Source organism: Chrysemys picta, chromosome 5, assembly GCF_011386835.1.
Source record: "Chrysemys picta bellii isolate R12L10 chromosome 5, ASM1138683v2, whole genome shotgun sequence".
Lineage (NCBI taxonomy): Eukaryota > Metazoa > Chordata > Testudines > Emydidae > Chrysemys > Chrysemys picta.
Window position 1 is genome coordinate 105,877,077 of NC_088795.1, and position 72,089 is coordinate 105,949,165.

Consider the following 72,089-nt stretch of genomic DNA (forward strand, 5'->3'; position numbering starts at 1 on the left):
TGCGTCTGCAAAAGGCTGCATTAGTCTTTTGTTAAACTGAGTAGTAAATTTATACTCCATTTGGCAAATGGCTGTTGCAAAGTAAGACTATTGCTCCTTTTCACAATCCCTGCATTAATGTAGCCTGACTCAGTTTGCATATAACACAAGTGTCAGTACAGTAAAAATCTTCTATTATCACTTTTCTTATTACGCCACCTTTACATAGTGGAAATAATAAGGCACTTTCCTTACTAACATCATCTGTGCAGTTAATGAGAAATCATTACATCAGAATAATATAGTTTGAAAATTGAGGAAGGGCATTTTGATGAGCATGGCCCATAGGGCCACTTGAAAATCTCAGTCTGAATATCTTTGTTCTTTCACTGACAAGCCGAACCTCTTTTGAACTGATCCCATGAGTCTACTTTCACTCAGAAAAGCCTATACTGTGGTAGGAGGCATCTGCTGTCGGTTCAGCTAACCATACTGAAAGTGCAAGAGACAGGCAGAAGTATCTTTTAAACTAGCCTCTTCTTTCTTCCTCCCTCCTGGAGGTTCATCACTTTCCTTCTTGTGATGCTGTTCTGTGTCTCTAAGCTGTTCTTTTTAGAATCCAGACCTACTGTAAATGGGTAGGCTTTTATTCTTTATGAAATGCCTATTTTCTGGGCTGCACATCTCTGAGGGACACCATGGTTGTTGTAAAATTTACACATAATAGCTGTAAGGTTTGGAGGGAATTAGAGAGCTTCAGGTCATAGCTCAGAGTAAATTCATTAATTCCTTTTTTAACAGAAAGCACATAAAAATTAATAAATAAGGCCCAGTGAGCTTTGTTTTGTTATATATTGCCATAAACAATATTTTTGGTTAAGGATTGCTTGCAGCTTTACATTTTTAATCTGCACACAAAGAGAGAGAAGGGTGTCTCAAGGGAGAAACTGACCCTCAAATATATAATACTCCACATAGTGTGTTATGAGCTCTAATTAATGTGGTTCTAGAAAGAAGTGATCTTAACATCCCAGTCCTACAGTATTCAATCATTGTAGTCAACAATGCCCTTATTGTAACCAATGGGAAACACCAGTAAAAACTGCATATTCTTTCAAGAGTTAATGTATAATAATTAGGCACCAACTAATTTAAATACTGAAACTGAGCTTTTCAAAGCCATCTTGAGTGTTAGATGTACAATTCCCATTCATTTAAGTTGGGGCTCTATATATGGATTACTTAAGGAGCTTTGAATATTTCTGCCCAAGGTTGTAACTAGTAGATAGCACAATATCATCTATTTATTTATCATTATTGTATAACATCAAACCTGCTAAAAAGAAATGGTGAGTTTAGGTCAGTTGATTTATACTATAAAAATCAACAAAAGTCCACCAAAAAAAGCCTTAAATGGCTTACTTTTTCTTGAGAATTATGACTTTATTTTTTTCTAAAAGTCATCTGAAAAAACAGAAAATAATTATCAAACATTATATATAAGCTCAAGAGAAGGAGCTATAAAATACGATGTGAATTATATATAATAAATACAACAAATGGAAATGTTATGCAATCACAGGCAATACATTGCAATCTTGTGCTTTGTATTTGTGAAGTTCATTGGAATATTTCTCAAGAACATTACTTTATGGCACTAAAGATCTATTTGAGAATATGGCCATTATGTTATAAGAGCTTTAGCCATAGACTTTGCTCTACAATAATATAATCAAACTGAAAAAAAAATGAGATACTCCATATTTTCTATTTATGTGGTATGACATCACTCTTGATAACTAGAAACAATAGCCAATGTACCACCAACTCACACAGGGGCATCAGCAGTGGGATCAAACTTGGGACCTCTAGAGCTAATAGCTGCATATCTCTTAGCCAAGGCTGTAGCAGGCTCAATGAGGTCTAGGGGCCTAGGTGCGTGCACTGCACCACTCAGAGAAAGCAGGGATTACACCAATATAATAGATTCTCTCACATCTGAAGATGAACAAGTGATTCCTATTTATATTAATAAGTACTATAGGCACATAGTGGTGTAAGCTGGCAGAATTTTCTGTTGATCTTCCATAGACAGAGTTTTCCACGCCTATGGAATGAGCACAGGATTCAGCTCACAGGAGACCCATGGAGTCTTTCAAGGTAGCATGGCTCTTTGCTGTGTTGCCAGGAGGATAAAGGGCTCAAAAGGCAGATATGCAAAGGGTGCTGTCCTCCAGGGAGCACAGCTTTATCCCCCTGGCAACATGGCTTCTGAAAGAGCCATGCTACCTTGAAAGACTCAAAATATGGAGCACTGACAGCCACAACAGGAATCACTGGTGCTAATATGGTTTTAAGTAACACTAACAACCAATTGGCTTTGAAACTGGAAATATGTGGGGCTTAAAAGGGGGTGTATAATGATGACCAGGTGCTCCCCAGCTTCCTGACATCAAAGCATTCCAATAGAAGGGCTTACATTGCATTATAGGGAGCATGCCATGGAGCCAGTAGTCTCTCTAGTCTTGGTTTCAGAGTAGCAGCCGTGTTAGTCTGTATCCGCAAAAAGAACAGGAGTACTTGTGGCACCTTAGAGACTAACAAATTTATTAGAGCATAAGCTTTCGTGGACTACAGCCCACTTCTTCGGATGCATATGCATGGTATGCATCCGAAGAAGTGGGCTGTAGTCCACGAAAGCTTATGCTCTAATAAATTTGTTAGTCTCTAAGGTGCCACAAGTACTCCTGTTCTTTTTTCTCTAGTCTTGGTGATGATTGCCTGAATTTGGCTCCACTCTTCCTACAGGAGGAGAGGGAAGAATATCCCTAACCACAAGGCTTTTAGCTTCCTGGGGTGGTTTTGCAGCAGCAGTTAATAAGCAGAACCCCAGCATTGTGCTGACAGAAATCGATGATGCCAGTGCATAAACAAAGATGTTCTTGGCATGATACACTGCTAAATAAGTTGAAGCAGTTGTAAAAAAATAACCAAAGCCAGTCATGTTAATTTCAACTTTCATTCCAGTCAGAAAAAATACCATTGCTTGCCAAAAAGAAACATAAATGTTTGGAAAGAGAACCAATGATTTTCAGGCTTTTAAGAAGATACAGCAAACAATGAGGGAAAGTGACCACCATACCAAATTATTTTGACAGTGCCTTTTAACAAATTGTAATGTAATGGGGACTAACACTATAACTGTAAGGGACACTAACACTAATGGCAGTGGTAATCTTGCTGGATGTGTCTGAACAAATGGGTACATAATATTCACTCCTTCCTTGGAAGGGAGAGGGGAAGAAGAGTAGAAGTTGGAACTGAGTTTAACTAATGGTGACCAAAACGTTGATGAGGGAAATGTTCTTCTTGGGAGACATAATAAGCTGCTGTTCCAGGAGACAATTTATAGCCATCCCTGAGCATTCAGAGGTGGCGGATCAGGGCACAAGGAACCATACACATGCAAACAAAATACTTTTCCTGGGCAAGACACAATTTATATCCTTGCTCACAGCGAGTGCACAAACTTCTCAAATACTGGCCTGTCAGAGAGAATGGTACATAGCAAAGCTGGCCACATGCAAAGGAATATACACTGTGCCCTGTAAATTTTGTAGCCAAGACTGCTCTGGTCTATGTTCCTGCTGAATCCTGACAGGTAATGTGCCTCAGGCACAATGGCCAAAATTTTCAAAGGAGAGTGCCTATAAATCTTGATTTAGGCTCTGAATAGAGTCATGATTTTTTAAGGCTATGAGCATTCACGTGTCCCATTGGTATGAGTGGGAGGTGCAGGTGCTCAGAACCTTTGACAATTAGCCCTGTTATTTAGATGCCTAAATGTGGGATTGTTGTCTTAGTTTAGGTATCCGTGTTTGAAAAATTGGTCAGTGCTTCCAGGCACTCCCACTGAAGCAGTGTGGTTTGCTCCATCCATTCTGTGGAACTGTTCTTCAAAACACATAACCTAGATTTCATTGCTCCAGAAAAAAGCCTCATGAGCCAATGTACACTGGCTGCATAGTGCTCTAAAACACCACCTAAACAGGCACTGTGATAAATGAAGTGTGGGGAGGGTAGCTCCCTTTGATGGACATCCAGCCAGCCAGTTAGCTGTAAAATCCCTCTTGGTATCTTTTCTTTACTTGCCTTACCTGTAAAGGGTTAAAAAGTCCCCCAGGTTTAAAAAAAAAAAAAAGAATTGGGCACCTGACCAAAAGAGCCAATGGGAAGGTTAGAACTTTTTAAAATAGGGAAAGAAACTTTCCCTTTGTCTGTTGTTCTCTGGCCTGCAAGGACACGAAACAGCAATGCTATAAGCAGAAATGCTGTATAAGGTTTGAACCAGGTCTGAAAAAGTATCTTCCATACCTAAAAGAAATATTTTGGATAGGGAATGTTTAGTTTGATGCTATCAGGTTTATTTCTTATTTTGTCTCCTGGATCTCCTCTGTGCTAACCCTGGATGCTTTTGTTTGCTTGTAAACTTTAAGCTGAACTCCCAAAAAAGCTATTTTGTGTGCTTAATTTTTGTAATTGTTTCTTTCAAGATCTAGCAAAAAGTCTAAGTTCTAGAAGTATTTTTTTCCTTTTGTTTTTAGTAAAATTTACTTTTTTTTAAGAACAGGATTGGATTTTTGGTGTCCTAAGAGGTTTGTGCATATGTTTGATAGCTGGTAGCCACAGCTAGTTTCCTTTGTTTTCTTTCTCAGCTCTTTCCCAAGGGCAGGGGTGTGTGAAAGGGCTTGAGGGTACCCCACAGGGAGTAATTCCCAAGTGCTCCTTCCTGGGTTCAAAGGGGTATTTTTTGCATTTGGTTGGTGGCAGCATTTACCAAGCCAAGGTCAGAGAGAAGCTGTAACCTTGGGAGTTTAATACAAGCCTGGAGTGGCCAGTATTAATTTTTAGAATCCTTGCGGGCCCTCACCTTCTGCACTCAAAGTGACAGAGTGGGGATTCAGCCTTCACAGGCATGGACTGAAATAATAGAACAGTTAAGGAGAGACACATGGAAATTGAAAGAGGATTTTCTGAATAAAGATGTATTTGTTGGTTTATTTGCATGTTACAGCAGTTGCAGTCTTTGCCATTCAGTAATCATGATCAGCTGTGTTATTTTAAAGCTAGTTCATTTTCCAGATGTTATAAACTGCCTTCCAGAGTCCCACCGGACTACTTAGCTCCACTTTTGTGGCCCAGCTTTCCAGATAGGACCTAATTTAACTGCTCCACTCCACAGCTAATCCCAAAATACTGGGATTCCTCCCTTTTTTAACCCTGCCTGCAGCAGCACTGTAGTAGGGCAGGACTAATTAAATAGGCTTGGCTAGCCTCCAGGCTCCCACTCTTTAAAGAGGAAAGCTACCCTGTTACACAAGACAAAAGAGCAAAACATGTATTTTCACTCTGAGTGCCTTTTGAGAATAAAGAAAAGGACAAACAAAGAACAAATACAAGTCTCACTGAAAAAGCAGAGTGTTGTTCTCTCTGTTTTAACAGCCGCATTGAATTGACTCACAACATTATGCGCCAGCAGACAGAGGGGAAAATTAGATTGTTGAATATTCTATGTCGGCCTATGGCACATCTTGCACCATCACATACATTACTTTAATAAATTCCTCTAATCATCGTTATTATTTATTATTTGTATTCCAGTAGCATTCAGAGGTTCCCAGGTATAATTAGTGCCTAATTGTGCTGAGAGTTCTACAGACATAAAGTAAGAGAGATTCTCTTTCCCAAACAGTTTATTTATTAACCATTTAAATTAGAAAAAAATCCAAGAATACTAAGCTCTCAATTGTGATATCCAGTTGTTACTTTAATTAGTTTGTTACACTCAAAAATGTGTTTTCAATTGTTCTTACATCTCAGTCAGAATTAGTCAGGATGGAACAAGTTTGTTCTCAAGCTCAGGAAATGAACTACACAAAAAATCAATGCCTTGCAATTCTTACTAGAGTTACAATGGACTCTTGAACATTTCTTGCTTCTTTTTCAAAATTCAGCCTTTGCATTTCCAGATTGTTCCTTGCTGTCTTTGTAGTTTACTAATGGCACAATCCTGCTCCCCTTGGAGGCAATGGAAAAACTTCCTTTGATTTCTAAGGAAGTAGAATTGGATCCATATGCCACAGAAGGTACAATAGATGATACAGAATTTTCTTCTTTTGAATTATTTTCCCCCTGGTATTGGTTTAGCAAACATTTTGCTGTATGCAACACCGATACTAAAACAAAAAGCAGGAAGAAAACTCCCATACATTCAATGACACAATTATGGCAAACATATCAACTGATGCAGAAAATAAAATGTAACAATAATCTATTCACCACTTCAAAAAATCTTCCTAGCACTCCGTATTATTGGCGATATTACACCCAATATGTGCCTTTCAGTTTCTTAGAGGAACCTGGGGAAAAAAGAACATAATGTATATTAATTTAAATCTAATAGGCTGTCAAAAGAAAAGCAAAACTTTAGAAAAAATGCATTTTAAAATTCTTCAGGAAGTTGTTTGGGCTTTGAATTTTAGCTCTGAATGTTGTGACAATAGTTATCCTTGGTTCATATGATAGCTAGTTCCATAAACTTGAACTGGCTGGCTCCTGCAAAGTTTCTTTGTCCTGTGGTTAAATATTTCCCTGTATGGACAGTCATTTTCATTTTTCTAATGGATTTTAGTTGTCATGTCAGTTTGTGGTTTCTTATCTAGCTAGGAACAATTCCATACAAAGCTTGTGAAAATCAGGGAGACACTTAGAACCATAGGTGTACAAAGTGCTATAGAAGTGAATAAAAAGTCAAGATCCTTGTTCCTCCTTGTGAGATGCTTATAGTGATAAAGGATTGCCTCAAGGGACAGGCCAAAATTATTTCTTTTTTTAATGAAATCCGTGACAAAATGGAAGATTGCAACTTTTCTGTAGACAGTTAATTTGTTATAATACACAGACATTTGAGAGGAATCTGAACTGCAGACTTGTATTCAAAAGGAAAACAGAACAGCAGTCCAGGTTTATATATATTAACTGTCTGACAGAGCTTTATTTAGATTTGTATTTTTGCCTGTTTATGTTGTGATTGTGATCTTGAACCTGTGGAAAGGGGGATGTCAAACCAGTACAGAACATTCCTCACACTTACCTGGGAACTCATTGAAACTATTCCAGGTCACAAGTAGCCAGATCTCAGTGGATCTGCAGACTATTTGCTGGAATGGGGTGGGCAGATGTGCCACTCTGTGGCATAGTCTCCTCTGAAACAGTAGGTACAGTATTACATTCCTTAACATTTAGGAGAAGGAATTCTGCTTTGTGCCATCCACTCCTCACAGAAGAGGAACTTTCAAACCATTGCATAGCGCCTACAGAAAATATGCTGCTGAGGAGAAAGGGTGGCAACCTATATACAAGTTTGGGACTTCCTTTCTCCATGGATCTATGGATCTCAAACCTTCTGCTTTCTTCTCTAATACCAAAGGTCACCCCCCGAATGAAGGATTTGGAGGAAACGTTGCTGGTAACCCTTGTACAGTTTCTTAAATCTTCTATCCTTTAACAAAAGTGATATTTCATAAATCCTGAAGTCTAAAATATGGTGGCATTATAGTGGAGTTCCATGCAGTTGGAGGATAAGAAACAGTTTAAGATGGGCAATGGACTGATCTCGACTTTTGTCCTTCTTCCAAAGATGGTTTCCCAGAGTGCAGGACTGTTTTTGCCTGTTGCCACCCCACCTGTCTGGACCTCTTCTTCCATCTAAACTCCAAGAATTGTCTTCTATAAATTGTTAATTTCATACCATTATTCCTATCTATGTCTCCTTAAATGGTGATAAATAATCCCTCTCTTTTTATTCTCTATGTGTTACAAATATTTAAAATGTTTTGAGCCAGAAGTACAAGATAATGCAATAACTGTTGTTAACGTTAATAGAGCTGAAAGATCGTAGGGTGCTGAGGTGGGATTTTCAAAAGCACTCAAGCATTGGCCTCTGTTCCTATGGAAGTCAAGTAAGCCTTACTATTGTTTTCAGTGGAAGCAGAGCTACAACAACACTAAGACTTTTGAAACGTGTATGGTATCTATTTAATGATTATAAGGACAAGATGAGGACATCCATCTAGTCTTATTAGTTTAGTTTAACTTCTGTTTTAGCCTCCAATTTACCCTCCTTTTAAGAGCCATTGCAAGGCCCCCTAATGCAGGAATTAAAAAACAAACAAACAAAAAACTTTTCTTCTGACTACACCTGTGAAAAATAAAATAATCGACAAAAACCTTGTGAGTTCATTCTGTGAGTTGCTGACTGCCCTCTGCTCCCATAAACATCAATGAGAGTTGTGGACACTCAGTATCATGGAAGACTGAGCCACAACTACCAACCACTGGAAGTATGAAAAACTGTCTACGAAAGGTTAGGAAGTTCACTCTGATATGCAGTATTTACTAAACCAACCAAACAAAAGCCCACCAGCCCTCCATGTTGTATAGTCTTGCAGGCATACTCCTGCTCCACTTCATTACACAATGGTGACAAGTGACAATTCTTTGGTGGTTCAGACACCTTATAATATACCTTTTATTATTTTTGATATCTCACTTAAACAATGCTGAGTAATTTGTTGTATTGTTATTCACTTAATTTCCCAGAAGTGAATCACTTAGTATTCATATATGTACAGCCACAACATTTTTTGATAGTAGTTCAATTCAATTATTTGGAAGCCAACTAAAAAAAAAAATCAAATGTTCCAAAATGAGCAGAAGTTTAGTGACTGTTCTTGAAACAGGCAGGGAGCAGTAGGTGGCTGTTACTGGCAGATTTCTAATAACACTGGTCTACAATTTTTGAGAAGTCGTCTGCTTCAGAGATAAAACGTGCTATTTATTATGTATTTTGAGGTGCTGAATTCAAATATGACAATTAAAACAACTGATTGGCTACTGTTTCTAAGATATTTAAGTTTTTACATTTTATGTCTGTGTATATTGTGTAGATAGTAGAGTTTTAATCATAAATTGTAAACCTAGGTCTTTTCATGTGTTTATGGTTGCTTTACATTATAATATTTCACCTGTCCTGTTTATGTAACACTTTAAAAATCAGCAAAAGGGTTATATAAATAAAATTTATTATGAAACAAAAGGCAAAAAACTATTCTGTACATAGTTTAGTCCTATTCAGTGTCTACTCGGCGCTTCTTGGCTTGTCTCTTGTATTCATTAAATGGAGCATCTCTTGTCACTGTCCAGCAATAGTCTGCAAGCATTGATGGGCTCCATTTGCCCTGATACCGTTTCTCCATTGTTGCAATGTCGCCGTGCTCGTCGCTCACTCCTCCGCAGTTTGGTGGAAAAAAATCTAGATGAGAGTGCAAAAAATGTATCTTTAGTGACATGTTGCAACCAAGGCTTTTGTATGCCTTGAGGAGGTTTTCCACCAACAACCTGTAGTTGTCTGCCTTGTTGTTTCCATGAAAATGTATTGCCACTAACTGGAAGGCTTTCCATGCAATCTTTTCCTTGCCACGCAGTGCATGGTCAAATGCATCATCTTGAAGAAGTTCACGAATCTGAGGACCAACAAAGACACCTTCCTTTATCTTAGCTTCACTTAACCTTGGAAATTTTCCACGGAGGTACTTGAAAGCTGCTCGTGTTTTGTCAATGGCCTTGACAAAGTTCTTCATCAGCTTGAGGTGTAAGGGTGGTAACAAAATCTTCCTGGATTCAACAAGTGGTGGATGCTGAACACTTTTCCTCCCAGGCTCCAATGACTGTTGGAGTGGCCAATCTTTCTTGATGTAGTGGGAATCCCTTGCATGACTATCCCATTGGCAGGGAAAACAGCAGTACTTTGTGTATCCACTGATGTTGGTCATAGTTTATGCACCTCAAAAGTTGTTTCATGTTGTCATAGATTTCCTTCATATGGACTGAATGACCAACTGGAATTGATGGCAAAACATTGCCATTATGCAGTAAAACAGATTTAAGTCTCGTCTTCGATGAATCAATTAACAGTCTCCACTCATCTGGATTGTGAACGATGTTGAGGGCTGCCATCACACCATCGATGTCATTGCAGGCTACAAGATCACCTTCCATGAAGAAGAATGGGACAAGATCCTTTTGACGGTCACGGAACATGGAAACCCTAACATCACCTGCCAGGAGATTCCACTGCTGTAGTCTGGAGCCCAACAGCTCTGCCTTACTCTTGGGTAGTTCCAAATCCCTGACAAGGTCATTCAGTTCACCTTGTGTTATGAGGTGTGGTTCAGAGGAGGAGGATGGGAGAAAATGTGGGTCCTGTGACATTGATGGTTCAGGACCAGAGGTTTCGTCCTCTTCCTCGTCTGATTCAAGTGAGAATGATTCTGGTGCATCAGGAACCAGCAGTCCTCCTCCGTGGGGTACTGGGTGTATAGCTGATGGAATGTTTGGATAATGCACAGTCCACTTTTTCTTCTTTGACACACCTTTCCCAACTGGAGGCACCATGCAGAAGTAACAATTGCTGGTATGATCTGTTGGCTCTCTCCAAATCATTGGCACTGCAAAAGGCCTAGATTTCCTTTTCCTGTTCAACCACTGCTGAAGATTTGTTGCACAAGTGTTGCAGCATATGTGTGGGGCCCACCTCTTGTCCTGATCTCCAATTTTGGAGCCAAAATAAAGGTGATAGGCTTTCTTAACCATAGTGGTTATACTGTGCTTTTGTAATGCAAAAGTCACTTCACCACAAACATAGCAGAAGTTATCTGCACTGTTCACACAAGTACGAGGATTCTCTGCTCACTTTGGCTAAACAGAAATGTGTCCCTTTGCAAAATCAAATACTGACAAATAAGAGAGAATGACACTGTATGATTTCTAGAGCTGATATAGGGCAATTTGTTCAGCAGAGTGATGTAAGCTTCGTTATGATTGCATCATCCATGACTTCTAGGAATAACATGACGCAATTCATATCATGTATGACGCAATACCAGCTTCAGATTGCATCATTCATTGTTTTGCCTAAAAAGCAAGTGATTGTTCCTTCCTAAATGGAATACTTTACTTCAGACCATTTCTCCAGTTTGTCCAGATCATTTTGAATTTTATTCCTATTCTCCAAAGCATTTGCAACCCCTCCCAGCTTGGTTTTGTCCCCAAACTCTGTATGCCATTATCTAAATCATTGATGAAGATATTGAACAGAACCAGACCCAGAACTGATCCCTGTGGGACCCCACTCGTTATGCCCTTCCAGCATGTGAACCACAGATAACTTTTTGGGAACAGTTTTCCAACCAGATTTGCACCCACCTTATAGTAGTTCCATCTAGGTTTCATTTCCCTTGTTTGTTTATGAAAAGGTCATGCAAGACAGTATCAAAAGCTTTCCTAAAGTCAAGATATACCACATCTACCTCTTCCCCCCTATCCACAAGGCTTGTTACCCTGTCAAAGAAAGCTATCAGGTTGGTTTGACACAATCTGCTTTGATAAATCCATGCTGACTGTTAAGAATCATCTTCTAGATGTTTTCAAATTGATTGCTTAATTATTTGCTCCATTATCTTTCCGGATACAGAAATTAAGCTGACTGGTCTGTAATATCCTGGATTTTCCTTATTTCCCCTTTTATAGATTGGCACTATATTTGCTCTTTTCCAGTTTTCCGGAATCTCTTCCATGACTTCTCAAAGATAATTGCTAATGGCTCAGATATCTCCTCAGTCAGCTCCTTGAGTATTCTAGGATGTAATTCATCAGCCCCTGGTGACTTGAAGACATCTAATTTGTCCAAGTAATTTTTAACTTGTTCTTTCCCTATTTTAGTGTCTTCTGTTCCTGCCTCATTTTCATTGGCATTTACTACATTAGACATCCATCACCAACTTCCTTGGTGAAAACTGAAACAAAGAAGTCATTAAGCATCTCTGACATCTCCACATTTTCTGTTATTATTTTTCTCCCCTCATTGAATAGCAGGCCTACCCTGTCCTTGGTCTTCCTTTTGATTCTAACATATTTGCAGAATGTTTTCTTGTTACCCTTTATGTCTCTGGCTAGTTTAATCTCGTTTTGTGCCGTGGACTTTCTAATTTTGTCACTACATACTTGTGTTATTTGTTTATATTCATCCTTTGTAATTTGACCTAGTTTCCACTTTTTGTGGGACTTGTTTTTGATTTTAGATCATTGAAGATCTCCTAGTTAAGCCAGAGTGGTCTCTTGCCATACTTCCGATCTTTCCTATGCAGTGGTATAGTTTCCTCTTGTGCCCTTAATAATGTCTCTTTGAAAAACTGCCAACTGTCTTCAATTGTTTGTTCCCCTTAGACTTGCTTCCCATGGGATCTTACCTACCAAATCCCTGAGTTTGCTAAAGTCTGCCTTCTTGAAATCCAATGTCTTTATTTTGCTGTTCTCCCTCCTACTATTCCTTAGAATCGTGAACTCTATCATTTCATGATCACTTTCACCAAAGCTGCTTTCCACTTTCAAATTCTCAGAGTCATAGATTTTAAGGTCAGAAGGGACCAATATAATCATCTAGTCTGACCTCCTGCACAACACAAGCCACAGAATCTCACCCACCCACTCCCGCAATAAACCCCTAAACTATGTCTGAGCCATTGAAGTCCTCAAATCATGGTTTAAAAACTTCAAGGTGCAGAGAATCCTCCAGCAAGTGACCCATGCCCCATGCTGCAGAGGAAGGTGAAAAACCCCCAGGGCCTCTGCCAATCTGCCTTGGAGGAAAATTCCTTCCTGGCCCCAAATATGGTGATCAGCTAAACCCTGAGCATGTGGGCAAGACTCACCAGCGAGACACCCAGGAAATAATTCTCTGTAGTAACTCAGATCCCACCCCATCTAACATCCCATCACAGGCATATTTACCGCTAGTAGTCAAAGACCAATTAATTGCAAAAATTAGGCTATCCCATCATACCATCCCCTCCATAAACTTAACAAGTCTTGAAGCCAGATATGTCTTTTGCCCCCACCACTCCCCTTGGAAGGCTGTTCCAGAACTTCACTCCTCTGATGGTTAGAAACCTTTGTCTAATTTCAAGTCTAAACTTCCTGATGGCCAGTTTATATCCATTTGTTCTTGTGTCCACATTGGTACCGAGCTTAAATAATTCCTCTCCCTTCCTGGTATTTATCCCTCTGATATATTTATAGAGAGCAATCATATCTCCCCTCAGCCTTCTTTTGATTAGGCTAAACAAGTCGAGCTCTTTGAGTCTCCTTTCATAAGACAGGTTTTCCATTCCTCAGATCATCCTAGTAGCCCTTCTCTGTACCTGTTCCAGTTGAATTCATCCTTCTTAAACATGGAAGACCAGAACTGCACACAGTATTCCAGATGAGGTCTCACCAGCGCCTTGTATAACAGTACTAAAACCTCCTTATCTTTACTGGAAATACCTCGCCTAATGCATCCCAGGACCTCATTAGCTTTTTTCATGGCCATATCACATTGGCGTCTCATAGTCATCCTATGATCAACCAATACTCTGAGGTCTTTCTCCTCCTCTGTTACTTCTAACCGATGAGTCCCCAGCTTATAAAAAAATTCTTGTTATTAATCCCTAAGTGCATGACCTTGCACTTTTCACTATTAAATTTCATCCTATTACTATTACTCCAGTTAACAAGGTCATCCAGATCTTCCTGTATATCTCGGTCCTTCTCTGTATTGGCAATACCTCCCAGCTTTGTGTCATCCACAAACGTTATTAGCACACTCCCACTTTTTGTGCCAAGGTCAGTAATAAGAAGATTAAATAAGATTGGTCCCAAAACTGATCCCTGAGGAACTTGACTAGTAACCTCCCTCCAGCCTGACCGTTCACCTTTCAGTATGACCCGTTGTAGTCTCCCCTTTTACCAGTTCCTTATCCACCTTTCAATTTTCATATTGATCCCCATTTTTTCCAATTTAACTAATAATTCCCCATGTGGAACCATATCAATGCCTTACTGAAATTGAGGTGAATTAGATCCACTGTGTTTCCTTTATTTAAAAAATCTGTTACCTTTTCAAAGAAGGTAACCAGTTCCTCCCTATTTGTCAAAATCAAAACTAGAACAGCTTCTCATGCCCATATTTGGGAGCCACTTTGCATCAGAAGATATCGGGGGAAGTGTTGAATGTCAATTCTGATATTATAAAAGATGCCATTACCATTAGGCACTAATGTCTGCATTCTTCATAAAAACAAAAGACTATACAACTGGTAATCAAGTCAGATTTGTTAATGCTGCATGCTCTGATAATGTGGACATATTATACACTTGAGTAGGGTAGGAAGAGGTCAATGGCCTGGTCTGGAGATAGGCACTAAAGGGACTCACTTGTCAAAACCTACTGCTAGTATCAAGCCAGGTGGGAAGGCCATCCAGATGGATTTAATAAAAGGGAGGGAGCAGACTTTAGAGGGGACTGTCCTGACAAAGGAACTGGGGCCTGAGGCAAAGAAAACCTAGTGGCTGAGCTGAACAACCAAGCTTGGGAAGAAGGCTTGGACTAGATTTTATGTTATCTTATTGTTTATTAGTAAAGCCAGACAACCGAAGCAAGATCAATTTTGACCCTACCATAGGACATGTGGATTGAGTCTTAAATCAGATGGGAAAGTCACATGCTCATAGTACTGTAATGGCAGCCAAAGTCAGCTCACTCCAAACTGAAATTGTCTTCAATCACTAACAAATATGTGGTTCAATTCTAGGATTTAATCCCAATGGGGGGGGGGAAAAGTCTAACCGAAAGTTATGTAGAGGTTGTATAGTGAGTGTTTAAATCACTTCTTATTTTCTATTTCTGTTCTGTTGTGGGGTTTTTTATATGGCTGCTACATTTTTATTATGTATGCTGAGGAATGAAGAAGTGGATTCTCCAGCTACTGAAGTCTTCATCTCAAGACTGGATGCATTTCTGGATGATGTTTTAGTCAAATGCAAGTTACTAGGCTCAATGCAGGAGTAACTAGGTAATATTATATGACCTGTGTTATACAGAAAGCCAAACTAGATGATCTGAAGTCCCTTCTGGTCTTAAAAGTCTATTAATCTATGTGAATGATTGTCCATCTTCAGTTGAGAAAGAGGCACCACTCCCTAATTTGCTTCTCCGGTTTTAAATCAGATTAGAGGAATAATTATTTATACTTACTAAGTGTTTTGTGATGGTCTTCATTTGATCATTCATTGCTCTTTGTCAGTGTGCAGAGAAAATTTCTCCTCATTAGGAGGCTATAACAAGGTTTCACAGATCATCAATCCAGTGTTGAGCAGAAAATTCTATGAAGCTAATGTGGAGCTTTTCCATTAGTTTCACCAGAAGTTAAGATCTCATTTAATAAAATGTAAGTTTCTAGCTCTTATGGTTGCAAAGAACACCTTCCAAATGTGACTAAATATTAATACAAGGCAGATTCCTTGGGACAGATCCTCAACCTATATCAACTGACTTTCCTGAGCCAAAGGATTGAAATGATAAATTAAAGTACGACTGATTCTTGACATTGCAGACTGATTCTTGGAACAGTACAGAGGTGGACAGTCTAACGCCCAAATGCTAGCTCCAGAGTGCAACCTGAGCAACAGGACTGAATGCAGGGCAGTTCTTCTGGGGTTGGAAAAGCAATTTTCTCCCTCCTTCATATACAATCAATTCACAACAGCAGAGCTGCCCCATGGCTGCTACTCTAGTGTCAGGGAAGGAATACCTTCATCTCTGCTTGTGCCATCCATTACACTGGGAAGAAAAGCTGGTGGATGGCTATGCTTTCATATTCCTGCTGTACAGCATCATGAAGGGACTCACTATGGAGATAGGATCTGTGCTTAGTGCATAGACGTCCTAAATCCTGTGCAGTGGAACTACACTCATTCTACTCTGAGTGGGTTGAAGAAATAGCAGGATTTGCTATCAGTTGTGAGGGCTGGAAATAAAAGCTTAGATTCTGGTCAAGGAGTAGATACTGAAGGTAATTGCACACCTTTTAACTGTGTTTGTGCAGCACCTAGTACAATAGGTCCCTCAGCAGGATTAGGAGCCTTTGAGTATTACTGTGTTATGAAGGTTTGCTACTAATACTACTCCAGTAGAACCTCAGAGTTATGAACACCTTGGGGTTGGAGGTTGTTCATAATTCTGATAGTTTTGTAACCGAACAAAACACTATGGTTGTTCTTTCAAAAGCTTACAACTGAGCATTGAATTCACACAGCTTTGAAACTTTACTATGCAGAAGAAAAATGCTGCTTTTAACCATCTTAATTTAAATGAAACAAGCACAGGATGTTTCCTTACATTGTCAGTTCTTTTTTTAAACTTTCCCTTATTTTTGTTTTAGCTGTTTACGTTTAACACTGTACTGTATTTGCTTTTTATTTTTTTTTCTCCTCTCTTCTGCTGGACCCCTTGGTAGTGGTGTATATGAAATTGTGTATCTATGCTTAGGGTTAGAGCTGGGGAAAATATTTTTCAGCAAACAAGAATTTTGTCTCCAAAACTGCATTTTTTTTTTAGGGAACTGAAACTATTCATGAATTTGGGTTGAATTTGGGGAATAGTTTCTGCCAAAAAATTAAAATTCAGATTTTTTTTTTTATATTTTTGAAATAAACCATTTTGTTTTGTTTGACTTGAATGTTTTTTTTTGTTTTTTGTTTTTTAATTTTGAAGAGAAAAGCTGAAAGAAAATCAGTTTCAACTAGAATTTTTTTTTAAGTTTCTCTATTCAGTCACTTAATCAAAAATTCTTCACTCAGCTCTGTGGGGGACATATGTAGCATTCCTCCAATGTTCATTTACCTTCCCATGTTGTTCATGTGTATATGAAGATTCCTAGGGAAAAAAAAAAACATTTGTAAATAGAGGTAGAATTGAGTAAAATTTTCACAACAAAATGTTATTTAATCCAAATCGGCTTGGTTTTGAGCTCATGAAATATTCATGAAGTGTGAATTCTCTTTGAGGTAGCTGGTGGGAGGACTTTGTACACAAGTGTGGTGTGTCCTGTCCCAGAGCTCCAGGACAGTACTGAGGCAAGAACAGCACAGCTAACATCAGATATTGTTTCCTGACACCTCTGGTGTGTCTGTCAGCAGAAGACACTTCTGTATTAACAGCTCAAGAGGGATTGATGGTCAGCATTAACCATCACAAATAGCTGTGCTTTATCCAAGCTGCCCTCTGTCTACTGCTTAATTGGAGTGGGAGTTTAATGCCGCAGGTGCAGTCATGACTGACAGGCAGCTTTGCCTGTTCAAAGGGAACACAAAGAGCCTCACCTGATCCCTCTAGGGTGCTTCATGAATGACAGTAATAATGGGAAATAATCAAGGAGAAGAAGTAAGACAAAGGCCATTTTAGAGAGTTGATCTTCCTCTCCTCACCTCTTTGAGGGTTCTGAGAAATTCTAAACTAAAGAACATAATATCCTTCAGGAATGTCAATGGTGAGATAACTACGACCACAATCTGTACAACTGTCTTAAACCCTGCTAACAAGCCCCTGCAGAACTAAACTCCCCAGTGTGTCTGAAACATACAAAAACACACTCTATAGTCCAATCTGTGTTAAGGACCAGACAAAAGGGCATTTCTTCTCTCAAAAGTCTGTCAATATATCTCGGGTTTGGAAAAAAAAATGTTAAAACTAAAGATATATTGTTTATTACAACTCTTTAGGAGTTGTAATAAACAACAAGATAATGTCATTTATTTTAAACCACATAGGGTATGTCTGCACAGAGGCTGGGAAGTAGACATACATACAAACACTAGCTCTGCTCGAGCTGGCACACTAAAAATAGCAATCTGCTAGAGTGGCACAGGTGGCAGCTTGGGCTAACCACCTGAGTACAATACCACCCAACCCCCTAGGTATGTACTTGGACAGCTAGGTAGACATACCCACAGTGATGGAAGAATATCCACAAAGTCTTGTGCTTCCGTTCATTTCTCCTTCCTCTGGGTGACTTCAATATCTTGCCACTGGCCTGGATATTTTTTTTTTCTTTTTCCTCTTAGCTAGGTTGCGGGGGAAAGATTCTGTTTTCATGTCCTTGCCTGTGGAGGAAAGGTTTAGCCAGCTGTTAGACCTGTAACTATGGAAGCTACCTTCATCCCCCTCATTCATTATCACTTTTCCCTGGCCTCACTCCTCTCCTAACATGTTCATAATAGCAACATAGCCAGCTCTGGCATGCAGGTAAGCCACAGCTAGGGATAAGGTCCTCATCTCTCCCACCTCTGACAGCAGCCCTTTTGTATACCAATGTGTATATATTGTTATTCATGGGTGTATAAGAATAGATACCAAGTTACTTGATAGGAAGGTTAGTCTTATGGCCAGGTATTGGCCACAGCCTGGAGAGACATAGGTTCAGTTCTTAACTATATCAGACTTCTTATGTGACCTTGGACAAATCATTTACTTTCTGTGGCTCGGTTTCCTATTTATTAAATAGGAATAATAGAACTTGCCTTCTTCACAGAGGTGTTATGAGAAAAAATATAGTAAAGATTGTGAGGTGCTCGGATAATGCATAAATAGACTAGGATAGGAATGCACCTCATATAAATAGCCTAGGATAGGAATGGCTTGCAAATGAGATTATAACATGCTATGGCTATGGCAATGACTATGCTAATGACTGTGTTAAGCCTCTGAATGGACCGCGTGTAAACTCAATGTTTCTAGAAATCTTAGCAGACTCAGAGTGAGCAAAGTGTTTGTGCAGTAACTAAAAGAGCTGAACCTTCTCTCCTGACGCCTGCTCTGAGTGCTTAAACATTATAGCTGAGTTTATGTATTTCTTCACAATATCCCTGCCTTGTAAGTTAGTTTTTATACTTATGTTAATCATGAAAATCATCTAAACAGTTTTCTGCTAATAAAAGCTATTTATCCATCCACTGGAATCTATCTAATGCCATATGTCTACATCTATATGGCAAATAAGCTATTAGGTTTAACTATATTCATAGGATATTCTTAGTAAAAATGGTGCTCTCCTTTCACTTTTATAGCTCCTCCCCTACTGTTAGCGGTTCCACAAGAGGCCTATGAAATAATATCACTAAGGAATAATTGGCACTATATATCTATATATATTTAAAAAATAGAATAAGGATATTATAAAAGGAACAATCCTAAAATAAAGTTATTCCTGAGTGCACAAAGGCAGCTGCTGTATTGGCACTTGCAATCAATTACTGTACTATAAGGCATTCATTCCTCTAGAAGACTCTATTATTTTGAAACATAATGCAAAGTCACAGCAGGCGTCATACTGGTGGGCTGTGCATATTGTATCTAAGCCAGACTACAGAGCGTATTAGACAAATCAAACTCTGTGTGTATTCTTCAACAAAGTCAACAATCTCTATATATCACTTCAAACCATTTTACCGGATCTCATTGTCAGGAACATGACATTCATTACCAGGAACTAAACCCTTCATTAAACAGTTTGACAAAGTCTTTAAAGCAATACTCTAGTATAAACAGAAGAAGTGGAATTAACTTCCAATGGTGAGCTTTTAAAAGGAATTTATATATATACACATTGTGTAATATATATATAATACGCTATGGCTTTATTGTCATATATGTGTGCCACTTGGTGTAGTATTTTATTCATATACATAGCCATGTACATAGAAACATTAATTTAAATCAGTGACTGTACACACTTGCTTTTACTATACTACAGAAATTCACTAATCTGAATTTAATTAATCTGTTCTCGTTATAATTCACAAAAAATGTCAATCTCTCCCCATCTCTCAGCAGAGATGTTCAGATGTTGTGAGTTCTCATATTAGGAACATTTCCTTATTTTTACAAAATATACTATGGCACATCTACAAGTGTGCTATGAAGTATTAGCACAGGTAATTGAAACTAAATTATCATTGATAAAATAAATGATGAACAAAGTGCATTTTGTAACATCTGCCTGATTTTGTGTGTACATATACTCCCTAATTTACAAATTTAGACTCTGATCCTGCAATGGCTGTCTAAAGTGAAACATGTGCATAACTTTCAATATTGGGGATTTAAATAATTCACAATGGGTTTCACAGTCATTGGTTCAAATTAATAAGCATACAAATAAAAACTACACAAAGTGGCACACATGTATGACAATAAAGTCATTAACTACACGATCATTTCTCAAATAATACAATATCATATCATACAAGATGGATATATAAATTGCTGAGACATGTGATACATTGTATTTTTCAGGGTACAGTATTGCCTCACCTATGTTCTGCTCACAAATTTGTCTCTGATAAAACCAACCTTCAAAAAACAGCGTCACCATCAAATATTAAATTTTCTCCCAAAATTATGCTGACGTGGTGCTGAGGCACCATTAACCCCTCATCAGGATTAGTGGAATGATATCATATAAGAACCGCTACGGCTAGAACTTTCCAATGAGACTAAAAGAAGTTGCTTGAAGGTTCCAATATATCAGTCTTAAAATTGCCACATTATTATAAACAGAAAAACCATTCTACATAGTTGTAAAGGTTTCTAAAATGTCATAGTTATGATTTTCCTTTCCCTCTTGTTTTTATTTAGCTGGAAAGTGGTAGTCAGATCTGAGAGGCAGAGGGATTTGAAAAATAATATCAATAAAATTGTTAAAGCTCTTTACATCGTTACTAATATTTGTCTCGGAAAAATATGTGGTGCATACAGACTACATAATGACGTGACATGGTTTAAAGGATTTAGTGGCATTCATTTGGGATGACCTACATAATTTTGTCATGATTTCACTACTTGTAAGTAATTCAGTCTTCCTAAACTCATGGCAATAAAACTTTGATAGCATACTACTCCATTACATCTCAATTAGTAAGATATATGGGCTTCATTCTGGGCTGCTTGTGTAAAGTGAGCACTGCAGCTGCAGTTCCACAGGTAATTCTGGTGCAACCGGCTATATTGTTCCATTCTGAATGTCTAGAAGGTTTTATACCAGAAATGCACAAATGCAGACAGGAGCATCTTTGGCTAACAATAGGCTACACCCTTATTCCCAGGTTTATTCTCTGGGCTCAACAGATGAATGATACAGTGTAAAATTTCTTTCAAATGAAATAGCTGAAAACAGAATAAGCCAATTTAAAAATGAGAATGTGTGTGTGTGTGTGTGTGCATAGCTATATAATATCAAACAGTCATTCATTTAACATTTTTCCATTCTCTTCCTTATAGCATCTAACCATTTGGCATGTCTGCAAAAAATCCCTTTCTCTCTTCTGCCCAGCGATGTCATGCATGCTTAAATAAATTAACTCTAAGTATTAAAAGAGATCATTTTATTGTAGATTAATGAAAAATGTTAGAATTAATTTATAATTTGTCTTCCCAGACCAGTAATGTCTATCCAGAGCCAAATGCCTGCAGCTTGCTTTAGTTTTCATTCTACGGTAAGCCATTCACATTCTTCCAAATTCATTTTCAGAATCTAAGTAGGTCAACCATATCCAAGACACGCCGAAGACTGTCACCTAGATGCTTTGGAAATTAAATGGGACAACCCTGTGAGTCTGACACAAAAGACACATTTTTGGAAAGTGGGAGTTGCTTCCTTATGAGAATTTCTTTGCCGTGTTTAAGGTTAGTGAATGTATTTATGATTTCTACGGCTTTCAGCATCCTTTTGCTCAGACAATGTTCCCAGGTGTTCTTAAAGGTCTTTCTTATGCCCTGTCTCTTCTTACACTATTGAATTTGGTGAATTTATCTAGTTTAAAGTTCATGTATTATGTATCTATCTTTCTGAGTGGTAATAATGTTGAGAAGTTTTAAGAAAAGAGGAAATAGAATAATGTATTGTTTTCAGTATGACACCTCTGGGATGCAAACAGTTAAGTTTAAGTCAGGGGTTCTCAAACTGGGGGTCAGGACCCTTTAGGGGCTCATGAGGTTTTGCATGGGGGTGTCAGCCTCCACCCCAAACCCCACTTTCGTTCCAGCATTTATAATGGTGTTTAATATATTAAAAAGTGTTTTTAATTTATAAGGGGGATTGCACTCAGAGGCATGCTGTGTGAAAGGGGTCACCAGAACAAAAGTTTGAGAACCACTGGTTTAAGTTGTGTCATACTCTTCAATGTCCTCTCCCGTACCTATTTATGGCATTTGTTAAAATATTTTTCATAATAAAAAGATAATGTGGGGGGGAAACCTGTTTTCAGAAGTTTATAGCTCTTACCTAAAATTCCCCCTTTGCCAAATCTGGCCAAGATCTCACAGTTCAGGATCAGAGCTCTGAGTTATAAAATGTAGAAGTTAGTTAGGGCATAAGCCAGCAACTGTGTTCCACCTTCTCAGCATACCTGTTCATCAGAAGCTTCAGTCTTTCAGAAAAGCCACCCCAACCATATTTATATTAAGGCATAGGGACAGATCCTCAGCAAACATCTCTTCATCTCTTCATTGACTTCAGAGGACTGATTGTAAATTTACAATGGCTGAACATGTAGCTCCAATAATCTAGCATGTATAATATATATTCATCTTTTTACTATAGCAGACATAGAAATATATATATATTTCTATGTGTGTGTGTGTGTGTATGTCTAAATCTGTAATATTAAAAAGATTAATAATCAATATTAAAAATATAAAGAAAAGCTATTGTATTTACAGAAAGTCATAGTTATACATTTTTTATAGTAAAAGTAATATTTATATAATGCTATATACAAGGAAGTGTATAGTTGCTGGAGGAAACATAACTTTAAATATCCTGCCTTTTTAACCATAGTGTTGCATTAACATCTAGTATTTCTTTTTGTTTTTACTTTTCTTTCTATTTTAAGTTGTGCAATGAATACGTAAAAAGATTATTGACGCCCATACTACACACTTCTGATGTCCAAACTTTGTTCACAGGAGTTGTCAGCAATGAATTTTGACAGGAACACTTTGTGCAGAATTTAGAAATAATGAATGTAGATTCTGAACCAAACTTTTTTCAGGTTGGAATCCATTGGGGTTTGGCACAATGCCATTTCTGTGAGGAATAACACCACCAAATCCAGGGAGATTGTCATCTCTCACCAGACCTCTCCAGGGGAGAGAAGGGAAAAGCTCCTCATCATGGACAACCTGAAAGAAAAGGAGGAGAGATTGACTTGACAAAAGAGACATGCACTTGCGCAAAACCAACAAGTTGAAGAGCTGACATGGTCATTCCACCACTTCTCTATATATTTCTTCAACACTTGCACTATTATTGTGCCTAATTCTGCAGTTTTTATATTTCAGTTCTGGCTTTCTGCATGCTCATGGCTGTGTATAATTTTATAATGTTGGTGCTGGCTTTGTGTATGTCCCATGCTCTGTGTATTTTTTTTTAATGTTGATGCTAACTATACAATACTTAATTGAACTTTAAGTAGCTTAAGATATTTGAATGAACTTTAAAATACTCTCAGATCCAGAGTGACTCTGTTTAGCAACAAAAATTGGAATATTATCCAAAACCTATAGAATCAGAGTTCCAAAAAACTCTTGTCCAGATTCTAATGCCCTGACTCACACTGAGTAGTAACTTTGTCAACAGGTGAGTCTACTGAAGTTAACATGAGTTAAAGTGGAAGAAATTGGCCATCTGGTGTTATTTACAATCCCAAAATAGCTCCCTGTCTCTGTAATAGGCTGAACTATGGGTATTTAAAAATCTGGATCCAGAGCACAACCATGTGCCTGCAATCAGAAAATGTACAGACTGTTTCACTCTAGGGCCTGCTGCAGTGCTAATCTTTCCAAAAGACACACAGAAAGGGAAAGGAGGCATTTTGGCCCAGATCTCAAAAGTATTGAGGACCCTATGTCCTAGTGGGGTCTAGGCACTTCAAAATCTTTGAGGATCTGTGTTTCAGATACTCTGGTGATGAAGGTGATATAAGAATCTATGTAGAATGGAATAAGCATGGCCCTATGATCTGCTCTCTGCACAGGTGCCCACAGCTGCCCTACAGTGGAAGAACCCATATTGCACCTTTTCAAAAGGAATAGTTGTGCCCAGACTCCCTCCATCCTCCCAGAGAAAGTGTGCTTGCCTCTAGCACAATGCTTATGGGACAGGCCACTGAAGTAGTCTGTCTGCCGAGCCCCATCCCTGAGAGCTGAGGGTAAGAATCACAATTAAGCCCACAATAAGCAGAAATTTTAATCACTAATTTCATAAAATGCCAAAAACCTGTTAACAGAACTCACTTATGGGCTTCAAATGTATTCAAACATAGCAAACTCCATTTAATAGTCTAGATTGCTTTAAAAGACCCGCAACAATGATTAAATGTTAAAACAACTTCTTTCCAGGGAGTTTGTCATGGTTTAAAATATTAGTGTTCTGTATTATGAAATAACTTGAGAAAATTATGGGAAGGGTTAAAGCCCTCAATGATTTATCTAATAAACTGCTAATAGATTAATTATTCATTCTATTGTGTTAATGGATTTTGTTATTGGATAATGGTGCCCTAATTGTGAATGGAATAATAATAATAAAAAAAAACCACAGCTTACTGGCAGGCATAAGAGAGGGAAATCACAAACAGAATAGCGGTCTGAGTGCTGCTGTTTGAGATAATTATGCACCTCAGGTCAAGCAATCAGTTTTGAACTTAAGGGCTGCTTATCTATTTTTTTTTCTTTTGTAAGGGAAGTTTTATCAGGGGTTGTTTATACATGGATTTTGATTCTGGTTATGCCTTTCAGAATGTTTGGGTATGAAAATGTGTGTATGAGAAAGAGAGACTCTATTTCATGCTACAGTATTTGTGCAGTTATTTGGTTGCTGGCAGTGGCAGAAGGAGAAAAAGAATCATTTTGGCAGAATAGTGATCAACATGGGAATCTAATACTATACTGATCTTCTAATTTTCAGGAGATAGTCTGGGGTGGAGAGAGTTTAGATTTATTTTTTATATCTGTAATTTGTCCTAATCTTTGTTCTGTACTTTTTGTCTTTGTTCTAAAATAAATGTGAACAGAGAGAGAAAATACAAGACTCAATTCCAGGACTATTAGAAAAATCATACAGATATTTTACAAGCTCTGTATTGAGTTTTCAACATAAATTCTACATTAGATGTGGATATTTCTTTTTCTAAAATAGTTAGACAAAATACAGTAATGTATAAGGAGATAGTGGGACTAGTTGGTCTCTTCCTTTTCTAATTTATTTAATTTTTTAAAAAAATTAGAAAAACACTCTAATGTTTTGCAAATCCTGCGTTCAATATATTCTTTCACTTTACTTAAATAGAACATATTTCAATTGTCCTGAAAACAAGACATATTCTATATCAGACATATGGGTATTTCAGAAATCAGTGCTATTTTACATTCCTTCTCTCTTCTTTTGCAGAATATCTTGCATGGGGAACAGTGAAATCTGTACATTGCTTCCAACAAGGAGTATAACTACCCCAAGTGATGAGGAAACAGACCATCTAATGGAATCTGAAATGTATGTGCATGGGATTTTATATATATACATATATATACACACACACACACACACACATTTGCAGATAAAAACTATATTACATTGTACATCAGCTTGACTGACTATACACTAGTAATTTAGGGGTAAAAAATACTATGGGGCTCTTGAAATTGTTCCCCAAACAAGTAAATTAATGAAACTCTATGGCCCATATTTATACAAGAAGTTAGATTAGATGATGGCTTCAAAATCTATACATTTATGAAAAGTATCACAAAGCTAGGTAACTCAGAATTAAAGATAAACTTGAAAAAGAAATTCCGATATGTTAAGGTATGGAAGTACATGGTTAATTCACTCAAACTATCCTATCTTTGTCCACTAGTGATGTTATGCAATAACAATGACATTATAGTGCATACTGAAGTTTGCAATTCCAGGTTAGTTTAAACTGATTTTTTTTTCTGCCAAACACTATCCACCTGTGATATCAAAATATTACTCACAGTAGACTGCAAATCTGTGATCTTCCTTCTCCTTTCTCACGTAATCTGGTATCAGTGAAATAGTTAATGAAGATGTTGCCGTTTATATTGTCATCACCTGGCATCTGAAAGAACACTCTGAGATTAATGGGGAAGTTGTCTGAGTTGTTGATGTAGTCTCTGCGCAGCATTCCACTGTTTACCCCTGTTTCAGGTTCTCAAGATTTAGTCTGCAGTCATAAAGGCATAGAGATTTACTGTAAAAATAAAAAAGAAAAGTTTGGATTCTGGTTAAAAAATAGCCAGCTTAAAATAAAATAAATAAAAGAATAGTCTTGAGACCCAGATCCTCAAAGGCATTGAGATGCCTAGCTCCCATGGATTTCCCTTTGAGGATATGGGCCTGAGTGACCAACCCAGGGTGACCTAGCCCAATTTGAGCCCTGCCTATCACCATCTACAGAAGGTCAGTTCAAAATGCTTTAACCATCTACACCTGACTGTAAAATTATCTCTTAGCCATCTGTACATACTTTACTACACAGAATGAGAAGAGAGATTTTTGGCAGATGTATTAAAGCTTCTCAGTTAGGGGAAAAATATTTTCTGTTTGAATATTTCATAGTATCTTGCTTTTCATTTTCAAAACATAATTGAGTTCCATGAGGGATTTGGAACACCTTCACAGTATAATAAAAATCACTAATGAGTACACTAGACAGGAATGTTATTTATTCAAATACCTGCTTCCTGCTGATCTGCTGGAATGACCAAACTCTTGTTTGGAATATGTCTGCCCATGTGGGACTTCAGTGTAAAAAATAATAATAATAAAAAATTCTTCCTATTTCAGATATGAAAGTGTAAATATAATACCACAGTACAAAAGACTTCAACATGTATGAAAGAACTGAGTAAAATCTCATTGGTTCCTGCAAGTAAGGATATTTATTTTTTAAATAATGTTAGTGATAAATGGTTGCAGTGTTTGCTCTGATTAGATTTAACTTTGAATAATTCAATATCTATTGAAAATCAATGGGAATTGGGCACTTTTAACAGGGTGGCTTGCCCATGGGCTGAAGAGCCTGAGGCTAAACCAACCCTGATTATGAGATGAGCCTCCCCTGAAGGGAATTAGATGCTTTAAGATAAAAGGTAGCAGGAAGCTGCAGAGCTGTGACTGGTGGAGGGGGAAAAAAGAGTAAGGAAATAAGGCCAGAGCGGAAACTGGTGGCTTCAGGTAGAGCTTATGATTTTAGATGTTGTTAGATTATTTTTTTGGTTAAGGACTGACTGTGTATTTAGTAGATGTCACAGTGCTATTCAAGAACAGGAACCCAGCCTTCCATGATGCCTGAGCTCGAAAGGTAGAGAAATATGCCCCTATGGCTGAAACCTTGAGAGCTAAGGGTTACCAGGTCCAGACACACACACTGATAGTCAGAGCCTTAGGGTACGTCTTCACTTACCGGAGGGTCCGGCGGCAGGCAATCAATGTTCTGGGATCGATTTATCACGTCTGGTTAAGACGTGATAAATCGATCCCGGATCGATCCCGGAAGTGCTCGCCGTCGACGCCGGTACTCCAGCTCGGCGAGAGGAGTACGCGGCATCGATGGGGGAGCCTCCGTGCCGCGTCTGGACCCGCGGTAAGTTCGGACTAAGGTACTTCGAATTCAGCTACGTTATTAATGTAGCTGAATTTGCGTACCTTAGTCCGAAGTGGGGGCTTAGTGAAGACCAGGCCTTTGGCACATGAGACCCCAATAACAAGTGAGTGCTGAGAGAATGCGGAATCGGTCAACATTACACTCGGCTGGTGTGGCAACTCATGATGTCGGACACCATCAGGTGATCGAGGGACATCTACATAGAACACATCACTGGACATCAGCAATGCCAGGAGGGATGAGCTGGAGTGCTGATGAGAAGCGCAGTCAGGAAAGTAACAAATATTTTCCTCATGGACTGTATTTTCTAAATGGACAACCAACCTAATTCTCATTTACTGAGGGACAATCTCCACTCAATATTTTGCTTTCCACAACCAAATCCCTGTATAACTTTTCATGAGTATTCAGATTCTAATATCTAAACTGTATTGTTAAATCTATTCACCTAAATTTGGGCTATTGCTGATTATGTACTCTATGTATCATATGACTTTTAAGAAACTAACTTTGTATTTGTGGATAATCTAGCACTATACCCAGATGTGCAGACACTCTTTTTCCAACCTATGTATTATATTTTTTTAACATTAGTTTTAACAAAATTTTAACATTTAAATCAACCCCAAAATGGGTGCTATAAACCTCAACAAAGACTCTCTGCAGTGCCTAAAGGACCTGTAGGAGGGGGGCTACTATAGGCAGGGCACTGCAGAGGCACCCCAGACTGCATGGGGTTGCTTAAGTGGCCACTGCTAGAGCCCCTGGATCCCTCATTCTCCTTTGAGAATTCCAGCTTTTAACCTTTAGTCAGCAAAACAGTTAAGCTTGTGCTTAGCTAAATCAAAACCTTGTTGCTTGTGAAAGTGATTTGCTAGCACTAGATCCTTACAGGCATAATGTATGCAAGTGCTGCATACTGATTTTTTTGTGTGGTTATGCCAATTTTCCTCACTAGTGACTGGGAAAATCTATTTTATTCCAGTCTGGCCTTTTCCAAGTAAAAACTACCAGAGATGATGAAATACATGGTGATTCTGTAATATCAAGTATACACTGGGTAGTAGATTAAATGAATCAAGCTGTGGGCTAATACAGGAAGCTAATGTATGAACCCACTGTACTACCTAGCAACTATTTTGCAGCATTTTTTTTGAAATTACAGTACATGGTTACTTAGTGAGTCATTAGCATAACTCAAGCCTGAGAGGGTTTCAGTTTAAAGCTGTGTTTTACTTATTCTAGTTCAGGTGTCGTATAAACTACCTGAACATAGTTGTTAGAATATAAGGACATTTAATGATAATATTACTTTGTACTAATTAGAAGATCTCTGCTAACTTGGTGCAAATACAAAGTATCAAGATTTTTTTTGATATTACACTCTCTGACCCTGTTGAAATCTAACTGCTACTATCTAATAAAATACTTCCATTATTGTGAGATTTTTCTCTTTGCTGTGAAAGCACTGCTTGCCCTTTAAGAATTGTGCTGCCTCAGAATATCAGTTGTGCTGAAATACTTCATGCTGTAATGAGTTCATTGTGAACTATAATAAATAAGAATGCATCCCACAAAGGCAACTGGAGGATGGGGGTGGGGGGGAGGAGTAAGTATGATCCAAAGATCAAGAGACCTGTAAATTGTCAGCAGATTGATGATACTCTATCCCCTGCTTAGAAACAATCTTGCCAAGAGCTGAACAATGAGAGGATAAACCTTGAGTGTTGTGGTTTAATATAGTTATAAATGTAAACCATTTTACAGACATAATGTCTACTTGATGCAATAATCTATTAATTAAACACATAGATAATAGTTATTCAACACTCAGCCATGAGCTTTGTGTGTCATCATTCATGGTCAAATACTATTCTACTTATTTTTGTAGTCTTTATACAAACAGCACTTTCATTCTGTTAAACAGAATGAAAAAAGCCAAGGTCGATTCTATAGCCCCCAAAGTTAACAGACAAGCATTTTTAGAAACAATTTAATTTATTATTTATCCAGCAAGTAACCCCTATTTTATAAGTATAGGGAGATCAGACTGAAGAATTGTACCTCTGATTCTATAATAGTCTGTTTTCAAGATTTTCATGCTACAGTGCTTCCTTCTCTCCTTAATTACTGCTCCTTGTTGCTAAAAAAACAAGTTACAAATTGAGGCAAAATTGCAAAACAAGTTTATTCTTAAATCTTAAGTGTTTAAAATATTCACTGGGTATTATAAAACACTAAATATGAAATACATAGTCCCATTATGCAGTGAACCACTGCTAGCAAGAGAGAACACAATTCCTCTGGTTTGAATTGTTTTCACTTATGTGGCCCTGTAAGCAGAAAGAAAAACACTCTATATAAACAAAGACAACGATGCAAACATTTTATTAACCAAAACAATTGAAAAGTCATTTAGAACATAAGAATGGCCATACTGTATCAGAGCAATGGTCCATCTAGCCCAGTATCCTGTCTTCTGACAGTGGCTGCTGCCAGATGCTTCAGAGGGAATGAACAGAACAGGGCAATTTTTGAGTGATCCACCCCTGTTTTCCAGTCCCAGCCTCTGGCAGGGAGAGGCTTAGGGGCACTATACAAACAGACAAATATGTCCCTAAGAGTCATGTATAGCAGTATTTTTGGCAGCTTTTATAAAATCAGGGCCACTGTTGCTATTGCCTGAAGCCTGAGAAGCTTGAAATTTGCCCAATCAGGAGCAGGGGTGGGATTAAGGGAAGGGTTGTAGCTTGGCAGCTCGTCAAAAAAGCAGCAAGAGTAATACAAAACACCAGCCTGACAGCAGCAAAATTATAACTCAGTTTTGTACAGTGCCTTCCATATTTACACTGTTTCTAAGAATATAGATTCCTCTGGCATAATAACTCTATAGGCACATAGAGCACTTATGTATCAGTCAACATCATCTACTCAGCCTTGTTCATATTAGAAATTGATTTTCACTTATCAGGATACTGAAGGTTTCCCCTTCCCTCTTTAACTACTACCAGAGAACTAGTAACCATCAAACCATCGTATCTTTAGCACTATAGCATTCCCATCATGTTCTGCAATGCAATGCCATTCTGTAATTTCAAATACTAGGCTTTATGATTCTAATTTCCCTTACACTGGTGTATTTTTTTCCAAATGTAACTCTACTGATTTCACAGAAGTTACTTTGGTTTACATTGATTTTCATGGAGAATCAGACCAGGAGTATGGGATTTTAACCCACAAAATTTTGGCTGGGAAGAAAAATGTGAATACATGAGGCATCTGTATATGCATTTCCGTTGTATTAGCTTTCTTTCTCAGAACTCTAGTTAGCTCATCAGATTGTTCAATTATTGCTGTCCATTTCATAATTCAGCAATACGATACAATAGGCAATGCATTTCTAGGTGATTATAGCATGCCTCAGGTGAAGTTATAAGGCAGAAGTCTGAGAGAAAAGTGACTATAACCATTCAAAAATGCAGTAATGATGTTAAAATATACTGCCTGGAATGTCTTAGTGCAATCATTATGAAAATAATGAAAACAGGCTTGCACATTTACTTGGGATTATTGGATTTAGTATGATATGCCTGGCAGCCAATTATAAAGATCCTATTGCATCCCCATGGAGTTTTAAAACAATTTCATATTTAGTAACCATTCTTCTTGTTTATACTTTATTTTAGATAGTGCTGGTCTGATAAGCCTCTTTCCTGAAGCACAGTCTTTCCCATTAGGGACGTTTCTTGCTCTTCCAGATGAATTCACATTTGGTTAACACTTAATTTGTGCAGCTACTGGCTATACCTTAGACATAAGAATTCAAGGTCCTAGAAAGCTTTATAGTTAGATGCCTAATAGTTCTTGATACTTCTGGCCTGCAGGTAGCTTTTGCATTCTTTCTATTTTGCACAGTTTTGGTGTATATTGCTGTGAAGAAGACTTCTCCAGGACTAGAGAAGAAAGAAGGGAAAAATCATCTGTACTCACAAACAGTTCTGTGACAGAACATCTAGACACCTTTAGTCTACAATTCATAGCTCATGAAAGAAGGAAAAATAAATAAAAATGCTGCTCGGGGGAATTTAACAAGAGGCCTGACCTAAATGGGGTGCACAACCAGCCATAGTGGTTTGTAAAAGTTTATATCAGAGCTAGGTCATTAAGCCCGTGAAAGACACCCGTTAATCATTATTAAGGGTTTTCTCTTCCTCACTAGACTATTTCCTTATTATATCTCTTTGTCTTCAGAAAACTGTTTGGGGAAACTCGGGAGGAGATATAATAAGCATGTCTAGGGAGGACCAAAGAACAGTTAGTATCTGGATGGCCTGATGTTGACAGGTTGATCAGAGAAGATTGCTTTCAAAAGTTGCAAGCTATTCCCTCTTCTTTATTCTATAACTCAAGTGAAAAAGCCTTCTTTTATTTCACTTATGAGAAATGTGAATCCAGATATGTTAAGCAAAGTCTATCTTTAGTTTTCATTCCATTTTCTCCATGTTTTTAATAAATCTTGATTTTGTTAAGGACATGTTTATACAAGTTTGTAGATTTATAACCCAGCTTGTCATGCACTGAGTTCTAGCACACCATACAGAAACTCTGTGTGGACCCTGCTGCTGCTCACTAGAAGTTTCAAATGCCAGTAAGTCAAGAACACTTAGGGACCTTCTAGTATGTAGCAGGGTTGACATGGACGGTTATTGTGCTCTAGATTTAGATCCCAGCTTGCTCCACAATGACTGCTTATACAGACAATCCTACTTCATGGTGTGTGAAGGGGCGTGCAGAATTCTAATCCCTTGAATGAGGAATGTGCAAGAACCTGACCTCCCTACAGCCCTGTGCCATGTGATGAATGATAGGGAGTAAACAGGGTCATGGCTCTGCTCCATTATGCCCTAGCCAGGAGAACTGACTAGCTGTGCAGCAAGTATAAAGTTGAAGCTCACAAAGGGTACATCTACATCTCAGCTGGGACTGTGCTTCTCAGCTCAGGTAAACAGAAATGCATGCAGTCTTCTCAAGTTAGAGTAGTGTATCTGGGGTTAGCACAGCTGGCAGCTCAGGCTAGCTGCCTCTAAATATACCCAATGGTACAAGGAGGGTTTCTACTCAAGCAGCTAACCTGAGCTGCCTCCCGTGCTACCCTGCTAGTTTTAGAGTGCTAGCTTAAGCAGAGCTAGCACGTGTTTGTCTACCTGAGTTGGAATGTAAACATACCCCAAACCAGGGATCGGCAACCTTTGGCCCGCGGACCACCAGGGTCAGTACCTTGGCGGGCCGGGCCGGTTTGTTTACCTGCAGCATCCACAGGTTCGGCCAATCGCAGCTCCCACTAGCCGCAGTTTGACATCCCAGGCCAATGGGGGCTGCGGGAAGCGGTGCGGGCCGAGGGATATGCTGGCTGCCACTTCCTGCAGCCCCCTTTGGCCTGGAGCGGCGAACCACGGCCAGTGGGAGCCGTGATCATCTGAACCTGCGGATGCGGCAGGTAAACAAACTGGCCTGGCCTGCCCGGGGGCTTACCCTGGCAGGCTGTGTACCAGAGGTTGCTGATCCCTGCCCCAAACCATTCTGGGGTGCTGCAGAACTCAGTGCCATTATCATAGAATCATAGAACTGGAAGGGACCTCAAGAGGTCATCTTGTCCAGTCCGTTGCACTCACAGCAGGACTAAGTATTATCTAGACCATTCCTGACAGGTGTTTGTCTAACCTGTTCTTAAAAATCTCCAATTATGGAGATTCCACAACCTTCCTAGGCAATTTATTCCAGTGCTTAACCACTCAGACAGTTAGGAAGTTTTTCCTAATGTCAACCTAAACCTCCCTTGCTGCAATTTAAGCCCATTGTTTCTTGTCCTATCCTCAGAGGTTAAGAAAAACAAATTTTCTCACTCCTCCTTGCAACAACCTTTTACGTATTTGAAGACTGTTATCATGTCTCCCCTCACTCTTCTCTTTTCCAGATCAAACAAACCCAATTTTTTTCAATCTTCCCTCATAGGTCAAGTTATCTAGACTTTTAATCATTTTTGTTGCTCTCCTCTGGACTGTCTCCAATTTTTCTACATCCTTCCTGAAATGTGGCACCCAGAACTGGACACAATACTCCAGTTGAGGCCTAATCAGTGCAGAGTAGAGCGGAAGAATTACTTCTCATGTCTTGCTTACAACACTCTTGTTAATGCATCCCAGAATGATGGTGTGTGTTTTTTTTTGCAACAGCATTACACTGTTGACTTATATTTAGCTTGTGGTCCACTATGACCCCCAGCTCTCTTTCCGTAGAACTCCTTCCTAGGCAATCATTTCCCATTTTGTAAGTGTGCAATTGATGGTTCCTCCTAAATGGAGTACTTTACATTTGTCCTTATTGAATTTCATCTTATTTACTTCAGACCATTTCTCCAATTTGTCAATATCATTTTGAATTTTAATCCTATCCTCCAAAGCACTTGCAACCCCTCCCAACTTGATATCATCCACAAACTATGTATAGTTTATGTATCGTTTGTGCCTATGTGGCACATTCCAGCCATGATAAGGTATTTTATAACAGGTTATTTAATGTGATCATCAAGTCTAGTCTCCTGGATAACAAGGGCCATAGACCTTCCCCAAAATAATTTGTAGCACATATATTTTAGAAAAATCAAAAAGTCTTGATTTTAAAATTGACAGTGATGGAGCATCTACCACAATCCTTGGCAAACTGGTCCAATGGTTAATTATCTTCACTGTCAAAAATGTATGCTTTATTTCCAGTCTCAATTTTGCTAGCTTCAACTTTCAGCCTTGAAATCAAGTTATATCTTTCTCTGCTAGATTGAAGAGCCCATTATTAAATACTTTTCCCCATGTAGGAAGTCAGACTGTAAGAGCTGAACCTTCTCTTTGTTAAGCTAAATAGATTGAACACTTCAAGTCTATCACCAGAAGACATGTTTTCTAATTTTTTGATCATTCTTGTGGCTCTTCATTTAATCTTGTCTAATTTATCAACATCTTTCTTGAACTGTGGGCACCAGAACTGGAAACAGTATTCCAGCAGGAATATTTAATTTTATTTTGTGCAGAAGGCAATGTAATTGAAGACTAAGGTGTATATTGTCACCTACAGATCAGTTACCCGAAGAGAGCAAAATTTTCCATTCACTGCAATTAAAAGGTCTTATTTAAAGCACAAAAGACAGCCTGGTAGGAACATGTCATGCCGAAGTATCTCTCACAGGCAACAGTAGGCCTTCCATATATCCCTAATGCTCTATGGAAGGTAATCTTTTCATATTCTGTACCTTCAAGTTATAGAACAGGTCTAAAGAGCTTTATTGTAGTATTCATAAGAATATAAGAATGGCCCAACTGAGTCAGACCAAGGGTCCACCTAGCTCAACATCCTGTCTTCTGATAGTGAACAGTGCCTGATGCCCCAGAAGTAATCATCAAGTGATCCATCCCCTGTCGCTCATTCCCAGGTTCGGGCAAACAGAGGCCAGAGACCCCCAACCTGCCTAATAGACATTGATGGACTTATCCTCCAGGAATTTATCTAGTTCTTTTTTTGAACCCTGTTATGGTCTTGGCCTTCACAACATCCTCTGGCAAGGAGTTCCACATGTTGACTGTGCGTTGTGTGAAGAAATACTTCCTTTTATTTGTTTTAAACCTGTTGCCTATTAATTTCATTTGGTGACCCCCTAGTTCTTGTGTTATGTGAAGGAGTAAACAACACTTCCTTTTCTACTTTCTTTACACCAGTCATGATTTTATAGACCTCAATCATATTTCCCTTTAACCATCTCTTTTCCAAACTGAAAAGTCCCAGTCATATTAATCTCTCCTCATATGGAAGCTGTTCCATACCCCTAGTAATTTTTGTTGCCTTTTCTGAACCTTTTCCAATTCCAATATATCTTTTTTTGAGCTGGGGCAACCACATCTGCACACAATATTCAATATGTGTGCGTACCATGGATTTATATAGATGCAACATGATATTTTCTGTCCTATTATCTATACCTTTCTTAGTTATTCCCAGCATTCTGTTCGCTTTTTTGACTGCCACTGCACATTGAGTGGATGTTTTCAGAGAACTATCCACAATAACTCCAAGATCTCTTTCTTGAGTAGTAACAGCTAATTTAGATCCCATCATTTTATATGTATAGTTGGGATTATGCTTTCCAGTTTGCATTAGTTTGCATTTATCAACATTGAACTTCATCTGCCATTTTGTTGCCCAGTCATCCACTTTGAGAGATCCTTTTGTAGCTCTTCGCAGTCTGCCTGGGTTTTAACTATCTTTAGTAATTTTGTATCATCTGCAAAATTTTGCCACCTCACTGTTTACCCCTTTTCCCAAATCATTTATCAGCATGTTGAATGGGATTGGTCCCAGAACAGACCCCTGGGGTACACCACTATTTACCTCTCTCCATTCTGAAAACTGACCATTTATACCTACCCTTTGTTTCCTATCTTTCAACCAGTTACCAATCCATGAGTGCACCTTCCCTCTTATTCCGTGGCAGCTTACTTCGCATAAGAGCCTTTGGTGTGGGACCTTGTCAAAGGCTTTCTGAAAATCTAGGTACACTACCTCCACTGGATCCCCTTGGTCCACATGTTGTTGACCCCCCTCAAAGAATTCTAGTAGATTGATAAGGCATGATTCGTGTAAGTATATATGAAGTTGCATTCTTTCTGATTTTTACTTTTCTCATCTGTACATTGACAAAAGATTCTGCTATTTAAACTGAGGTGAGTTGGGTTATTTAAGTATCCAATCTGGTTGTTGATGAGGACACTTTTGAAAGGACCATTACTGATGTCCTATTTAGTTAAGGAGAGAAAGGTAAAGATGATTAATTGTGTCTTGGCTGAGAAGTAGAGCTGGTCAATTTTTTTTTTCCAGCATGGTATTTTTTTTTTCCTATGGGATATAATTCAGAATTTTTTGCAAAATAGTTACTATTTTCACTGAAAATTTTGGAGTTTTAGCCCAACAAAATGAACATCAAAAACTTTTCAGGAACCAAAAATGGAATTTTGACTATCCCCCCTCCCTCCAAAAAATGTGGGAGCGAGCCAGGGAGGGAAGTAGGATGAAATAATTTACTGCCCAGATCTAGTCAAAAACATATGGAAGCTTGAAAATATGTATTCAGCCAATAAATAGCACATACATGCTCACAACCTCCAAAACAGTCACAGAAGTGCGCACAGGCATAAAGAGGATTGGGAAACCTAAATGATAAAAAAGCCATAACAATGCTGTTCAGTATTAAATCATATTGTCTTTTCCTTCACTATTCATGTAGAACATTCCAGAAACATTTTATTTCCAAAGAGGGCACATCACAAGTGGAACTTTGTTGGCAATCAAAAAGTAGGCAACCTAAATATTCACGATTTCACTCAAATCTGCTTTGTTACTACTAGTACCAAGGAAAATAATTTCCAAATGTTACAATGTGTGCAAATTTGTGAATTGGACTCTAAAAGGAAAAGGATAAGTATCATTGTCAGAGATTATTTTAGTTCTAGAGAGTGCTTGAGTCCTGTCCCCTGCTGAGCTGGTGGTATTTCTAAGACTTAGATAAGGGTGTTATTTTAATAAGAGATGTTTTATAATAAATTTATAGTAGTAAGAGCTGAAAGCTGCTGAAGCTTTTAGCAATTGCAGATGACCAATATTGCTGCAGGTGCATCTAGGGCCAGATCCATAAGAAAATATCTTCAGACCTTGGACAGGCAAGAGAGTAGGCAAATATATCCTAGGAGAAGGAAGCTGCCACTGCCCAACCAATGGGAAACAGGGTGGAAAAGATGTGATCCCATGTAAACACACAACTCAGGAGTGGAAAAGTATAAGTAATTTTCATGTAACGATTTCTCTGCACCTAGTCCTTTCTCTTCTGCCACAAGAGCTGAACAGCCCCTGAGAGTTGCTCATTGAAGTTTCTACAGATCTATTGTTGGACTTGAGAGGAGCTCAATAACATACATCCCCCCACTTATTGTTACTCCCAAGAACTTGTCTGTCATGACACAGGCTATGACTCAAATTTTGAGCAGACCCAAAGAAGGAAACTAAAACCCTTGAAAAGGGATTGTAAGTAATAGATTCCATTAAAATAATAACTGAGACATAACTGGTCAAGCTCAAGTTTGGTTTATTAGTCAAACAATAGACATCATAGCTTGGAATAAGTCAGTCAACAGCAAATGTAAACATTTACCCTTCTATTACCCTTCAATTTTCCAGCTACAAAGAATCAAAACAGTTTTGACCTATTTTAACATGGATCCAAAACAAATTTTCAACTAATCAATATTAAATATTGTATTCCCTTGTCTTCCTTTTAGTTGTTTTATAATATTCCCCCCCCCCACTTATTTCTTTCTGGTGGTTTCCATTACAACTTTATAATCTGTTATTCTTATCATCAAAATCAATCACAAGCACAAAAACACTTTGTCACTTGCGTTTTATAAGGAACAGAACCTTGGTGTACTCAAAGTCATGTTTACTTTTAGATCCCTTGACATAACATTTGAAGGATTCTGGGGGCTCTTAAGCCACGTGGTAACAGGATCCACCTCCACAGCAGCTGGGCCTCTAAAGCTTTGAGGTGTTTTTTGAGGTCAGCAGCTATAGAATCAAATGTTGGCATCAAAGGGCCTTTAGTTTTGCAACATCAGCTCCACACTGATAGGAATGAGATATTCAATAATAGGATATTTATTTATATAAACAGGAAGGGGAAGCCCTAAACAAAGGGCCAAATTAAAAAAAAAAAGTACACTGAGTATAAATTGATGTAACTTTCCTTTTCTTCTGTCCCACTCACTGTTTAATTATGCTTTCCTTGCGTTACCAGCCTAGAGTTCTGCCCTATTACACATAATTTGGCATCACACACACAGTGGAGGTGAGAGAAGGTGCATTTAAGTAACTGCAAGAAAAAGAATCAGTTGTGTAACATACCTTTCTCCCCCACTATCTCAGTGTATAAATTACACTTAACTCCTTAGATGCAAAATGCAGCTTATTAGACATCAACTCTGAATTTTGTCCAAGGAGCTAAAGGGAGGCAAAGCTGGTATAATTTACATACCAGAAAAGATATGTTTAGCAGGAAAAGCAACCGAAAAGAAGGTATCAGAATCTATAAATTTAGCAGGCCACTCCCTACATTAACTTTCACCTTTTTATACTTTATGCTTCTTGGGGTCTGAATTCTGATCTGGCTTATATTGGTATAAACCAGGAGTAATCCCACTGATGTCAATGGATTTACATGGGTGTAAATCTTCTCTTTTTGGCTCCTTAGTGTGAGTTACACCAACTTAATCTACCCTAGACTTCTTAACATGTATAATTTATACTCAGGAAATCCTTTACTATGGAGTGGGTGGAGAGGGGGAGAATGAGAGGTTGCCCCCCAACTTTTCATAGGTCTATATGCTCCATTATGGCATCCACTTTTTATTCCCCTCCCATGCCCCAGAGTTTTCAGGATATAATCATATTTGATGTTCTATATGCTAACACAATTTTGTCTCCTCCCCAGGAATTTTTCTGAAAGGACACTCCCGCCTACACTACCTTACACTTAAACCCTGAAGTTGTCCAGAAGTCTCAAAATAAAAATTGCAAGTGTTATACAATGAAGCTATATGACAGCAGGACTTATGAAGCTGGAAAGAACAATCAGTGTTACTATATCAGCATAGCAGAGATTCCGAAGAGGAGAAGGTGGGAAGATACATTATCTGCAGCTATCTGAAATTTCCTCTCCAGTACTTTTATTATGTTACAAACTTTATTATTACTAAACTTATAAGCAAAACAAGTTTCAGATAACAGACAAAAGCTTGATTCTCTGGGGACAAAGGCTGATGACTACACAGGATCCGCTCTCTGCTCAAGCAAAGAATTAGATTAGTTATAGAATGTTAGCTCTTTCTGCTGCAGAGAATGGTAAACAAATATTCTTCTCAGCTTCACTTTTGTTATATGCATAAGAAGCACAATAATTATATCTGCTGTGTCAGAGAAACAATGACATGCTCAGCTGTTTGGCTTTCTTTTTTTAATATGTGGTTTGCTTGGAAAAAAATAAATATGCTCAACCAGAGTCACAGGAAATGTTGATGTTGACATAAATTAGTGATTTCAAATAAATGCAGGTTAGGCCAAAAGCTAAACAGTGAAACTGTTAACTTGTAGGGAGAAAAAATATTTGGACTATATACCCCAAACCTGAACTTGTGAATCAAATTAGTATTTTTAATAATTGAAATAATTTTGTCTTGGTGCAAACGTGTTTTGCATGAGGGCATTATATTTGACCTTTCACAAATGTCAGCAATAATATTTAATATGAATATGCTTCACAGCCACTTTAAACCCTCATAAAATGTTTAATATTAAAAAGTAATCTTGATATTTGTACTCAAAATGTCACTGCATATTGCATGAACAGCGATCATGCTGACTTGACTCTCATCTGAAGTTGTGCATCCAAATTCTGATACAATCAGGTGGAGAAATTGAGATGGAAGAAAAGAGAATTTCCTTTTTTGTGAGTTCTCTGAGAAGTTAAATAAAATACTGTGTTTCTCTATAGGCAGCTAGGCTGAGGGAATTCAGCATGTACGCTCACGCAAGAATATTTGAAATCAGAAAAATAGTCTCCTATTTATGAATAACTGTCTTGATCCAGCAAGGTTATGAGAACTCTTGGAAGTGTGGAAACCTAATGTAAACCAAGACAATGTCTTCTTCTAGAGTACGTAGACAGCCTGAGAATAGCTCCCATTTGTTTCATTAACTTGGAACATGAGTTATAACAATGTAAATGTAAATATTGTTAACTATTTCAATGCTGATCAAAATAGAAAAGCAAGAAGGAGGAAGAGTTATACTGTAAACATCTGCACTAAATACTTTGAGTGACTTTAGATGCTGGTACATGAGTGGATGAATCACCATCTTCCCCCATTGCCCACCCCCCATGTGTGTGAAACACTGATTTACGCTTTCTTAGATATCTGGTAGACTCCCTAAATGACTGTAAGGGAATCTAACTTACTCCAAATCATGACATTGACTCAGAACACCTGTATTATCTCTCATGTCCAAACTGCAGAAAGTAGTAATAGCAGATTAGCAGAATACTAAAACCTAGATTTAACTCTAGCAGCAGTGGACTAAAAATCCTAGTGAGCAGAGAATGAAAGACAACAAAAGGAAGAGCTCTGGGTTAAACTATTTCTATTATAGAAACTAGTGTAGTCTAAAAAGTGAAGTCATAGCCTAAAAATAAAGTATTGATGGACGAGCTGGATGTTTTTATATCAAGGCCTGCGTATTTTTAGATCTGACTGCTGACCAGTTCAATAAGCCTTGTTTGGAACATCTGTGTGGGACCTTGCACCCTAATGCATCAGTGGCACATTTATTTCCAGGAAGTTTCTTGGTCTGCCTCCCTCACTGCTCCTCCTAAGAGAATTTAGTATCTGGAGGGGGCTGTCCTATATATCCACACCCTTTCTTAATTAGGTAAGAACCTTTTGGCCATATCTTCCTCTGATCTATGACTCCTTCTCATGGGGCCTATTTTTTTTTTTTTGCTAGATTCTTGCACTGCTGTTTAAAAAGGTTGTGCTCTTTGCTGAATGATGGGATCTATGGAACATAGATAAAAATCCACTGTATTGAGGGAAAAAAGTTTTAAACAGTTTATGGAAGGGTGCAGAAATGTGGAAAAGTAAAGGGCTAGTCATAATGACCAATTTAGGAAGGAAATAGTGGAGACAAAGGATTTATGCTTGAATAAACAGCATAGTAGGAATATACTACTTATCACTTGACCAGAATCATAACAATGACTGTGCAATGCTCAGGGAGATTAGAGAGGCTACAAAAACAGAAAAATAATGGGTGGTTTCAACTATCCTCATATTGACTGGGTACAGGTCACCTTAACGTATGATACAGAGATAGTGTCTAGATCCCATTAATGACTGTTTCTTGGAGCAGCTATTCCTGGAACCCACAAGGGGAGAGGCAATGCTTTATTTAAATCTGGTGGAGCACAGGATCTGGTCCAAGAGTTAACAATAGATGACCTACTTGGTAACAGTGACCATAATGTAAGTGCATTTAACATGCTTGTACGGGAGAATACACACATACACACACACACACACTGTAACATTTAACTTTAAAAAAGGGAACTACAGAAAAATGAGGACGCTTGTTAGATGGACATTAATAACAGCTGTTACAAGTGTTAAATACCTGCAAATAGCATGGGGATTATTTAAGAATACAATATAAGAGACTTAGATTAAATGTACACTCAAATCAGAAAAGGCAATAATAGGACCAAAAGAATGCCACCATGGCTCTATAGGGGAGTAATAAACGCTGTTAAAGGAAAATAGGCATCCTTTAAATTTTGAAAGTAAAAACCTATAGAAGGATAATAGAAAGAAACACAAACTGACAGGTTAATGTCAGAGTAGAATAAGGCAGACAAAAAAGAATTTGAAGATCAATTAGGTAAAGACAAAACAAATTTTAAATTTTTTTAAAGTGATCGGAAGCAGGTAGCATGGCTAAAAGGCAGTGAGGCCATTAGGCGACCAAGGGTATAAAGGAGCACTCAAGTGACAAAGCCATTGCAGGGAAGCTAAATGAAATTTTTGCACCAGTCTTCACTAAAGAGGATATGGGAAGATACCAACATCAGAACAATTCTTTTTTGGGAAACAAATCTAAAGTATTGTCCAGACTGATTTGTTAGTGGAAGAGGTTTTACAACAAACTGATAAATTAAACAGTAACAAATCACCAGCACTAAATAGTATTTACCTAAGAATTCTAAAGGAACTCAAATATAAAATTGCAGAACTACTAACTGTAGCATGTAACCTGTCACTGAAATAAACCTCTGTACCAAATGAGTGCAAGGTAGCTAATGTAATGCTCATTTGTCTAAAAAGGTGTCCAGAGGTAATCTTGGAAATTACAGGCCTGTGAGCTTAACTTCAGAATGAGGCAAATTGGTAGAAACTATGGTAAAGAATAGAATTATCAGATATATTGATAACATGATTTGTTGGAGAACCCAACACTGTGTGTGTAAAGGGTAGTCATTCCTCATCAATCTATTAGAATTCTTTGTGGGCATCAACAAGTATATGGATAAGGGTGATCCAGGCTTTAAGGTGTACTTTTATTTTCAGAAAGCCTTTGACAAGGTCCTTCGCCAACAGCTCTTAACCAGTCATGGGATAAGAGGGAAGGTCTACTCATGGATCAGTAACTGGTTAAAAGATATGTAACAAAGGGTAGGATTAAATGGATAGTTTTCACAATGGAGTCAGATAAACAGTGGAATCCCAACTACACACATATAATAATGGGTTCTAAATCAGCTATTACCACTCAAGAAATAGATCTTAGGCCTGGTCTACACTAACCCCCCCCAATTCGAACTAAGGTATGCAACTTCAGCTACGTGAATAACGTAGCTGAAGTCGACGTACCTTAGTTCGAACTTACCACGGTCCAGACGTGGCAGGCAGGCTCCCCCGTCGACTCTGCGTACTCCTCGCACCGAGCAGGATTACCGGAGTCGACAGGGAGCACTTCTGGGTTGGATTTATCGCGTCAGACAAGACGCGATAAATTGAACCCAGAAGTTCAATTGCCTGCCGCCGAACCAGCGCGTAAGTATAGATAAGCCCTTAGAGAACTATCCATGGTGACTCTGAAAACTATCTTAGTGTTCAGAAGTTGTCAAAAAGGCTAACAGAATGTTAGGGACTATTAGGAAAGGGACAGAAGATTTCATAATGCCACTATATAAATCCATGGTGTGCCCACACCCTGAGTGCTGTGCCCACACCCTGAGTGCTGTGTCCAGTTCTGGTGACCCCATTTAAAAAAATGATATAGTGAAACTGGAAAAGATTCAGAGAAGGGCAACATAGTTGATTGAGGGTATGAAACACCTTTCATACAAGGAGAGATGAAAAAGATGAGGACTGTTCATCTTAGAAAAGAGCTGATTAAGGGGGAATATGGCAGAGGTCTATAAAAACATGAATTGCATGGAAAAAGTGAATAGAAAAGTATTTATCATTTCCCACAATACAAAAAAATAGGGCTCACCCGATAAAATTAATAAGCACTGAGTTTAATACAAATAAGAGGAAGTATTTTTTCACACAATGCACAATTAACCTGTGGAACTTCTTGCCATGAGATGTTGTGATGGCCAAAATGTATAACAGGGTTCAAAAAAGAACTAGTTAAATTTATAGAAGATAGATCATAGAATATCAGAATTGGAAGGGACCTCAGGAGGTCATCTAGTCCAACCCTCTGCTCAAAGAAGGACTAATCCCCAGACAGATTTTTGCCCCAGATTCCCTAAATGACCCTCTCAGTGATTGAATTGACAACCCTGGGTTTAGCAGGCCAATGCTCAAACCACTGAGCTATGCAAGTTCATCCATAGCTATTAGCCATGATGGCCAGGAATGAAATCCCATATTTGGGGTGACTTTAAACCTCTTAAAGCCAGAATCTGAAAGGGGAAGATAGGTGGATCGATCCAAAATTGCCCTATTCTGTACTCTTCCCCTGAAGCTCTAGTACTGGCCACTTTCAGAGCCAGGAAACTGTGCTAGATGGATCATTGGTTTGACCCATTATGATATTTCTCATGTTCCTCTCATTTCTTTCCCTCACTCTCTTTTGAAACAGCGATCCCTTTCTGCCCACTGCTTCAAGACATAGAATCAGAAATTTCCCCATATGGCAGATATCTTCTCTTTTCGGTATATCAGAAGGAAAATACAATAATGATGACAAATAGCAATAATTGCACGTATATACAGATTTCACTCCATCTATCTAGGTACTTATTCAGGCCCCTGTCAGCTGCCTGGGATGGGAGTAGTCTAACCGAGTGGCTGGAGCAGGCAGTAGGCCTAGCGGTCAGATTCAAAGCCTTACTCAATCGCCAGGAGCCAAAGGCAAGGGAAAAAAACAAAAGGCAGAAACTAGGTATCAGAGCCAAAGGTCAAACTGAAGTCAGTAGTCAGAGCCAAGGATCAAACCAGAGGTCAGGAACTGGAGTGAGCATGGTATCAGGCAAGGGCAGGACGGAGGCAAGGCTTGGTGCAAGGCAGGAACAGCAGGCAGAATGGTGGGCATGAGCACTGAAAAGCCAGCGAGCTGCTGCTGGTTTAAGAGCCAGCCTGCTGACTTCTTCAGCCAATCATGTGGTATGGCTGATCAGGCAGTCTACTCCAGGCCAGCTATACCGATGAGGCTCCCTGGAGACTAGCTCTGCTGTCATCCCTGATTCCTAACACCTCCATCATTGTAGTATCTGTAGTAGTCTCACAATCATTAATGGATTTTACACACACAAAACTTTGTGAAATATGGAAGTATTATCCCTATTTCACCATGGATAACTGAGGCTAAGGATAGATTAAGTGACTCACCCAAATATGTATTAACTGTGACCTTATTTCAATAAATGCTGAAGTATTTTGCTGAATCGGGGCCGCTGTATACAACAATGCCAACAACAGTCACAGTGGGTTAGCAAAGAAGTACCGAAGAATTTTGAAGGTGAAGAGATGACATTTCAGAAGTTCTGGAATTTAGCACTTAAAGGATAGGATGAGTTTTATACATAAGGACAAAGTTAAGCAAAAGAATAGTAAGCAAGAGACACAAATAAGCACAGACAGACCATATCTTGGCTGAAGAATTATTTGTTTATGTAAATACATGTAAGAATACTTTTTTAAATACTTTTTTTAAGTAAACAAATATCAAAGCAAATATTTGATTCTCTAAATCAGAATCCTTGAAAATTATGAAAGGATCCTTTATAAATTATATATACACAATATGAGGAAATGGCAGAAAAAGTAAAAATTGTCTTGCAAATTTCTTCCAAATGGCTAAGCTAGAAATTTGTCTACAGTAATTGAGAAATCAAATTTACAGGAGAGAAATGATGATGAAGTAAGAAGAGAACAAATAAAACCTTAAATTGTTATTAAAATGTTTGAAGCTCTGAAAATTGATAAAGGCACCAGAAGCAGACAACACTCAAAAGTGCTAATGGAAATGGGAACAGAAATTGGAGAAGCCAACAGAATACCATTATTTAAGAAAAGGCCTAGGGACACAGCAGGAAATTAAAGACCAAATAGTTTAACTTCAATTTGTAGAGAAAGTATTAGAAACTATTTTAAACCATCAAGTAGAAAAATGCTTAGAAAAGCACAGCTTGATTAAAGGAAGCTAGTGTGGGTTTGGAATAGAAAGGTTATGCCTTACTAATTTGTTAGTTCTCTTTGAGAATATTACTACCAGGGTAGACAAAGGGAACACAGGATAGACATCTTACTTAGATTTTCAGGAATACTTTAATATCAGAGGTTCATGTGTAAGGTACAGAGTCAATGAAACGAGAAAATCTGGCTAATTCGTTTAAAAGGAAGTGGCTAAAGGACAATGAACAAGTAACTATAAAACTGGAGCATTGTCAGGCAAAAAAGAAATGAGCAATGAGGTCCCACAGAAATCACTCTGGTCTAGAGCATTGAAATTAAAACATCCCCATTTGAGGATGAGATAATACAGAGCTAGCACTGTCTGAAACATTTCATAGATAAAATGAAGGTCAACATTTCATAAGTTCTCTGAAAATATTTTTAATACCTTTTTGCCCCAGTGAAGTGTTGCCAGGGAAAACTGCTCATTGTTGAACAAAATCATGGCTTGTCCATCACAATAGAAGAAGTGTGCTCACAGACGCTGACTTTCCAAACTGCTGGGGAGTACTTGACCCCCGGCTCTGCCCCAGTCCCCCACCCCTGACTCTATCCCTTCCCCAAAGGCCTCACTCTGTCTCTTCCCACCCCTGCTGCACTGCCACCCCATCTCTTCCCACCCCTGCTCCACCTCAGTTCATCCCCATCCTCCCAGCACACCATTTCCATGCTGCAAAACAGCTGACTGTGGCGGGCGGGAGGCATGTGGAGGGAGTGGGAGGAGCTGATCTGCGGAGTCAGCCAGTGGGCAGGAGGTGCTGCGGGGAGGGAAAGGGGCTAGTAGGGGGGCTGCCAGTGAGTGCTCAGCACCCACCATTTTTTCCCCCTAGGTGCTCCAGCCTCAGCACACCCACAGAGTCGGCATCTATGAGTGTGCTTCCAGAAGTCTTGTCTACATGAGGGTATTGAAACACTGATGGAAATGCTTTTCAGGAAGGGTTTGAGTTGATAAAGGTTTCAGTGATCAGAAAAAATAAAAATAGCAATATCTTTTCAGAAAGCATGTTCACCCCACTTTTATATTTGGAGGTTAGGTTATAAAGGAAGAACAGCATTTGTTTTGGGTCAAAGTTCAAGTTGTTGTGTTATAATGAAATATGCATTTCTTTATACTGAATAAGAATTGTGGGCCAAATTCTTGGCTGCTATCATTAACTTCAGTGCACCACTTAACACTATCCAAGAATTTGGTTGAATGCATTTGCTTATTATGTGGGTAGCATAAGATTTATATCAACTATTCTTTTCATTACTTTTAAGTGCTTAGGTTTTATAAATAATGAAACAGGAAACCACATTGTCCCTACTTTGCAACTCTGACAGGTTTGAAAGGAAGGTTTTTGTGGACTGAACATTAAAAGTGTGCACACGAAAGGATGCACATACTTGGACTCTGATCCAGCTCTTATTGAAGTTTTGGGAATCTTTCTGTTGACTTCCATGAATTTAAGATGAGGCCTTCATTTTGTGCATCCAAAACAGCCACTCAGACTTCACGCATGTAAGTAAGTCAGGGCTGTGTACACCAATCCCCATTGAAGGGTATGTCTTCACTGCAATTTAAGGTGTAATTACAATTTGGACTGCAATATCTGGGCTGACTTTAATCTAGCTAGCTCACTAAAAATAGCAGTGAATCTGTGGTAGCCTGGTCCATAGGCACCAACTTTCCCCGGCGCTGGTGGGTGCTCTCACCCCTCCGCCCCTGGCCCTGCCCTGACTCCACCCTTTCCCCGTCCCTGGCCCGCCCCCATTCCAACCCCTTCCTCAAAGTCCCCGCCCCAACTCTGCCCCCTCCCTGCCCCTATTGGACCCCTTCCCCAAATCCCTGCCCCGGCCCCACCTCTTCCCCGAGCACAACACGTTCCCTCTCTTCCCCCCAGCCTCCCCGCCATGGGGATGGGGAGCTGCCGGTGGGTGCTGAGCCCCGGAGCACCCATGGAGTCGGCACCTATGGCCTGGTCTGAAGCACAGGCTAGCAATGTGAGTATGTACCCAGGGTCACTGGGCAGGCTTGTACAGCCTCCACTGAAGTCCATTCAGCCTCAGCGCAGGTCTGGCTACCAGAAGGAGGCTGCCAGACAACTCTCCAATACCAAATTCTACAGGCCAATATACAAAAACCTGTAGGAGAACACTTCAGCCTCCCTGGCCACACAATAGCTGATGTAAAGGTAGCCATCTTACAGCAAAAAAACTTCAGGACCAGACTCCAAAGAGAAACTGCTGAGCTCCAGTTCATTTGCAAATTTGACACCATCAGATCAGGATTAAACAAAGACTGTGAATGGCTATCCAACTACAGAAGCAGTTTCTCCTCCCTTGGTGTTCATACCTCAACTGCTAGCAGAGCACCTCACCCTCCCTGATTGAACTAACCTCGTTATCTCCATACTGATTTATACCTGCCTCTGGAGATTTCCATTACTTGCATCTGAAGAAGTGAGGTCCTTACCCATGAAAGCTTATGCTCCCAATACTTCTGTTAGTCTTAAAGGTGCCACAGGACCCTCTGTTGCTTCAATCAAGTGCGAGTGACCATCTCCCAGAGCAGAGCTGTCACTTTGTGCATTTTTAAGTCCTTTGGCTTAGGATGCTGGAACCAGGTTAGACCACTATATGCTATTTACCAGGGACGAAACTTCAAAAGACTTCTTCCTTATATTGTTTCAGTATTGGGAATTTGCCTTAATTACCCCCCAGTATTTTTTGATCCTGCAGGAAACATTTTTATCATACCCATTTAGCCAGGAATACAATCAGTAGCCAGCCCATAAAGATACGTATGATGTTTATAAAATTAACACAGTAGTCCTTGAATATTCCAGGACTCCACAACTTCTGTCACATCTCAATATAATTGTCTTTGAATATTCCATGTTTCCATAGTATCCCATCTGTCATAATAAATATAGATTTAAGAAACAGAAATATAAAAATTGCAAAGGTTAATAAGTGGACAGGCTCATAATTTTGGTAGAAAAATTATAAATCTTGCATAAAGTTACAGTGCACTTTCAAACATACTGAGGCCTGTTGTATAATGGATTTACTCCTATTGCTGTATATGCTTGGCTGAATATTCACAATAGAAATCTTTTATAATTAAACACACACCTCAGTTGAGCTTTGGCATTTAATCAATCGCAGGAGCCACTTATTGCTTCATACACTACGAAGCTCAACAGATTATCATTTAATTATCTTAATTTATTGGAACATTGTGAGGGTTTTTTAAGGAACAGGTGTTGCAATTTAAAAAAAAAAAATCACATGGATTGTGCTTGCTCACCAACAGTTATTGCTGCACTTTTGTAGGCAATACTAGAGAGCCCTATTTTAATCTAATTTTATAGCTTTATTTATTTATTTATTTATTTTAAATGGGTTGCTCAATGAGTGTTTATATTTTACCAGGCATCTGACAGGAAAGCATGTAGCAATGTAGAAAGTGCTTTAGACTCCAATTCATCAAAGCACTTAAGCCTATGCTTAACTTTAAGCACGTGGTTAAATCACAGTTAAACATGAGCCTAAGGTCTTTACGAAATCGGAATGGATTGTGGTATTGGAACCTAAATGTTGGATATTTTTCCCAACTAAATCAATATAGTCAAAACTGACCATCATTGACAGTAATTTGCATTCTTTTTAAAAGCCTAATCTGATAGAGGAAGGATTGAAGGGGCATGAAAATTGAACTACTATAGTTGTGAGGAACTTCAGAGGAATGTAAGTAACTTCTGTGAATGGGAAACATGATAGCAGATTTAATTGAAGGTTAACAAAAATGCACATTGGAGAGAATTTTTTTTCATAAAAGATATGCTCTAGGAATTATTTTGAGGCAGTTCTGTGACCTGTGTAATACAGGAGGTCAGACTAGATGATCACAATGGTCCCTTCTGAATCTATGAATAATTTTATTTAAACATCCACCTTTCTGAATAAACTGTAAAAACCCAGGAATAGAACCTGGACATCACTGTGGATAGCTCAATGGATAGCTCTGGTCAATGTGCAATGATGTCAGAAAAGCAAAGAGAATGCTAGGACACATAAGAAATGGAATACAGAATAATATGGAAATTATTATTATTGATTACAATAGTGCCTAAGGACCAACCAAGAATGGGGCCCCCTTGTGCCAGGTTTAGAAACTAAATAGACAAGGCAGATGCAAGGAAAGGGGTATAACACCCAAGCAACATGAACAGTGTGATGGTGGCAAAGGTCATGTTAGTGCCACTATCTATCTATCTATTTATTTATTTATTTAGGGGAGGGTTTTTTTATTGGAGAGGTCTGACTGGATGCCTGGATGACCTACACTGAGAATGCCACATTCAGGGCAGTCTGCAAAAAATAGGGCAGTCAATCCCCAAAACTGGTGTTTCTCCCCACCCCCGCACCCCCCATCATTAGATTCACCAAGCCAGTAACAAAAAGACTTCTATAGTGCCACACTGGTTAACAAGCAGTCAAACACAAGCCCCTTTAGGCATTCCAGTCCTTGGCTCCCTTCTTGGCAAACAGGTCTAATATGATGAGAGGTTATTGAAAACCCATTTCACCATATGTGAGATTCTTACTGATCCCAAAGGATCAGACACTTCTCCTCAGGTCAATGTATATTTCAGATCTTACCCAAATATCAGCTATAAAAGTGAAACCTTGGGCCAGATCCTTTCATCTCCAGTGTGCTGAACTTTGAACAGGGAAAGTTTAAGCCATGGGACTGAGATCTTCCAAATAATTATTTGGAATACCCTGGAAAATGCAAGGGAAGACTATCAGATTTTATATTTAAGCAGCATTTGGATTCTGACCTTTTAGGATGATTCCAGAGAGACTTTTACAAGCTGGAAAATATAACATCACTCTATGATCCTGAAATATGAGCACTGAATATCATTTGTACATATATGATTCCTTAACTATTAGTAACACTCTTTTTTTCTTTATTAAGAAATCTTTAGTTAGTTTACTAAGGATTGGTTGACAGTGTGATGTGGGCTGTCAAATGTTTTAAGCACAGCATGTGATTGAGAACTCTTCTTTGTTGAGCACACAATGATTCTCCACTTTGAAGTTAACATTCAATTTCCTATGCATACACAGGTAATCTAGTGTGACAAAGTTCCTCCTCTATCTTCGTGGGTCCTGCACTTATTGGCAGATTTTCTTGCCTCAGAGATTCACCATGTGGGTTAGGGGAACAGCCCAGAGACCTTCCCCTCTGGGAGAACCCACAGTCCAGGTCAATTGGGAGGTTTGGGGGGGGAACCCAGGCCTGCCCTCTACTCCAGGTTCCAGCCCAGGGCCCTGTGGACTGCAGCGTCTATAGTGCCTCCTGTAACAGCTGCATGACAGCTGCAACTCCCTGGGTTACTTCCCCATGGCCTCCTCCAAACACCTTCCTTATTCTCACCACAGGACCTTCCTCCTGGTGTCTGATAACACTTGTGCTGCTCAGTCCTCCAGCAGTACACCCTCTCACTCTCAGCTCCTTATGCCTCTTGCTCCCAGCTCCTCACACTCACACCACAAACTGAAGTGAGCTCCTTTTAAAACCTAGGTGCCCTGATTAGCCTGCCTTAATTGATTCTAGCAGCTTCTTCTTAATTGGCTCCAGGTGTCCTAATTAGCCTGTCTGCCTTAACTGGTTCTAGCAGGTTCCTGATTACTCTAGTGCAGTCCCTGCACTGGTCACTCAGGGAACAGAAAACTACTCATCCAGTGACCAGTATATTTGCCCTCTACCAGACTGCTGTACCCCATGAGTCTGGGTCTGTCACACTAGTTACACTATAACACAACAGCCAGTCATTCATTATCTCAAGTAGGTAAACTGAAGACAACATAGATAATATTATTGGTTTCCTACAATGTCTCACATCTTTGATCTTAAGGTTAATGACCACAGTTGCATACATAACATAAGGCAATTAAGACATGAAAGGGAATTTGAATCTACAAGCTAATTTGGTTACATTGTTAAACTTCTAACAAGATATAGGTAAACACAAATATACTTAGCAATTATTCTTTGATTCTTATCAATACAGAGTGAATAAGTTGGGGATTGCTATCCTAATTAACAATTTATTTGATACCCATACATAAGTGGATTGTCTTGATTACAATTGCAATGCCTCTTGTTAAATTGTTATGGGTCACACACGGGTTAGTTGGTTTGCCAGTAACAGATGGGGAACAGCAAAATGGAAAGAAAAGTGAAGGGAAAGGAGACATGGACCAGAAGAGAAGTGAGGAGGGACAGGGCTAAGGAAGAAAGAAACAGGTTAAGAGACTGTGAGGAGCAGCAAAGAGAGGATTGGAGCAACTAGCCAATCAGCATGAAGAAGAGAATGTACACTCAAAATAGCAGGAAGTTTTCTGAAGTTCCCTGCTTTGCCTTTTTCTTCACCAGTTACTTTTGATTGGAGTCTTTGGCTGGCTCCTCTCTGTAGTTTTTTCACCAAGGCCACGTGATGGGAGGAAGGGAGGCACCATCTGAATCCTAGTTTCCCCAGCGTGTATATGGAGGTGTCTCCCCTGTACAGTTCTAGGTCACACAATGTACAATTAGCCAGTGGAACTGATTGTCACAAGATATCATTAAGGCTAAGAACCTACCAAGTTTTTTTTAAAAAAGACATTTACATCTGTAACAAGAATATTCCAATAATGAAGAGTTTTGGAAGGGATGTAGACCCTCATGCTTTGAGGCACAAGTGTGCCTTAAACTAGCAAGGGTTAAAAAATACTTTTCTTGTGGAAAGATTATTTTATGAGTGCTTTCTGCAGGATTTCTTATACCTTACTTTGAAGCAGTTGGTACTGGCCACTGGCTGAGACAGAATTCTGGACTAGATGGACTACAATTCTTATTCAGTAGAACACTTCTGTGTTCCTAGTATTACCTCTAAGCATATGTCTACACACCAAAGAAAAACCTGCAGCTGGCATTGGCTCATGGGGCTCAGGCTACAAGGCAGTTCCATTACTGTATAGTCTTCTGGGCTCAGCTGAAGCCCAGGCTCTAGTGAGGTGGGAGGGTCCCAGAGCTTGGGCTGCAGCCTCTACCTAGTTAAATCCTACTTAAAGGAAGTTTTAACCACTGTTCTCAAACAACACTGAAAACAGTTTTTGTCTGTCTACACGTGTAGTTAAACTATTGTTATGGAGTGGGTTAAACTTCATTGAAACTGGTGTGTGTAACAGGGCAGGTCTACACTTAAAAGGCTACAGCGATGTAGTGCTTCAGTGAAGACACTATGATGCCAACCTGAGAGCTTCTCCTTCCAGCATAGTTAATCCACCTCCATGAGAGGTGGTAGCTATGGTGACAAGAGAAGCCATTCTGTTGACATAGCGCTGTCTACATCAGTGGTTAGGACAGTATAACTGCATTGCTCAGGGCTGTGGATTTTTCACACCCATGAGTGACACCATTATACTGATGTAAGTTTGTGGTGTAGGCCTGGCTACAGCCATTGTAATAAATCCACCTCCCTGAGTCCATAGAAGAATTCTTCTGTCAACCTAGCACTATCTACCTGGTGATTTAGATCAGCTTAATTACGGCCTGGTCTGCACCACAGAGTTAGGTCAACATAAAGTAGTTTACATCAACCTAACTCTGTAAGCATCTACACAAAAATGTTGCTCCCACTGATGTAATTCTCCTGTTACATCGACTTAGTAATTTCACCTCTGTGGGAGGCATAGAACTTAGGTTGATGTGGTTATCTTGATGCAGTATCAGTTTAGACAATGCGTTGCTTCCATCAACTGTTATTTCCTTTCAGAAGTCATCCTACAATACCCCCACACTGATAATTAAATTGATGCAAGCGCTCCTGGTGAGGATGTGCACCGCTGATCCAAGGAGCGTAGCATGGACATGCAAAAGCAATTTAATTACTGCAGTGGCTGTACATTGACATAATGTAGGTTGACTTAATTTTATCGTGTAGACTTGCCCTGAGTATGGGTATGGATTTTGCACCCTGAGGGATGTAGTTGGGTTGATCTAGTTTTCTAGAGTAGACCAGCCCACAAAAAGGAGCAGAAATCCAGAGAGACAACAAAACATTTTAGTGGGAGTGTGACTGAAAAAGAGCCTACTGAGAGAGAGAGAGATTTTTGGGCTGAAATTTTTAGTTGAAAGAAACTTGGAACTGTGAGCCAGTAAACTATCTCCTGTTGTTTGATTCCTCCTGAGTTTAGAGAAACACGACTGTACTTTCTCTGTAAATAGGACTGCATCAAAGGAACACCTGACACCAGCACTTTCTCCTCCTAACTGAAACAACCCATAGGACCCTGATTGTTTTAGCTAACTGCTTGGGTCAAAAAGGAATAACACATGTACAGCACTGGTTCATTTGCACCAATTTACAGTTACATGTTGTAAGCAATTGGTCATTTTCCTTGGGCTTGTCCACACTTAGAGTGCTACTGTAGCACTTAGTGAAGATGCTACCTTTGCTGATGGGAGAGCTTCTCCTGTTGGCCTAGGTACTTCACATCCCCAAGAAGCAGTAGCCACATTAATGGGAGAAGCCCTCCTGTCGACATAGCACTGTCTACATTGGGAGTTAGTTCTGTGTAACCGCGTCGTTCAGAGGTGAGGATTTTCCTGAGCAACACAGTTATACCGTGATAAGTTTGTAGTGTGAAGCAGGGCCTAGTGTTCACAAGTCCCTAGAGGTGGTCCATCATGGCCAGGATTGAGGCACATTTAATCTCTCTGTCTACTCACTTTACATTAAAGAGCTAATTCTTTACAACAAATTTGAGTCGTTAACCAGATTTCCAGACTTTGACAGTTAACTTCTTTAATTACTTGAACAAACACTGGAGGAAGATGGGAAAACGTTTGCTTTTTATGAGTTATTGTTCTTCAGATCAAAGACTTGATCCACTTTGTTTAAAAGAGGTGGATTTTTTTTACTGACAATAGCTCTTATATTTGGGTTAACATTTGTACTTTATAAACCAATTTATTTTTCAAAAATTTTGCAATAGGACAATTATCTCAAATGCATTTGTAATTATAACTTATTTTCCAGAGTCACAAAAATGATTTTTCCTTAGGATTGTCCACACTTTTAGTTCATGCCCACGATGTCTGCGCAGGTGAGTTATAGCGCGTCACTTTGATGTGCACTGTTGTTCACACTTCCGTGCCCGAACTGCAGGGGAATGTAGATTAGAGATACTGGGAATTGCAGGCACTCGGCACCACTTAATACCTTACCGAATCAAATGGAAAAAGTTTATTTTAGTTCAATTATTTTTAAGACTGAGTTTTCTAGATTTAAAAGAAAAAAGTATCTTGCTATACCAGGGAGGTATAAGGACTTTAGAGTGCTCTGAACTAGAGTATAATACACTAGAAGGAACTTTTCTGCTATAGGAACATGTTTGTATCCTCTTCTACCATGTACCATTGAATTCAGGGAAAAGGAGGCCTAACCATAGCCCTCGTAGACCACTATCTCTTTTGTTCAGAGTGCACTAGCCAGTCATTCACCTAGCACTCTGTTGAGAGCTCAGTTTAGAACACTTCCCTCCTATTGTTCCCTTCTTCAACTCCTGCACTCTGCAGTAGAGCCCAGGATTTTGCCAAGTAGGAATACTGCTGTGGCGCCATTCTCTGCTGCGTAATGCTCCTTTGCCTTTAAAAAAAATGTCATTGACCAAAAGAGTATAAATTACAAGATCTAAATCATTTATCCAATTTAACTAAAGTGTTCCCCTGTGGGCCATTGCCTGTCATTTCAGAAAGGATACCGACTATCCTATCTGATCATTTCATTGGAAAATCAGAGGACAATTTATTATCAATTCAGGCAATGTCAGAGCAAAATTTGAGCTATTCACATGAGCCTACTTTAAAAGGCAGCAGCAGATAATGTTTCACATTTTCAAAAGATACAGTTTGTAACATTTAAAAGCCTCTTAAAAAATAGTGCATTGTACTTCTATAGCTCCTTCCATCAAAGGATCACAAAATGCTCATGCAGTGAATGAGATGAATTAGGCAAAGAATTAAACCTTGCAACTCTCCTATGAGTTATGTATTATTACGCCAATTTTACAGATATGGAAATGCTTCAACAATGAGGCTTAAGTGACTTGTTTAAGGTCATAGACCAACAGGTCTAGGAATAGACCTCAGGGTTTTTTTGATTCCCTATCTTCTTCTTTAGTGAAAGCTATGCTTCCCCTCCTTTTTCAGGAGTTCAACAAAATGCAATTTGTTATTTCTCAGTTTCTCACTTAGGCCTATCTACCACTCTCCTGAATAATGTTAATCTGAAAACTCCTTGAGTTTACACTCACAAGCATGGTCTACATTAGAAAAAATAACCATTGTGAACAACCATGGCCAACAGCAAGTATAGCTAAACTGGGACTTGAACATGTTTTAACTGCAAGTACAGACCAGTACAAACCATGTTCAGTACTGTTTCAGAATACAGTGGTTAAGTCCTTTCTGACAATTCTTTGCACCTTATTTTTAAGGTACTGTCAAGACAGTAAACATTTGGAGGGAGAATAATCAACATCCCCCAAAGGAACTAATTTGAACATCAGACAATCACTCTAGAGGAAGAGGGTGGAAATATTAGCTGACATAGCTATTATATGGCTGTTCCTTCTTAATTTGTTAAGTGTTGGAAGGGGTACAAGAGAAAGAAGAACTCCAAATGGTTCATCCAAAGTAGCAACTGAAATCCTGAATGCTTCTGGAAAATATATCATGGACATTTCAGCACTTGGCCAATCCATTTTGTTCTGTAAATATGTTTAATTTCTTTCATCAAAAACCTGTCAATTTAATTATAAAAGGCAAGTGTAATAAAAATAACAGCAATCTGAAAGAAAGTATTTCCTCTTAACTTGATAATAACTATAAACTGAGTTAATAGTACACTTTTTCAATGTTTAGCTTTGAAGTTTATTTGCTATAAACTCCTTAACCTCTCAGAGTTTATTAATCTCCAAATATAGTGACTTCCTCAATTTGAAGCACTTTCAAGTTGTCATTATAATAATTGCATTGTCTAATATCTACAGAAATCTACTCAAGTCACAAATACAGGCATTCAGCAAAGACAAATTTCATAGTTTCTTCATGGTCCAAAAGTCCCATTCTGTATTTGCATACTCAGTGCTTCCTCCTCCTTGACATCTTTTGACTTGCTAATTATGTTTTGCTTGTTTTGGCAACATTGGGAGTTTTATAGACTGAGTGGCTGCAGTGTCAGACCCTATATTATTCAGATCCTCTTCAATCCTTCCTAGAAAATTTAGAAAAAGAAAAATTATTTAAAACTGGCATAACATTCCACATGGTGTGAAATAAAGTGGAAAAAAGTGATTGAATAAAGGCAAATTATAAACTAATGTTACACACTGTATGTGTCACAGCTTATGTTTTCACTGTCACCATAGGGTCCTACCCCATTCCTGTGTTGTGCATTTCAGCAGATTTCTTTATCTGCTCCTTCATCATGAGACTAATTAGTGAATGCTTGATCATGTTGTGAGTTCAACTGGAAAACAGCAGGGAAATCCCAACATTTTGCCTTCACAGTGAAAATGATGATTTGCACAATTTTGTTAGCCTAGTGATGGATAGCTCTGCTGAATCTGCTTGTACTAGACACAGAGTCTGTTAATGCACTTCTGTGTGGTTTTCTGGAGCTTCTCTTACAAAAACACAGTTTTATTCATTCAAACTCTTTCAGGAACAGCTAGTAAAGCTTGTAGATTTTGCACATATATAGGAGATAGAGCCTAAGGGCTTGCCCACATGGTGTGGCAGTACACACTATGGGCATGTGACTTCTAAAGCACACTAACTTGTGCATTAATTGGTCCATATAGATCTTGTTGGCATGCACTAATGGTCCCCTAGTGCGTTTTTAAGTAATGCTGTTTGTAATAGTACTATGTTTAAGTGCATAGGAAACCCTTAGTGTGGAGCAGCACTGTCTACACAGACCAATTAATGCACAACACATGAACACACTTTAAAAATAACATACCCACTGGACACTTTATGCTACTGTGAAGATAGCCCTTAAGATAAGGTGCTGTTTGTTATGGGCCAACAATGTGCCATTCCTTCATTATCATGCTGGAAGGAGAAGAGTCAAAGCAGTCAAGTTTAGGGTACAAGAGGCATGCTGTCAGCACAGGGGCAGAATGGCTCTAGGGGCTTTGGGGGAAAGAACTCCGCAACAGTACCTACGGCTGCTTTCTCCCAAAAAGCAACACTTAAATTCCTGCAATTCGATTGCCAGCAGCTCAGGGCCAGCTCCAGCATTTCTGCCGCCCCAAGCAAAAAAAGCGATCGGCGGCGGCAGTTCAGCGGCAGGTCCTTTGCTCCTAGAGGGAGTGAGAGACCTGCCACCCCCAAATTGCCGCAGGTGCCGCCCCTCTCCCTTGGCCGCCCCAAGCACCTGCTTATTAAGCTGGTGCCTGGAGCCGGCCCTGCTGCAGCTGATAGTAGACTATAATAGGCCTGGCTCTTCAAACTGACTCATACCCTATTGAACCATGGAGCACAACTAGCTGTGTTGTTTGGGTGCTGTTTGATGCTTAAAGGACTGCTACCAGTGGTTGGAATCCTGACCAGCTGCTGGCACCCAGTGCTATATTTCTCCTGGCGGACAAATATTTTGCAGTCTGATGAGGCGAAAGTGTCTACTAGTGGGAAATGCTTTTTTCTTTTTTCTTTTGATGAGTGAGAACAAATATGCTGAATAGACAGGATGAAATGACATCTTTTCATTAAACTTCTTGTAAACCACATCATTTTAGCTTCAGTAGTATGCAATGTTTTAAATAAATCTCAACATATGACTTGAATCCTGTGAGTTTGAGTTGTCCTTGTTTACCAAATGCAAACCAATGGCAAACAACGCACTGACTCTTCAGCATCAGTTGATCAAGATGAGCCAAAGATGGGTTAAAAAGCCTGAGATCCGAGTGAAACCAATAAAGGGTAGATGATGCCCCTTTTCTGGATATTCTGAATCCCCACCAGGGGAGCACTTAACATTTGTTGTCTCCAAAATAAGTAAAAGAATAAATTTTCTGGGAAAATGGGAAGGGGATTCAGAAAAGTAACAAACTTTGCCAAAAGTAGGACAGAAAATCAAGATATCAGAAGGGAGCCAATTGTCAGTTGATTCCTCGTCTGTCTTCAGTTTTCATGAAATTTGTTTTTACTAGCTCAGTTGCTCATTGGAGAAATATACAATAAGTAGATAGTTATTTATTTAAAAACTTGTTTAGGATTCCAAAAAGTAAGGAAGACAACAGAAGAAATAAGAGTTGTGGTTAGCCTGAGGAAAAAACACTAAAAACAGCATATTTCTTCTGTTTCACTCTTCATCCGCACTATACCAGGAAGAAAAGCCAGAGATGATAAAAGCCTAGTTTACTCCTCATAAAAAATGATGTATGGATGCATTGATCACTAATGTTCAGAGATGGCATGGGATACTATCTTGAGCAATGGTTTAGTGATTCCAAAAATGTCAAGATGGCTACAATATTGGGATATAGATTTGCTATTAATTCTGATGTATTATACTGTGTGAATGCACTAAAGAAGTACATCTGACTGGCTAATTAAAACTTTATTCTATACAAAAGTTAAAAAGTGCAATCACTGTTCAGCCTTTCATGTTATTTTCTGGCAGTCGGCAGATAACTTCAGAGTCTAGCTTGAACTGTCAAAATAATTTATATATATTAAATGTCAACGCAACTCAGGAGGAAGATAAAATTTGCTTTCAGTATGACATTTATATGCTGGTGCTTGATTTAGATATGCAGAGGTAGCAAGACATGTTAGCTAAAAGTAGTTATGCAGCATATTTCTAAACATGATGTCCCATTTATGTTCAGAATGATGTGGACTGAGTCAATTAGGAGAAACAAGTGAGTTCCAAGAAGTACTTTAAAAAAAGCACTGGAGTTGCTTAGTAACCTGATACCATACTTCATTTCCCAATAGAGCTGTAAAGCTGTCAGAGCTGGTAATGGAGGAGCTCCCTGAGATAAATCAAGTCTCATGTGCTCTGTCAAGAATATGATCATATTAAATATGTTAGTGTTCATTGTCAGGAGATGCACATATGTACTTAGTAATATATGTAGCAGGACAGGAATCAGGGAATATAACTTTTAGTTGCACTTTGACATAAAAACCTTATGCTTTGCCTCCTAAGGTACATTATGTTGTCACACAGCAGAGTACACATCTAACAATTCTATGGGGAAAATTTTAATCTGACTATTTCTTAGTGTGGTATTACTTGACATCCACTTTAGTCTTCACTGACAGTAATCTACCATAATCTATGATATGTATGCTATACTTAGAAATTTAGTTTTTCACATCTAATGCCTCTGGTGGGACTCTAGAACAAGTCATAATGTGGTACACAGTTTCTCCACAGGTTAAGCACTTGCTGTAAAAAGATGGTAAAATAAATGCTTACATCTCTAAAACTTCAGAGGAAATTTATATGATTGTGGTTTGGTGAAAAATGCAAGCATGTTGGGGAAATGATGGATTCTGTATCTTCAGCAAACAAGAATTCAGATCTTTTAACTGCATCCTTTTTAGTACAGAGGCCCCCGACTTGTGCAATTGTTCCGTTCCGGAAAGCCTTGTGTAACCTGAATTTTGCGTAAGTTGGAAACATATACCTGTATGTTACGCAAAAATTTCCACAACTCAAAAATCCTTTTTCTGTCTTATGGAACTTTTTCCGTAAGTGCAAATTTGCGTAAGTCAGGTCTTGCGTAACCCGGGGAGCATCTGTTTTGAAAACAGTTACACATATCAAAAGACAGTCTAAGAGGTGGCAGCAGCAGTGCAGTTTAGAACCACCCTTTCTCACAACACTTCCCTCCACAAAAAAGAGGGAAGTGAAGACCTGATACTATTCTCACCTGCTACAGATTCTCACCTGGTATAAACTGTCATACTGACATCAATATAGCTTTACTGAGTTATGCCATCTGAGGATATGGCCATTTAAAAAAGGAATAAACATATTAGTTTTCTTTTTTTTTTTTGTAAGTTTATGAAATCACATTTATACATCAGAAAAGACCAGTAAAGAACAATGGATGGGAATCAGTAATAATAATAATAATAATAATAATAATTTTCAAAAGCACTTAAGTGAGTTAGATGCACAAGTTCCATGGACTTTCAGTGGACCTTTTGCTTTTAAGTCACTTTGGTACTTTTCAAAATCTCACTCAAATCTTTCTTTTTTTTTAGTTTTTGACACATTGTTCAGCTCTCCAAGCTGGGTGGAGTTGAAAACAATGGAATGGATAAAGGAGGAGAGATCTTAGTACAGGAAATCAGAGGAAGTCCTGTGACTATTCCAAAGACACATGATCAGGAGCAGAAATGGAGATAACGAAGACTAAATAAAAATTTGTGTTCCAGTACGTGTTCCTATAAATAATTAGCTTGAATGGCTGCATAGTAATGAAGGCACTTGTGAGTCTTGCACCTGTGTTTTTGTTTGTGCCACTGATGAAACAAGTTATTTTAAATAGTAGAGACTAAATGGTCAAGTGGTTGTGGGGAGCTAGCTTGGGCAATGGGAGACATTGGTCCAAAGGGAGTTCCTTGCTCCACCACAGGCTTGCTTTGTGACCTTACACAGTTACTCATTTCTGCATCTGTAAAATGGGGTAATAGTACTTTGACACCTCACAGAAGTGTTGGGTGGACCTGGAGGTGCTTAGATACTATGGTGATGGGGGTCATAAAAGTATCAATATTTAAAGAATGTTTTAACATTTTGCTTCAGTATTATTTTTTCATCTCTGTCTTTGAATCCATGTTCCATTAGTTACCATATACAGGCCTTAGAGTGATAGAAAATTTGTGGTGTAGACATTCAGGGATGTCCCCCCCATCGTGGGTTCCATAGCTCAGGCTCCAGGTGCCGACTTCTGGATTTCCCAGAGCGTGCTTGACCCCCACTCCATCCCTGCCCCCAAGGCCCCACCTTCACCCAGCCTCTTCCTGTCTCATTCTGCACCCTCTCCCCAGGGCACCCCATAGACAACTGGTGCCTCTCCACACTGGGGGCGGGGAGAGCACAATCTAAAGGGAAGGTCACGTGTCCCTGTCGGCCAACCCCCTCCCCCCGCACCCAGCCCAGGGCCACTGCACTTCCCCTGCCGCATGTCACCTACAGGAGGGGCACTCTATCCTTTCGCTGTGCCTGGCCCGCTCGGCAGTTCCGCTTCTCTCCTTGTCAGGAGGGACCCCAGGTGGGGAGCGGGAGTGAGCCGCTTCTAATGACGGCCCCTTCTGGTCACTGCTCTGCAGCCTGGCAGCTGCCTGAGAGAGCCTGGCTGGGGAGAAGGTTGATTCCACTCCCTGCTCAGGTTCAGCTGCTGGGGACTGCAGCTGAATTGTATTTCTATCCGGGATCCTATTTGTTCTTGGATCTGTTTGCCCTAAGATACAGGGTGAAACACTTTTTAAAAACGCATCTTTTATGCTATTCTATAAAGACCCCTTGTGTATCATCAATGCAGTTGTTTACTAGTAAGATGTCTAGACAAAGGTTTGGGCTCTTGTTTTAACTCAAGTTTATTGAATGCCATTTGATTTGATTAACACACATGATTTTAAGTTTTTCTCTAGACACTCCAGAAATGGAATTAGATGACACAGATGTTTGTTCTTAACCCAAAAGGTTAGTCTTAGTAAATCACAAATGTGTTCTGGAGAAATAGTGCCACAAGCTTTGTTCTAGGTATACCCTAAATTCCAATCAGTTAAATGTATACAACTCCATTGAAGGTAATGAAGTTCATAGAATCATAGAATCATAGATTATAGGACTGGAAGGGACCTCGAGAGGTCATCGAGTCCAGTCCCCTGCCCGCATGGCAGGACCAAATACTGTCTAGACCATCCCTGATAGACATTTATCTAACCTACTCTTAAATATCTCCAGAGACGGAGATTCCACAACCTCCCTAGGCAATTTATTCCAGTGTTTAACCACCCTGACAGTTAGGAACTTTTTCCTAATGTCCAACCTAGACCTCCCTTGCTGCAGTTTAAACCCATTGTTTCTGGTTCTATCCTTAGAGGCTAAGGTGAACAAGTTCTCTCCCTCCTCCTCATGACACCCTTTTAGATACCTGTAAACTGCTATCATGTCCCCTCTCAGTCTTCTCTTCTCCAAACTAAACAAACCCAGTTCTTTCAGCCTTCCTTCATAGGTCATGTTCTCAAGACCTTTAATCATTCTTGTTGCTCTTCTTTGGACCCTTTCCAATTTCTCCACATCTTTTTTAAAATGCGGCGCCCAGAACTGGACACAATACTCCAGCTGAGGCCTAACCAGAGCAGAGTAGAGCGGAAGAATGACTTCTCGTGTCTTGCTCACAACACACCTGTTAATGCATCCCAGAATCATGTTTGCTTTTTTTGCAACAGCATCACACTGTTGACTCATATTTAGCTTGTGGTCCACTATAACCCCTAGATCCCTTTCTGCCGTACTCCTTCCTAGACAGTCTTTTCCCATTCTGTATGTGTGAAATTGATTTTTCCTTCCTAAGTGGAGCACTTTGCATTTGTCTTTGTTAAACTTCATCCTGTTTAACTCAGACCATTTCTCCAATTTGTCCAGATCATTTTGAATTATGACCCTGTCCTCCAAAGTAGTTGCAATCCCTCCCAGTTTGGTATCATCCGCAAACTTAATAAGCGTACTTTCTATGCCAATATCTAAGTTTCAGAGGTGTCCCTAAGTATCTAACAGTGAGACAATGGCATTCCACAGGCATATCCAAACATGACTCGGTCTTCAGAAACTTTATAACTGATGGTGATGTCCCATGGCATTTATGCTGACTCACTTTTCAAAGTAAACCCCGCATACCAAGGGAAAAAATGGTTATATTATACAATAAATTGTGTTCAATAATAAATAAATAATAATTAATATGGCAATAATAATTAATAATTAATAACAATAATAAAGATAGTTTCCCCCTAACTTCCCCATCTCTTGCCAGCCTTCATTACCCCAAAATGTCCCCGATACCTTGGATGCAATTCTATTAGTATTAGTATATTCTTATACTAATATATATAGGGTGGAATTTTCAAAAACACTCAGTGTTAGCCTATGTCTGCTCCTATTAACTTCAATGGGAACATGCTGAGTGCTTTTGAAAATCCCATCTTTAAAATCTTAAATATACTGTAATTACTATGTGTTAGTCTGGGAATGCTGCAGTAGCTATCACTGAATGTCCTTAGCTTTTTAGAATATTTTTGTAATTTTGCTGTGTGCAAATTCAGTGTTGATAGGGTTGCTACAAATGAGAATGGAGAATGTCAGAGGTGTCACCCGTGACCTCAAATTTCTCTCTGCTGCTGACGAGTTTATGAGGTTCACAGGAATCCAGCCTGGCTTCTTTCCTAGATAACACGTAAATTTTGCAACTGTCCCTTTGGGGCTTGTGATCACTGCAAGAACCACAGCAGAGCTTGTAAATGACCTTTGTACATTATGGGATTCGAAGCACCTTAGGCAACAGTTTAGAAACCCAGCAGACTGTGTTATACTCTTAAAGTTTCACTCTCTGTGGAGGTTTCCTGGCCCTCAAAAGTTTTCTTCCATAATGAATAGTTTTTGACTTATCTAGCAAGCAAAGTTCGATATACTTCACCCTTGAAGCCTAGTGAATGCAACAAATTTAGATTTCCGCCTACACCAAGGAGAGCAATGACAAAAAGAATTAATCTTTTCCAAAGGCAAAATACTAGCCTTATTTTTTTTTCAAGTTGCATCTCTCATAACCAGATGGTCCATAGATCCTCACAATTTCAAAACAAAATAAAAATAAAGCAACCCAATTCCTCCAAACAAACAGAAAACTCTCCAGCAAGAAATCACATATGAGATATGTCAGATGGAAAGAACTATTTTTGGCTCATGTCTGTGGGCAGAGGAGGTTGTTCAAACAGTACAATTATAGAGGGAACAGAAGTAGCTAGATACATAGATGGAGGAAAAGAGTAAAGTAGGCCTTATAAAATATGTTAGCTAACAGTATGGAGTTCCTTCTGCTTCAGAATGAGATTAATATTCCCTTACATCAATTTCTGCAGCAGGTAGACAGTATCTCAGCATAGTGTTTTTTTCTGATAGTTACACAGATAAGTTGCAAAAAGAGATAAGGAGGCTGGAAGCCTGAATGGATGAAATCCTATCCTCACTTAAATTAATGAGAACTTTACTATTCAGTTCCAGGGACCAAGGACTAAATCCACAAAGGGAACATTGCAATGTCTAACATTTAGGCACCTAGCCGCCCAGCAGAATTCACAAATACTGAATTGGGCACTAGGCTCCCTCTACAATGAATGGGGAATATAGGCACCTAAGAATGTGATCCACAAAAGCCAGAAACTTGAGCAGGGAGCTGCCTATAAGAAAACCAAGGAATCTTAAGACCCATCCCCTCAAGGAGTTTGGCACCTAAGTACAGGCTTGAGGGAGGAGCCTATCTCTGTTTAGGATTCACAGTCATTAGTCCTCTCCTGGAATCAGGCATCTAAGCTGTTTCTTGCAATAAAGGCAACGGCACATATCTAACTCCACACAAATCAATTGGAGGCAGCATCCTCCATTATAGCTATTAGCCCAGTAGTTAGGGTACTCACCCAGGATGTGGGAGGTCTGGGTTAAGTTCCCCACTCTGCCTTACGTACTAAAGGGATTTGAGTCAGTCCTTCCTAGGTGTGTGCCCTAACCACTAGGTTAGAGGATAGTCCGATGAAGTGGGTTTTAGCCCACGAAAGCTTATGCTTAAATACATTTGTTAGTCTCTAAGGTGCCACAAGTATTCCTCGTTCTTCTTCCATGAGTCTTTCCCAATTGCTCCTGTTGGAGCTGTTCCATTTTGTATGAACTACTTAAATAATTAAATATACATTGATCAAGACAGAGGAAGACTCTATAGTCAAGATGGGGTGGGAAACACCCAGTTTTAGGATCCCACTGTGGCTTAGGCATGAGACTGGTGTGGAGCTGGTGGGTGGGCTCAGGACAGAGGCAGCTGTGCATATGCACAGCCACCAAAACACAGAAAACTAGGGGACTTTATAGTGGAAATTTTGGTGCTGAGGAACTTTAGATGCGTGCAGGTTAGAGAGAAGCTGAGTTGGCTTTTGAGGATTTCAGTGGTGTCTAAATTTTGGATTTAGATATCTCAGTCCTTTTGTAGATCTGGTACCAGGATCTCACCCACTGTCTCATCATGTAACCTCATACTTTCGGGTGCAGGATTTAGTACTGTGATAATCCTACTGAAGTCAGGCCTTCTCATATGAATAAAGTTACTCACATGCATAATTGTTTGAATGACTTGTTTTTTAATGAATGCTCTGCTCTTAACAAAATGCTCTGCTCTAAACAAAAAGATTAGCATTTTTTTATTTATATTCTTGATATTTTCAACAGAAGAATCTAAATGTAAGAATGAAATGTTTTAAAATGATTGCATCATCTTTACAGAAAAAAAAATATATGTTTAATTAGATAGCATATAGCATGTGTATATAATAAGCCAGATTATGTCAGTAATACAGCACCCCAGGCTAGAAGCAGCACAAAGCACAGGTATTGTAGTTGTGCCTGGCCTTATCACAATGGGGACCGAATTGGGAAAAAGTCATTTTATGTCTTCACAACTGTGCACCCAATGCAAATGCAGGACTGTGATAGTCCAATGAAAGAACTTACTTTACCTCATCTAAAAGCTGAAGGAAGCTTTAGAGTTGTGAAAAAAAATTGAATTATGTCTAGGAAATAGTGCTTCAAGTTTGGTAACTATTTAAGCAGTGAAATCACTTAATGTGTAAAGTAGTTTATGGGATAATTTATGATAATATTCAAGGTTCGGTGAAGGTAGGCATTACATTTATGTATATTCTGATCTGACTTAACTATTCTTATTAATTACCATTCAGTATTTAATTCCCATTTTTGTTTTTTTTCTTGGTACAACACACATTATGTAACTAGGATCATATAAAATACTTATCAGTATTTCCAAACACAACTCCAGAAAATTCTTTCCCGGGTTTCTGGTGTTTGGTCTTGCTGAAATGCTCAGGGTCCAACTGACTGCCATATGTGGGATTACAAAGGAATTTTCTCCTATGTCAGATTGACAGAGACTCTCTTTGTTTGGGTTTTTTTGCCTTCCTCGGAAACATGGGGCGTGGGCCACTTGCAGGTCTAAAATAGTGTAAATGATGGATTCTCTGTAATGTGAAGTCTTTAAATCATAATTTGAGGACTTTAGTAACTCAGCCAGAGTTAGGGGTCTATTACAGGAGTGGGTGGGTGAGGTTGTGTGGCCTGCAATGTGCAGAATGTCAGACAAGATGATTATAATGATCCCTTCTGGCCTAAAGTCTGTGAGTCTATAACACATCTGCCACATTGTCTGAAGTGACTCACAACTGTGAGTGCCTACCTCAGGGCAGACTGTCATAAAACAGGGCAGACACCCAAAGCTGTTAGTGCATTCTATAATTAAATTTCACCAAATTGGTATAGTGAACTCCTTGAACACTATACCAGTCATACCATGGAGTCACAGAAAGTCCCCTCAGACTCTCCAGTCTACCCAGTCCAGACAAACTGGACTTTGTGATAAAAGGTCATTCAAACCAAAAATCCACACAACATCAGGTTGCTCCCAGTCCCAAAAGACCCATCACTTAGCCCAGATCAATGGGTACTCTAGATCTTACATGAAAGACAACACTGGCAACCAATTCTATAGTAAAATAATTAAAGATTTATTATCTAAGAAAAGGAAGAGAGAGTTACTGAAAGGTTAAAGCAAGTAAAATAAATATACGGGAGAGTCACAGTTTGTAATTCCAAATGGTGGCAGTGATGTAATAAACTACCAGTCTCCCAAAAGTTTTTTCAGGGTACCCAGATTGTTTCTAGGGATCACTGTTTTGCATCTGGTACACTTCCCTGTAAGAATCCAAACAGGGATGCGGGATCTTTTCGTGAATCCATACTAATAGCTTCTCAGAGAAAACAAGCTGACAATGTCACTACCCACCCGGGCTCTTCCTTTGATGACACTGAGTGAGGAATGCATTTAGAGCCTTTGATCTCCGATCATAACACACAATGACCACATGCTTTGAAATTAGCACTTTTCTGTTAAAGTTCTTCATTTGCATTTCACAAGGCTTCTTTTCTTGTTTGATGGGTTATTTGATGGGTTATATAGTTACGGGGGTATACACAAGGTAAATGTTTGCTATTACATTATAACAGGATACAGATAAGTGAAAACAATTCATGTAACATCTCATTAGTTTTCATGAAGTTTAAACACCAAATACACTGTTATACATTTAACAATTACTTTGAACTATACTAGGGCTGTCAAGCAATTGAAAAAATTAATTGTGATTAATCATGCGATTAAAAAAAATAATCACACAAATAATCATGCTGTTAAACAATAATAGAATACTATTTATATACATATTTTGGATGTTTTCCACATTTTCAAATATATTGATTTAAGTTACAACACAGAATACAAAGTGTGCAGTGCTCACTTTATATTTATTTTTATTATATATATTTGCACTGTAAAAATAAAAGTAATAGTATTTTTCAATTAATCTAATACAAGTTCTGAAATTAAATCTCTTTACCATGAAAGTTGAACTTACAAATGTAGAATTATGTACAAGAAATAACTTCATTCAAAAATAAAACAAGGTAAATCTTTACAGCCTACAAGTCCACTCAGCCCTACTTCTTGTTCAGCCAATCGCTCAGACAAACAAGTGTGTTTACATTTGCAGGAGATAATGCTGTCCACTTCTTGTTTACAGTGTTACCTGAAAGTGAGAACAGGCATTCATATGGCACTGTTTTAGCTGGCATCGCAAGATATTTACGTGCCAGATGCACTAAAGATTCATAAGTCCTTCATGCTTCAACCACCATTCCAGAGGACATGTATCCATCCTGATGATGGGTTCTGCTCTATAACAATCCAAAGCAGAGCAGACCAATACATGTTCATTTTCATCATCTGAGTTAGATGCCACCAGCAGAAGGTTGATTTTCTTTTTTGGTGGTTTGGGTTCTGTAGTTTCCGCATCAGAGTATTGCTCTTTTAAGACTTCTGAAAGAATGCTCCAGACCCCATCCTGATCAGATTTTGGAAAGCTCTTCAGATTCTTAAATCTTGGGTCGAGTGAAAAATACTATTTCTTTTGTTTATCATTTTTACCATGCAAATATTTGTAATAAAAATAATATAAAGTGAGTACTATACACTTTGTATTCTGTGTTGTAATTGAAATCAATATATTTGAAAATGTAGAAAAACATCCAAAATATTTAATACATTTCAATTGGTACTCTATTGTTTAACAGTGCAGTTAAAACTGCGATTAATCATGATTACATTTTTTAATTGTGTTAATTTTTTGAGTTAATTGTGTGAGTTAGCTGTGATTAATCGATAGCCCTAATGTATACTAATTTACAAGTCAATTGCCCTGGGGCTTTGGCATGAGCTAGCACCTGGTCTGCCAGCATCACAACTCATCTGATGAAGCATATTTTTTCATTTATATATTCGATTTCAAAGATCAAGACTGAATTATCTGATTTGCATACTTCTGTTATTAGAGCATTAAAATAGGTTTTTTCCTAAGTCTGTACACTAACTAATATGGTGTTCTATGCCTCTGACTTTTTTTCCCCTCTGTATCAAAGCATTGGATTTTGCTTTTTAGGGAACATTTAGTGCACAGTAGCAGTATCCACCCAGACAGTGTATGGCCCTGTAGATTTATACCTCACCTAGCTACACACTAACTATTCATCTAGACAAACCCTAAGAAACTGAATGCTAGTCTGTCCCTGAAGCTGACTGGTAACAGTTAATAACAGTTACATCCAGGGTTTTTAGTACATTAGCTCTGAGATTTAACTCTGCTCTGAAAAGTCCTGAAAAGACAGAACACCATCCTGTGCTTCAGCAAAGAATTAAGCTGAGGTGCAGGAAGAAGGGAGTATAATGCAGTTATACATAATATTGCTTCAGCATCCCTCTCCCACTTACAAGTGTAATTTCACTGATGTCAAAAAAGTTGTAACTGTTTACATCAGATATGAATTGAGCCTATCTTCTCTGTTTTAATACTATTCAGTAAAGTTCATTTCCGCTGTTGACCTTTATATAAATCTACACTCGTTATTCTAAGCAGAATGAGAGCAATAATAAAAAATAGCTGATTGACAGAAGTACTACTGTTAGATTATTAGATTTTTAAAACTGTGCAATAGCTTTTAAAAAGAAAGATGAAGCCACATTGATGAGTAAAATAGGTTGAGAAGATTTTCTTTTAAACAAAATGTTGAAAAAAATGGAAAAAATATTCAGTTTCCCCCTCTCCCCTTTATCTGATAAGCTCTACTATGAGTAAAAAAACATAGAAGGGCCTCAATTTTGGCTTCTTCCCCATTCCCTTTGGAATATTTCTAATTCACATACATACATGCAGCAACTGTATTTCTGAATTAATGCTCTTCTCAAAACAATTCTATTCATAAGATCTTGAAAGCAGGACCAGAAAACCTCATGTCTGATAAGATGAGAGAAATATTTGGAGTCTGATTTGTAAGTGCAAGGGCTAGCAAAATGTCTATTAATTTCAATAAGATCATGCAGATAAATGGGTCCATATTAGTGCATCTCTTTGCAGAATCAAGGTTTATGTTACAAACCTGCAATAAGCTCAACATGGGTGGACCTATGTTGAGCCCCATTGACTTTGTGCAGACACTTTCTTGCTATCCTCCAGATTCCCTGAGTGCAATTATCACGTCCAGCACTTTTTGGTGTGGTAACAGTTATTTGCCTGAGAAATGGCAAGGCAAAGGTAGAGCATACACGACTATTGGAGATTGCAGCACTGAGTTCTTGTAGCAGCTGGAAGTCAATTTGGTCCTGTCCTGACCAGAGTTTCTGGTCATGTTGTAATTCACTTGTTCCCTCAAGCATGCCTTTTAATGATGTGTGTCTATATACAAAAAGTATATATACAAGTGTAGGCCATGCTACAAGACATAGTATGCAGCCTGGAGTTCTCCCTAGGTTTCAGCACAACTGAACATCAGTATGAGGTGATAAGTCATCCCCTGAATTAAGGCATGATTAAGTCCCATGCAGGGATGTCATTCCTTTGATAGGCTCCATCTAATTCAGAAATCAGCAGCTGGTCTGGTGACTCACAGCAGGTATAAAAGACTCACAGGAGAAACAGCAACTCAGTCTTCTCAATGTTACTTCATGGCTTGGAACTCTCCTCTGCTCTGCCTCATAGTGGTGACAGACTCCACAGGCCTGAGATTGCTCCATTCCTGCTTTTTCCCCAGTATTGTGCCTAGTCATGCTCCAGCCTAGTTTCCAGCCCTGCTCCTGCTTCCAGATTCCAGTTCTGACCCTTAGCTCTAACCATTAAGTATGACATCATTGCCTTGGTCTTTGATAGCATAACAGGCTCCATCTGATAGCAGACCCTGCCACTTCCTCCATTTCTCTTTCTTAGGAGTCTCAAAAACTACACCCAGATTCTTGTGAGTCACACAACACTCCTTCTTGAAGTCTGGTTTATTAGAACAACATCATAGTTCAAGAGTGACATAAATCAATAAGTCCATTTCTCTGCATCCTTACTGGGATCAACATTTCTTTCCAGAAGTCCATGTCCTGCTGTTCAGTGTTTCCTCCAGCCTTTTTATTCTGCCCCTCATTGCAGGTAGCTCCAGCGAGGTCTTTCCACCTGGTCCTCTCTGACCCTGTATCCCCTGCAGAGCCTTCCTGTCCTTTCCAGTCTTTCTCTGTTACCCTGGAACAACTGTA

The 72,089-nt window shown here is 38.9% G+C and overlaps 1 long non-coding RNA gene across 1 annotated transcript; it reads left to right on the plus strand.

The window, feature by feature from the left end:
- The first annotated feature begins 4,211 nt into the window (after nucleotides 1–4,211).
- On the plus strand, nucleotides 4,212–39,804 carry LOC135984141 (uncharacterized). Its single transcript, XR_010602048.1, has 5 exons — nucleotides 4,212–4,330; nucleotides 21,504–21,658; nucleotides 25,425–25,526; nucleotides 26,844–26,928; nucleotides 39,248–39,804. It is a non-coding gene; the product is annotated as an uncharacterized LOC135984141 (long non-coding RNA).
- The last annotated feature ends 32,285 nt before the right edge of the window (nucleotides 39,805–72,089 follow it).